This window comes from Triticum aestivum, chromosome 2D (genome assembly GCF_018294505.1).
Source record: "Triticum aestivum cultivar Chinese Spring chromosome 2D, IWGSC CS RefSeq v2.1, whole genome shotgun sequence".
NCBI classification, from domain to species: domain Eukaryota; kingdom Viridiplantae; phylum Streptophyta; class Magnoliopsida; order Poales; family Poaceae; genus Triticum; species Triticum aestivum.
This window is the reverse complement of record NC_057799.1, coordinates 192,320,252-192,392,340: the sequence shown is the minus strand read 5'-3', so window position 1 is coordinate 192,392,340 and position 72,089 is coordinate 192,320,252. Positions and strand designations below refer to the sequence as shown.

Sequence of the window (72,089 nt, the reverse complement as noted above, 5' to 3'; positions counted from 1 at the left end):
CAAGCCAAGTTCTATAATGTAAAATACCCACTAGCATATGAAAGTGACAACATAGGAGACTCTCTATCAATGAAGATCATGGTGCTACTTTGAATCACAAGTGTGGTAAAAGGATAGTAACATTGCCCCTTCTCTCTTTTTCTCTCATTTTTTTATTTGGGCATTTTCTCTTTTTTTATGGCCTCTTTTTTTCCTTTTTTTTCCTTTTTTCTGTTTTTCGTCCGGAGTCTCATCCCGACTTGTGGGGGAATCATAGTCTCCATCATCCTTTCCTCACTTGGGACAATGCTCTAATAATGATGATCATCACACTTTTATTTACTTACAACTCAAGTATTACAACTCAATACTTAGAACAAAATATGACTCTATGTGAATGCCTCCGGCGGTGTACCGGGATATGCGATGAATCAAGAGTGACATGTATGAAAGAAATATGAAGGTGGCTTTGCCACAAATACAATGTCAACTACATGATCATGCAAAGCAATATGACAATGATGGAGTGTGTCATAGTAAACGGAACGGTGGTAAGTTGCAGGGCAATATATCTCGGAATGGCTATGGAAATGCCATGATAGGTAGGTACGGTGGCTGTTTTGAGGAAGGTAATGGTGGGTGTATGATACCGGCGAAAGGTGCGCGGTATTAGAGAGGCTAGCAATGGTGGAAGGATGAGAGTGCGTATAATCCATGGACTCAACATTAGTCATAAAGAACTCACATACTTATTGCAAAATTCTATTAGTTATCGAAACAAAGTACTACGCGCATGCTCCTAGGGGGATAGATCGGTAGGAAAAGACCATCGCTCGTCCCCGACCGCCACTCATAAGGAAGATAGTCAATAAATAAATCATGCTCCGACTTCATCACATAACGGTTCACCATACGTGCATGCTACGGGAATCACAAACTTTAACACAAGTATTTCTCAAATTCACAACTACTCAACTAGCATGACTCTAATATCACCTTCTTCATATCTCAAAACAATTATCAAGTATCAAACTTCTCATAATATTCCATGCACTCATATGATAGTTTTTACTAATCTTGGATGCCTATCACTTTAGGACTAAAATTTTAACCAAAGCAAACTGCCATGCTGTTCTAAAGGACTCTCAAAATAATATAAGTGAAGCATGAGAGATCAATAATTTCTATAAAATAAAACCACCGCCGTGCTCTAAAAGATATAAGTGAAGCACTAGAGCAAAAACTATATAGCTCAAAAGATATAAGTGAAGCACATAGAGTATTCTAACAAATTCCGAATCATGTGTGTCTCTCTCAAAAGGTGTGTACAGCAAGGATGATTGTGTTAAAATAAAAGCAAAGACTCAAATTATACAAGACGCTCCAAGCAAAACACATATCATGTGGTGAATAAAAATATAGCCCCAAGTAAAGTTACCGATAGACGAAGACGAAAGAGGGGATGCCTTCCGGGGCATCCCCAAGCTTAGGCTTTTGGTTGTCCTTGGATTTTACCTTGGGGGTGCCTTGGGCATCCCCAATCTTAGGCTCTTGCCAATCCTTGTTCCATAATCCATCAAATCTTTACCCAAAACTTGAAAACTTCACAACACAAAACTTAACAGAAAATCTCGTGAGCTCCGTTAGCGAAAGAAAACAAAACACCACTTCAAGGTACTGTAATTAACTCATTCTTTATTTATATTGGTGTTAAACCTACTGTATTCCGACTTCTCTATGGTTTATAAGCTATTTTACTAGCCATAGATTCATCAAAATAAGCAAACAACACGCGAAAAACAGAATCTGTGAAAAACATAACAGTCTGTAGTAATCTGTAACTAACGCAAACTTCTGGAACTCAGGAAAATCTACCAAAATAGGACGACCTAGATAATTTTTTATTGATCAACTGCAATTGGAATCAGTATTTTATCATGTTCTGGTGATTTTTAACAATTGTTTTCGTGAACAGAAAGTTTCTGGAATTTTCAGCAAGATCAAATAACTATCATCCAAGAAGATCCTATAGGTTTCACTTGGCATGAACACTAATTAAAACACAAAAACAAATCTAACCAGAGGCTAGATCAAAGATTTATTCATAAACAGAAGCAAAAAGCAAAAAAAACTAAAAATAAAATTGGGTTGCCTCCCAACAAGCGCTATCGTTTAACGCCCCTAGCTAGGCATAAAAGACAAGGATAGATCTAGGTATTGCCATCTTTGGTAGGCAATTCTTCAATTAGACACCTATAACCCGTAGGAGTTTCTTCATTTTTATTAATTATCAAACTTCTAGGCACGAAATTGAAAAAATCATTTGTAGCAAATGGTTCCTTAATGATAGCAAAAAGATTGGGATGAACACTTATTGATTTGAGATCCGCAGTTTCCTTACTAGAAGATTCACCCTTATTTTTAGGAACATACATAAGCTTGGCAATTTTGGTAGGAGGATTTGGAGTATTCTTTACGGAAGAAAAGGCGGTCCCCAAGTTGGTAATGATACCCTCAAGTTTATCGATTCTAGTGGAATCCTGATCTATTCTTTCATTAACTATGGGTTCCTTTTCTTTAAAAAAATTGAAAGTGACTCCTACCTTAGATCCATATTGGGTAATTTGGTTGTGGATCTTTTTATCCAAATTCTCAATTAACTCTATGGTAGCAACTTTATTTTCAATAATTTCAAGTCTTTGCATCACATGCTCCAAAGTTAACATAGTTCCATTAACCAAAAGAGGTGGAGAGTCAAACAAATCTGTCATAGCATTGTAAGAATCAAAGTATGGCTACCCAAGAAATTTCCTTGGGTAATGCTATCAAGAATATATCTATTGCAAGGCGTGACGCCTACATAAAAGTTGCAAAGAAGAACAGAAGTAGATTGCTTTCTAGCAGATTTATTTTGAGCGTTGCAAATTCTATACCAAGCATCTTTTAAATTTTCTCCCTCCCTTTGTTTAAAATTGATAACTTCATTCTCGGGAGACAAAGGAGTAGATAAAGGACTAGCCATGACGATAGAGAAAGCGGGAAAAAAAGCAAACGGAAAAAGAAGGCGAATAAAACGGCAAGGGTGAAGTGGGGGAGAGGAAAACGAGAGGCAAATGGCAAATAAAGTAATGCGAGGGATAAGAGTTTGTGATGGGTACTTGGTATGTCTTGACTTGTGCGTAGACTCCCCGGCAACGGCGCCAGAAATGGCTCGTTGTCGTTAGTTCAAATCTTGACTTGACTTTGCGTAAGCCTCCCCGGCAACGACGCCAGAAATCCTTCTTGTTACCTCCTGAGCACTGCGTTGGTTTTTCCTTGAAGAGGAAAGGGTGATGCAGTAAAGTAGCGTAAGTATTTCCCTCAGTTTTGAGAACCAAGGTATCAATCCAGTAGGAGACCACGCGCGAGTCCCACGCACCTACACAAACAAATAAGAACCTCGCAACCAACGCGATAAAGGGGTTGTCAATCCCTTCACGGTCACTTACGAGAGTGATATCTGATAGAGATGATAAGATAATATTTTTGGTATTTTTATGATAAGGATTAAAAGTAAAGATTGCAAAGTAAACAAAGATAGAAATAGCTTGTTGACGGGAGATTAATATGATAGAGAATAGACCCGTGGGCCATAGGTTTCACTAGTGGCTTGTCTCATGATAGCATAAGTATTACGGTGGGTGAACAAATTACTGTCAAGCAATTGATAGAATTGAGCATAGTTATGAGAATATCTAGGTATGATCATGTATATAGGCATCACGTCTGTGACAAGTAGACCGACTCCTGCCTTCATCTACTACTATTACTCCACACATCGACCGCTATCCAGCATGCATCTAGAGTATTAAGTTCATAAGAACGGAGTAGTGCTTTAAGCAAGATGACATGATGTAGAGGGATAAACTCGAGTAGTGCTTTAAGCAAGATGACATGATGTAGAGGGATAAACTCATGCAATATGATATAAACCTCATCTTTTTATCCTCGATGGCAACAATACAATACGTGTCATTTCCCCTACTGTCACTGGGATCGAGCACCGCAAGATTGAACCCAAAGCTAAGCACTTCTCCCATTGCAAGAAAGATCAATCTAGTATGCAAAACCAAACTGATAATTCGAAGAGACTTGCAAAGATAACCAATCATACATAAAAGAATTCAGAGGAGATTCAAATATTGTTCATAGATAATCTTGATCATCAACCCACAACTCATCGGATCTCGACAAACACACCACAAAAAGAAGAGTTACATCAAATAGATCTCCAAGAGAATCGAGGAGAATTTTGTATTGAGATCCAAAGAGAGAGAAGAAGCCATCTAGCTAATAACTGTGGACCCAAAGGTCTGAGGTAAACTACTCACACATCATCAGAGAGGCTATGGTGTTGATGTAGAAGCCCTCCGTGATCAATGCCCCCTCCGGCAGGACGCCGGAAAAGGCCCCAAGATGGGATCTCACGGGTACAAAAGGTTGCGGCGGTGGAATTAGGTTTTTGTGGTGCTCCTCAATGGCTTGGGGGTACGTAGGTATATATAGGAGGAAGAAGTAGGTCGGTGGAGCCACGAGGGGCCCACGAGGGTGGAGGGTGCGCTCAGGGGGGTAGGTGCGCCCCCTACCTCATGGCCTCCTCGTCGGTTGCTTGACGTCCACTCCAAGTTCTCTGGATCACGTTTGTTCCAAAAATCACGTTCCCGAAGGTTTCATTCCGTTTGGACTCCGTTTGATATTCTTTTTCTGCGAAACACTGAAATAGGCAAAAAAATAGCAATTTGGGCTAGGCCTCCGGTTAATAGGTTAGTCCCAAAAATAATATAAAAGTGTATAAATAAGCTCATTAAACATCGAAAACAGAATATATAGTAGCATGGAACAATCAAAAATTATAGATACGTTGGAGACGTATCAGCCGGAAGTGGAACCGGGGAGAAAGGTGACAGTACAATCAGCCGTCAAGTTATTCAAGGGACTAGTCTGCCGTTTTGGTGTGCCAAATAGAGTCATCACCGACAATGGCACGCAGTTCACGAGCCGCACCTTCATGCAGTATATCCAAGACCTCGGCAGCAAGGTTTGTTTTGCTTCTGTTGCTCATCCCAGAAGTAACGGCCAGGCTGAGAGGGCGAATGCAAAAGTGTTGCGAGGCCTCAAGACCAGAACTTTTGACAGGCTATACAAGTGTGGAAGGCGCTGGATTGATGAGTTGCCAACGGTTCTTTGGCGATCAGGACAACACCAAATCGAGCCACTGGCCAGACACCTTTTACCCTGGTGTACAGGGCAGAAGCAGTTCTCCCCACGGAACTCATATACGGGTCACCTCAAGTGCTCGCTTATGATGAGCTTGAGCAAGAGCAGAGTTGCCAAGATGATGCGATGCTCCTTGAGGAAGATCATCTTCAGGCTGCTGTGCGAGCCGCTTGCTACCAGCAAGCCTTGCGCCGCTACCATAGCTGCAAGGTTCACGCCCGAAGCCTTGAGGAAGGCGAGCTTGTTCTTCAGCGAATACAATCCGCCAAGAGTTCAAGCAGGTTGACGCCAAAGTGGCAAGGCCCTTATCGGGTAATACGAGTCACCAGGCCCGGCGCAGTCTGCCTGGAGACCGAAGATGGCATTCCGGTGAGCAATTCCTGGAATATCGAACATCTTCGCAAGTTTTACCCCTAAGCCGCGGTTGCCGGGAGCCCCGGCAACCCCCCTTTTGTACTAGACTTGTAGGCAAGGCATGTAACCCTATGTACAAAGCCAGGTGCAGACCCTGTGCGCAGTTAGGGACAGAAAACCCTTAGTATGTACAGTTTCCCGTTGATTTCCATGTTTATGTGTATACGTATATGTTGGGGAACGTAGTAATTTCAAAAAAATTCCTACGCACACGCAGGATGATGGTGATGTATAGCAACGAGAGGGGAGAGTGTTGTCCACGTACCCTCGTAGACCGAAAGTGGAAGCGTTAGCACAACGCGGTTGATGTAGTCGTACGTCTTCACGATCCGACCGATCAAGTACCGAACGTACGGCACCTCCGAGTTCAGCACACGTTCAGCTCGATGACGTCCCGCGAACTCCGATCCAGCAGAGCTTCACGGGAGAGTTCCGTCAGCACGACGGCGTGATGACGGTGATGATGTTGCTACCGACGTAGGGCTTCTCCTAAGCACCACTACGATATGACCGAGGTGGAATATGGTGGAGGGGGCCACCGCACACGGCTGGGAGAGATCAACAGATCAACTTGTGTGTCTTGGGGTGCCCCGTGCCCCCGTATATAAAGGAGCAAGGGAGGAGGAGGCTGGCCCTAGGAGGGGCGCGCCAAGGGAGTAGGATTCCTACTCCTAGTAAGAGTAGGTTTCCTCCTTTCCTAGTCCAACTAGGATAAGGGGGGAAAGGAGGGGAGGGCAGAAGGAAGGGAGAGGGGGGCCGCGCCCCAAACCCCTTGTCCAATTCGGACTGGGCTTGGGAGGGGTGTGCGCCACGTCCTGGCTGCTGCCTCTCCTTCCCACTAAGGCCCATTAAGGCCCAATACTTCTTCCCCGTATTCCCATAACTCCCCGGTACTCCGAAAAATACCTGAATCACTCGGAACCTTTCCGATGTCCGAATATCGTCGTCCAATATATCGATCTTTACGTCTCGACCATTTAGAGACTCCTCGTCATGTCCTCGATCTCATACGGGACTCCGAACTACCTTCGGTACATCAAATCACATAAACTCATAATACCGATCGTCACCGAACTTTAATCGTGCGGACCCTACGGGTTCGAGAACTATCACTAGTAGAAAACAAGGCTTTGGTTCGGCCAGAAAAGAGCATTAATCTCGGTTGCATTACAAACCAGGACTAATGTGAGCATTAGTCCCGGTTCGAGCGGCTAGGGCACCGTACAGGCATTAGTCCCGGTTCAAATGGGACCTTTAGTCCCAGTTGGTGCCACGAACCGGGACTAAAGGGTGCGATGCCCATTAGTACCGGTTCGTGGCACCAACCGGTACTAAAGGTTAGACCTTTAGTCCCGGTTCGAGCCACCAACCGGTACTAATGGGGTTTGAGGCATTAGTACCGGTTCATGGCACGAACCGGTACTAAAGGTCCCATTTTCAAACTCTACCACCCCCCCCCCCCCCCGTGGATCGCCTTTTCAGTTTTGTAAAAAGCAAAAGAAAATGATTAAAACTTCAAAAATTCAAATCCTTCCAGACGTAGTTATGTTACTACATGTACTAGTTAGGAAAATTTAAAAACTTAAATTTGGACATGTTTTGCAAAAAGTGTAGGGAAAATGGCTATAACTTTTGCATACGATGTCAGAAAAACGTATAATATATCAAAATGTTCACCACGAAAATCCGCATTCGATTTTGACAGCCTATGGCCTGTTTGCAAATTTTTAGAATCCTCAAATTCTAAAAGGAAAAAAAGTTATGCTCAAATTTCAGTTTTTTTGAATTTTTGTTAAATCTGGTCAAACTATGGTCAAACTACATATTCAATAAGTATTAGTGTTACTAAATAATTATTCAAGAATATTAGTGTTACTAAATAATTATTTCAGTTTTTTTGAATTTTGGTCAAATCTGGTCAAACTATGGTCAAACTAATTATTCAAGAAATATTAGTGTTACTAAATAATTATTTCAGTTTTTTTGAATTTTGGTCAAATCTGGTCAAACTATGGTCAAACTACTTATTCAAGAAATAGTATTGTTACTAAATAATTTTTTTTTTAAAACAATAGTTTCAAACTCAAACAGTGAAATGTGTGACTTCATGCTCAAGCTAAATTCCTGAGGGTTAATAGGATTGACATCTTACTATTGTCAGGAAAACAACAAGTGCAGACTTGGAAACGAGGGAGAATAGAACCCGAAAGTTAAGCGTGCTCAGGCTGGAGTAGTGAGAGGATGGGTGACCGTTCGGGAAGTTAGATGATTTGGAATGATGAGGGGTGATTAGATATTAGAGGTTAAATTGAGCAGTGATGAGGGGTGATTAGAGATTAGAGGTTAAAATAATTCAGAAATTTGAAATTCAAAAAAATCATAAAATTTTATTTAGTACCGGTTGGTGTTACCAACCGGGACTAAAGGTGGACCTCCAGGCAGCGGCCACGTGGAGGGCCTTTAGTCCTGGTTCGTGTAAGAACCGGGACTAAAGGGTGAGGCTTTAGAAATGACCCTTTAGTCCCGGTTCCAGAACCGGGACTAAAGGCCCTTATGAACCGGGACTAAAGGCCCTTTTTTAGACATGACCGAGACATGTTTCTGGTCAATAACCAATAGGGAACCTGGATGCTCATATTGGCTCCCACATATTTTACGAAGATCTTTATCGGTCAAACCGCATAACAACATACGTTGTTCCCTTTGTCATCGGTATGTTACTTGCCCGAGGTTCGATCGCCAGTATCTCAATACATAGTTCAATCTCGTTACCGGCAGATCTCTTTACTCGTTCTGTAATACATCATCCCACAACTAACTCATTAGTTACAATGCTTGCAAGGCTTATAGTGATGTGTATTACCGAGTGGGCCCAGAGATACCTCTCCGACAATCGGAGTGACAAATCCTAATCTCGAAATACGCCAACTCAACAAGTACCTTTGGAGACACCTGTAGAGCACCTTTATAATCACCCAGTTACGTTGTGACGTTTGGTAGCACACAAAGTGTTCCTCTAGTAAACGGGAGTTGCATAATCTCATAGTCATAGGAACATGTATAAGTCATGAAGAAAGCAATAGCAACATACTAAACGATCAAGTGCTAAGCTAACGGAATGGGTCAAGTCAATCACATCATTCTCCTAATGATGTGATCCCGTTAATCAAATGACAACTCATGTCTATGGCTAGGAAACATAACCATCTTTGATCAACGAGCTAGTCAAGTAGAGGCATACTAGTGACACTCTATTTGTCTATGTATTCACACATGTATCATGTTTCCGGTTAATACAATTCTAGCATGAATAATAAACTTTTATCATGAAATAAGGAAATAAATAATAACTTTATTATTGCCTCTAGGGCATATTTCCTTCAGTCTCCCACTTGCACTAGATTCAATAATCTAGTTCACATCGCCATGTGATTTAACACCAATAGTTCACATTACCATGTGATTCACACCCATAGTTCACATCGTCATGTGACCAACACCCAAAGGGTTTACTAGAGTCAATAATCTAGTTCACATCGCTATGTGATTAACACCCAAAGAGTACTAAGGTGTGATCATGTTTTGCCTGTGAGAGAAGTTTAGTCAACGGGTTTGCCACATTTAGATCCGTATGTATTTTGCAAATTTCTATGTCAACAATGCTCTGTACGGAGCTACTCTAGCTAATTGCTCCCTCTTTCAATATGTATCCAGATTGAGACTTAGAGTCATCTGGATCACTGTCAAAACTTGCATCGACGTAACCCTTTACGACGAACCTTTTTTGTCACCTCCATAATCGAGAAACATATCCTTATTCCACTAAGGATAATTTTGACCGCTGTCCAGTGATCTACTCCTAGATCACTATTGTACTCCCTTGCCAAAATTAGTGTAGGGTATACAATAGATCTAGTACACAGCATGTCATACTTTATAGAACCTATGGCTGAGGCATAGGGAATGACTTTCATTCTCTTTCTATCTTCTGCCGTGGTCGGGCTTTGAGTCTTACTCAATTTCACACCTTGTAACACATGCAAGAACTCTTTCTTTGACTGTTCCATTTTGAACTACTTCAAAATCTTGTCAAGGTATGTACTCATTGGAAAAAATTATCAAGCGTCTTGATCTATCTCTATAGCTCTTGATGGTCAATATGTAAGCAGCTTTACTGAGGTCTTTCTTTGAAAAACTCCTTTCAAACACTCCTTTATGCTTTGCAGAATAATTCTACATTATTTCCGATCAACAATATGTCATCCACATATACTTATCAGAAATGTTGTAGTGCTCCCACTCACTTTCTTGTAAATACAGGCTTCACCGCAAGTCTGTATAAAACTATATGCTTTGATCAACTTATCAAAGTGTATATTCCAACTCCGAGATGCGTGCACCAATCCATAGATGGATCGCTGGAGCTTGCATATTTTGTTAGCATCCTTTGGATCGATAAAACCTTCAGGTTGCACCATATACAACTTTTCTTCCAGAAATCCATTCAGGAATGTAGTTTTTACATCCATTTGCCAGATTTCATAAAATGTGGCAATTTGCTAACATGATTCGGACAGACTTAAGCATCGCTACGAGTGAGAAGGTCTCATCGTAGTCAACTCCTTGAACTTTGTCAAAACCTTTTTTGACAAGTCTAGCTTTGTAGATAGTAACACTACTATCAGCGTCCGTCTTCCTCTTGAAGATCCATTTATTTTCTGTGGCTTGCCGATCATCGGGCAAGTCAACCAAAGTCCACACTTTATTCTCATACATGGATCCCATCGCAGCTTTTTCAAGTGTCAGTAGCGGGACGTTCTGTCAATCGGGTCGATCGACTCGACTCTTTTCCCTGCCCCCCGGCCTCTCACTTCGTTTCGTGCTAGTTCCTTTGCTGCGAATGGGTGGAATTGGTATCCCCAAAAGGTTGTTCTCTTAAAACCTCCATTCCGGGCAGGAACAAATTCTAAGCTTTAACAAATGCAGGTCCGAATTGCTTCCGGACAGGAACAGAAAAATATGGCCTCAAGCCATTTCGCAGAATCTGGGCTCATCATCGCTTCCTCATAGTTCGTAGGTTTGTCATGGTCAAGTAACATGACCTCCAGAACAGGATTACCGTACCACTCTGGTGCGGATATCACTCTGGTTGACCTACGAGGTTCGGTGTAACTTGGTCTGAAGTTACATGATCTTCATCATTAGCTTCCTCACTAATTGGTGTAGGAGTCACAGGAACAGATTTCTGTGATGGACTACTTTCCAATAAGGGAGCAGGTACAGTTACCTTATCAAGTTCTACTTTCCTCCCACTCACTTCTTTCGAGAGAAACTCCTTCTCTAGAAAGGATCCATTCTTAACAACAAATGTCTTGCCTTCGGATCTGTGATAGAAGGTGTACCCAACTGTCTCCTTTGGGTATCCTAGACACAATTCTTCGATTTGGGTTTGAGATTATCAGGATGAAACTATTTCACATAAGCATCGCAACCCCAAACTTTAAGAAACGGCAACTTTATTTTCGGTAAGAGACATCATAGATTGCACCATATCTAATGAAGTACGATTACGTCGTTCGGACACACCATTACGCCGTGGTGTTCCGGGTGGCGTGAGTTGCGAAACTATTCCGCATTGTTTCAAATGTAGACCAAACTCGTAACTCAAATATTCTCCTCCATGATCAGATCGTAGAAACTTTATTTTCTTGTTACGATGATTTTCAACTTCACTCTGAAATTCTTTGAACTTTCAAATGTTTCAAACTTATGTTTCATTAAGTAGATATACCCATATCTGCTTAAATCATCTGTGAAGGTGAGAAAATAACGATACCCGCCGCGAGCCTCAACATTCATTGGACCACATACATCAGTATGTATGATCTCCAATAAATCAGTTGCTCGCTCCATAGTTCCGGAGAACGGCGTTTTAGTCATCTTGTCCATGAGGCATGGTTCGCAAGTACCAAGTGATTCATAATCAAGTGATTCCAAAAGTCCATCAGTATGGAGTTTCTTCATGCGCTTTACACCAATATGACCCAAACGGCAGTGCCACAAATAAGTTGCACTATCATTATCAACTCTGCATCTTTTGGCTTCAACATTATGAATATGTGTATCACTACTATCGAGATTCATCAAAAATAGACCACTCTTCAAGGGTGCATGACCATAAAAGATATTACTCATATAAATAGAACAACCATTATTCTCTGATTTAAATGAATAACCGTCTCGCATCAAACAAGATCCAGATATAATGTTCATGCTCAACGCTGGCACCAAATAACAATTATTTAGGTCTAATACTAATCCCGAAGGTAGATGTAGAGGTAGCGTGCCGACGGCGATCACATCGACTTTGGAACCGTTTCCCACGCGCATCGTCACCTCGTCCTTAGCCAGTGTACGCTTAACCCGTAGTCCCTGTTTCGAGTTGCAAATATTAGCAACAGAACCAGTATCAAATACCCAGGTGCTACTGCAAGCTCAGGTAAGGTACACATCAATAACATGTATATCACATATACCTTTGTTCACCTTGCCACCCTTCTTATCCGCCAAATACTTGGGGCAGTTCCGCTTCCAGTGACAAGTCTGCTTGCAGTAGAAGCACTCAGTCTCAGGCTTAGGTCCACACTTGGGTTTCTTCTCCTAAGCAGCAACTTGTTTGCTGTTCTTCTTGAAGTTCCCCTTCTTCTTCCCTTTGCCCTTTTTCTTGAAACTGGTGGTCTTATTGACCATCAACACTTGATGCTCCATCTTGATTTCTACCTCCGCAGCCTTTAGCATTGCGAAGAGCTCGGGAATCATCTTATCCATCCCTTGCATGTTATAGGTCATCATGAAGCTCTTGTAGCTTGGTGGCAGTGATTGAAGAATTATGTCAATGACGCTATCATCCGGAAGATTAACTCCCAGTTGAATCAAGTGATTGTTATACCCATACATTTTGAGTATATGCTCACTGACAGAACTATTCTCCTCCATCTTGCAGCTGTAGAACTTATTGGAGACTTCATATCTCTCAATCCGGACATTTGCTTGAAATATTAACTTCAACTCTTGGAACATCTCATATGCTCCATGACGTTCAAAACATCGTTGAAATCCCGGTTCTAAGCCATAAAGCATGACACACTGAACTATCGAGTAGTCATCAGCTTTGTTCTACCAGACGTTCATAACATCTGGTGTTGCTCCTGCAGCAGGTTTGGCACCTAGTGGTGCTTCCAGGACGTAATTCTTCTGTGTAGCAATGAGGATAATCCTCAAGTTATGGACCCAGTCCGTGTAATTGCTACCATCATCTTTCAACTTTGCTTTATCAAGGAACGCATTAAAATTGAACGGAACAACAGCAGGAGCCATCTATCTACAACAACATAGACATGCAAGTCAGGTACTAAGTTCATGATAAATTTAAGTTCAATTAATCATATTACTTAAGAACTCCCACTTAGATAGACATCCCTCTAATCATCTAAGTTATCACGTGATCGAAATCAACTAAACCATAACCGATCATCACATGAAATGGAGTAGTTTTCAATGGTGGACATCACTATGTTGATCATATCTACTATATGATTCACGCTCGACCATTCGGTCTCAGTGTTTCGAGGCCATATCTGCATATGCTAGGCTCGTCAAGTTTAACCTGAGTATTCTGCATATGCAAAACTGGCTTGCACCCGTTGTAGATGGACGTAGAGCTTATCACACCCGATCATCACGTGGTGTCTGGGCACGACGAACTTTGGCAACGGTGCATACTCAGGGAAAACACTTTTATCTTGAAATTTAGTGAGAGATCATCTTATAATGCTACCGTCAATCAAAGAAAGATAAGATGCATAAAAGATAAACATCACATGCAATCAATATAAGTGATATGATATGGCCATCATCATCTTGTGCTTGTGATCTCCATCTCCGGAGCACCTTCATGATCACCATCGTCACCGGCGCGACACCTTGATCTCCATCGTAGCATCATTGTCGTCTCGCCAACTATTGCTTCTACGACTATCGCTACCGCTTAGTGATAAAGTAAAGCAATTACAGGGCAATTTCATTGCATGCAATAAAGCGGCAACCATATGGTTCCTGCCAGTTGCCGATAACTCAGTTACAAAACATGATCATCTCATACAATAAAATATAGCATCATGCCTTGACCATATCACATCACAACATGCCCTGCAAAAACAAGTTAGACGTCCTCTACTTTGTTGTTGCAAGTTTTACGTGGCTGCTACGGGCTGAGCAAGAACCGTTCTTACCTACGCATCAAAACCACAACAATAGTTCGTCAAAATAGTGTTGTTTTAACCTTCTCAAGGACCGGGCGTAGCCACACTCGATTCAACTAAAGTTGGAGAAACTTACACCCGCCAGCCACGTGTGTGCAAAGCACGTCGGTAGAACCAGTCTCGCGTAAGCATACGCGTAATGTCGGTCTGGGCCGCTTCATCCAACAATACCGCCGAACCAAAGTATGACATGCTGGTAAGCAGTATGACTTGTATCGCCCACAACTCACTCGTGCATATAACATCTACGCATAAAACCAGGCTCTGATATCACTGTTGGGAAACGTAGTAATTTCAAAATATTTCCTACGCACACGCAGGATCATGGTGATGCATAGCAACGAGAGGGGATAGTGTTGTCCACATACCCTCGTAGACCGAAGGCGGAAGCGTTAGCACAACGCGGTTGATGTAGTCGTACGTCTTCATTATCCGACCGATCAAGTACCGAACGTACGGCACCACCGAGTTCAGCACACGTTCAGCTCGATGACATCCCGCGAACTCCGATCCAGTAGAGCTTCACGGGAGAGTTCCGTCAACACGACGACGTGATGACGGTGATGATGTTGCTACCGACGCAGGGCTTTGCCTAAGCACCGCTACGATATGACCAAGGTGGAATATGGTGGGGGGGCACCGCACACGGCTGGGAGATCAACAGATCAACATGTGTGTCTTGGGGTGCCCCCCTGCCCCCGTATATAAAGGAGCAAGGGAGGAGGAGGCCGGCTCTAGGAGGGGCGCACCAAGGGAGTAGGATTCCTACTCCTAGTAGGAGTAGGTTTCCTCCTTTCCTAGTCCAACTAGGAGAAGGGGGAAAGGAGGGGAGGGGACAAGGAAGGGAGAGGGGGGCCGCACCCCAAACCCCTTGTCCAATTCAGACTGGGCTTGGGAGGGGTACGCCACCTCCTGGCTGCTGCCTCTCCTTCCCACTAAGGCCCATTAAGGCCCAATACTTCTTCCCCGTATTCCCGTAACTCCCCGGTACTCCGAAAAATACCCGAATCACTCGGAACCTTTCCGATTTCCGAATATAGTCGTCCAATATATCGATCTTTACGTCTCGATCATTTCGAGACTCCTCGTCATGTCCCCGATCTCATCCGGGACTCCGAACTACCTTTGGTACATCAAATCACACAAACTCATAATACCGATCGTCACCGAACTTTAAGCGTGCGGACCCTACGGGTTCGAGAACTATGTAGACATGACCGAGACACGTTTCCGGGTAATAACCAATAGCAGAACCTGGATGCTCATATTGTCTCCCACATATTCTACGAAGATCTTTATCGGTCAAACCGCATAACAACATACGTTGTTCCCTTTGTCATCGGTATGTTACTTGCCCGAGGTTCGATCGTCGCTATCTCAATACCTAGTTCAATCTCGTTACCGGCAAATCTCTTTACTCGTTCCGTAATACATCATCCCGCAACTAACTCATTAGGTACAATGCTTGCAAGCCTTATAGTGATGTGTATTACCGAGTGGGCCCAGAGATACCTCTCCGACAATCGGAGTGACAAATCCTAATCTCGAAATACGCCAACTCAACAAGTACCTTTGGAGACACCTGTAGAGCACCTTTATAATCACCCAGTTACGTTGTGACGTTTGGTAGCACACAAAGTGTTCCTCCGGTAAATGGGAGTTGCATTATCTCATAGTCATAGGAACATGTATAAGTCATGAAGAAAGCAATAGCAACATACTAAACGATCAAGTGCTAAGCTAACGGAATGGGTCAAGTCAATCACATCATTCTCCTAATGATGTGATCCCATTCATCAAATGACAACTCATGTCTATGGCTAGGAAACATAACCATCTTTGATTAACGAGCTAGTCAAGTAGAGGCATACTAGTGACACTCTATTTGTCTATGTATTCACACATGTATCATGTTTCCGGTTAATACAATTCTAGCATGAATAATAAACATTTATCATGAAATAAGGAAATAAATAATAACTTTATTATTGCCTCTAGGGCATATTTCCTTCAATATATACATGCTTGTCCAGGATATTGTACTGCTTTTTGATTCCAACAAATGTTAATGGACCGCCAAGGTTCCATGCTCCTGCCCGCTCATCTTTCCAGCCGCGGCAAGGACGCTCGATCCCGCCAAGGACCCGGCTCCGCCAAGAAGTTGAGAAGACTGCCCGGTACGGCGATCCTCGGCAAACCAAACAGATAAAGTGTACCTCTTGCACATTCATGTTCGTAACTTGTGACTTGTGCATTAGAAAACCTTGCCACTCTCTTTTGAACTCGGGTGCTCCCATCCCTAGCCCGAACGCTGCTTCGGTTAGAATGGTCGTAGTAGCCCTTGCTAAAAGAAGATTGACGAGGGGCTGGACCCTTTGTCCGTAACCCGGCAGATGCAATTCTTTGGCAGGCACAGACGGCACCGGCAGGACAGCTTGCCGGGAGGACTCGTTTATTTGCATTAAGGAGGCATTTCGCCTCTGCATGGACGTATACATGCACGGGTTCCCGGCAAGGCTGGTCTTTTTCATTGACATGCTGATACAAGTACGAATGTTACGAGACACAGGCGTGGGCTCGAGAGATTACATTGTTTAGAAATTAAGATTTGGCAAGTGCCTACAAGCTAAAAGAAAGATAAGTTCCTCGCCATCTCCGTTCTTGCCCTTTTCCTCCCAGGTGCGGCAGGCGAAGGCAAAGAAGGGGCGACGGGGAACGCGCCGATGGAGAGCATGGCAAGGATGACCCTCGGTGAGGCGTGTGGCCGAGGGACGAGGGCGATGCAGATGACGGTGCTGCCGCCGATGGTCAGCCGGAGTCGGAATCGGCGTCCTACCGCCCGCTACCCTCGTCGTCGCTGTCGCTGTCCTCCTCGTCACTGTCGCCCGAGGAGGAAGTTTCGTTATCGGTGGAGCTCTTCGCGCAGCACCCTAAGCGGGTTCCCAAGTGCCCGAAGACCTTGACGGAGAGCAGGTCGTTCTCCATTAATTTGAATTGGAGAACGTGCCGCTCTGACAGGCTATGGGCGCGGGCAAAGGTCTTCCACCCACGGTGGAGATACATGACATGGGGGGCGGGGAAGTCAACGTCGACCCGCATGCCGCCGTTCCCGCAGCCCCTCATGTGCAGCCTCAAGGCCTGTGGCGGGTCGAGCTCCATTTGCCGAGCGCACGGGGTGACCGCACACTGGCTTGTACAGCCTGATGAAGAACTCGCGAGGCTGGTCTCCGACGTGGCCCTCCATTAGGGGGAGGGAGCCGTTGGCGGAAGCATGGCCGGTGCGCCTCCCCGTCCTCCTCTCCGCCGAGCGCCACGGCGGCCTTGGCCTCGCCCCTGCCTCTTCCTCTCACAGCGAGCTCCGCCGCCATGAGCTCCGGAGGAGGGGGGACACGCTGTCGAGCAGAAGGCCTCGTCGCTGCCATTGGAGTGCTGGCACACCCTCTCACCATGGCGAGTGGAAGAAAGGGGCCAAGCAGGAAGGAGATGAATGCAGGAGGATGATATCCCTCTCCCCTTTTTATAGAGGGGCAGGGTCGGGGCTCGGTCCCCCAACCTATGGGCGGCCGCCCCACTCGACCAATCCGGTCGCCCGAGGCGTAGGGAATCAGGACCGACCCGCTGCTCCAATCAGCAACGCCCGGCTTCCCGCCTCGGCATTAAGGCCCATGCCATTCGTATCCGCCACCTACCCTCCCTGAGGCATGGGGGACACGTGGCGGGCGGGCCGGAATTAAGAATACAAGTGGGACGACCGTTTCCCGCCCCGTGATCATGGGGCGCGGGCGCCATGAAGGCCGCGACCCGAGTCCACCTTGTGAATGAGTCGCGCCCCTGCGACTTCCTCTTTTTTATGGGGAAGACGTGGGCCGCCTCTTTACTATTCACCGCAGGGTGACGCAAGCGTGCTGCGACCGTTCCACGCACGACCCCCACGTCACGCACTCAATACGGGTCGTGGGGACGCGCAACTGGCGAAGAAGTTACTGCGGGTATAACTCTGCCACGCGTACCCGCGCACCGTTCTGTGCCTGGCCCAACAACGCTTCGTGCTTATGTGTGGCCCAGGCCCGGGGGCTCCTGTCGGTGTACAAAAGTACGGGCCTTTCTGTACCCCTTTTACTTGTGCACGACCAGTCGTAGCCACACCTGCAGCCATGCTTGGCGAGGCAGAATAAGCAAAGGTACGAGACTGTCAAAGGCAGCACTCAAGCCAGAGGAATGAAGATTGAAGGGGGCAAGATGGGCTTCCCCCGGCAACACCCTTGCCGGGGCGGCCTACATAGCCCTGGCAAGAGCCTTGCCCGAGTGACTTGCCTCACACCAGCGAGCCCGCCACCCTTGAGCCTGAGAGCTCTGACACCATCGACAACGTCAAGACAAAGACTCATGGGCGTCTGCGTGGTGGCATGCAGATCTTTGTGAAGACCAAAGGCCTGCGAGTCTAGATAGAAACCAGAAGATGAAGACCCCCGTCAAGATCCTTGCCAGGGATAAACGAAGACCCCTGGCATGATCCTTGCCGGGGAAGGCCGAAGACCGCCGGCAGGATCCTTGCCAGGGACGCCCGGGAGACCCCGACAAGGCCCTTGCTGGGGGCATCTGCGGGGCCACGGCTAGGCCCGCACCCACCAACGTTTCGCTGCCCCGCGAGGGAGAGGGGGGCTGCCAGGAGGCGCCCAAGTAGGTCGAACCCTAATTGGGTCCCCCCTGGCTGTCCCCCTTGCCATATTTGCCGGGGGGAAGGAAAGAGGAGGGAGGAGGGAAGGAAGGGGGAGGACGAATCCCCCTTTCCTTTCCCTTCCCCTCTTTCCTTCTCCTCCCGGTTCGGCTGATATGGGGGGCGCACCAGCCCCTTGTGGCTGGCGCGTTTCCCCTCTTGGTGCCCATATCTTTTGTCGGGGGTGCCCGGAACCCCTTCCGGTGACTCGATATGTACCCGGTACCCTCCGGAACACTTCTGGTGTCCGAATACCATCGTCCTATATATCAATCTTTACCTCTCGACAATTTCGAGAATCCTCGTCATGTCCATGATCTCATCCAGGACTTCGAACAATATTCGGTCACCAAGTCACATAACTCATATAATACTATATCATCATCGAACGTTAAGCGTGCGGACCCTACGGGTTCGAGAACTATGTAGACATGACCGAGACACCTCTTCGGTCAATAACCAACAGCGGAACCTGGATGCCCATATTGGCTCCTACATGCGTAATTCCCTTTGTCCATCGGCATGTTACTTGCCCGAGACTCGATCATTGGTATCTTCATACCTAGTTAAATCTCGTTACCGGGGGGTCTCTTTACTCGTTCCATAATACATCACCTAGTGACTAACTCCTTAGTCGTTTGCTTGCAAGCTTCATGATGTGTATTACCGAGAGGGCCCAGAGATGCGTCTCCGATACTCGGAGTGACAAATCCTAATCTCGATCTATGCCAACTCAACAAACACCTTCGGAGATACCTATAGAGCATATTTATAATCACCCAGTTACGTTCTGACGTTTGATAGCACACAAGGCATTCCTCCGGTATCCGGGAGTTGCATAATCTCATAGTCGAAGGAATATGTATTTGACATGAAGAAAGCAATAGCAATAAAACTGAACGATCATTATGCTAAGCTAACGGACTGGTCTTGTCCATCACATCATTCTCCTAATTATGTGATTCCTCTATCAAATGACAACTCATGTGCATGGTTAGGAAACCTTAACAATCTTTGATCAACAAGCTAGTCTAGTAGAGGCTCACTAGGGACACGGTGTTTGTTTATGTATTCACACATGTATTAAGGTTTTCGATCAATACAATTCTAGCATGAATAATAAACCTTTATCATGAATAATTAAATATAAAATAACAACTTTATTATCGCCTCTAGGGCATATTTCCTTCAGTTGGAGTGGTTGGCAGGCTTCTCTGTGGTGCCATGAATCTGGCAGGGTCTGTCCAGGATTGCGTCCAGCTTGGTTGCACTACTGCAGGATACTACTAACGCGACACTACGATCAGGGACCCTTTGCCGAAACTGTGTGCAATGCAATAATCGCAAATGGTGGTGTAAAAAAACCATCAAAAAAGGTGCAAAACGTTTGCGATGATGGATGCATCAAACACAGTTAAGATTTTAGTTGTGTGTGCGATGCAGGGCATACGGTTAATCCATTCAAACTGCCTGCGATGAGCCAGAACAACAGAAACGGGCAGCCATAACAATGAGTGTGCGATGCAGGACACATGGTTAATCCATTTGAACTGTTTGCAATCAGGTAGAACAATAGAAACGGGCAACCATATCAATGTGTGTGATATATGGCATATGGTTAACTCGGACGAACTGTTTTCGATTAGGGAACACAACAGAAACGGTTCAACTTAACAAGATGTGTGTGATATGCAGCATACAATTCACATGGATGAACTATTTGCGATGAGCCAAAAGAACACAAATGAGTCGTGTAAACAAGATGTGTGTGATACGTGGCAAATAGCCGACTCGGATGAACTGTTTGCGATGAGAAATTACAACACAGACGGTCAATACAGTTACTTCGTGTGTGATTCTATGTGTACAAAAAACTTTGAAAAATGCAAACTAGTTGCTTGCGGTGGCTAGGAGTATCGCACACGATGCGTCTGCGAATACTCATGTGTGATGATTAGTATGTTACACATATGTTTCCTTATGTGAACATGTGTGTGAATTTGCAATATGGACAGTTAATATGCAAATGCCTTTTGGACATCGGGCACATGCTTAAACTCAAGGAACTGTGTACGCTACTAATACTTTCCATGAAAATTTATGAATTTGGGTAATAGCATTTGAGTAACATATATATAGTGGTTACACTATTCGACAAAAGGAGGATCTTCGTAACACGGTTTTGACAACCATATGGTCCATATCTACATACTTAACATAGTAACAACTATCACATTTTAAGAGGCTAAGGGCCAACAACCATATGGTCCATATCTACATACTTAACATACATAGTAACAGCTAGCACATTTTAAGAGGCTGAGGGCCAACAACCACAACTATCCACTGGAAGCAGCTTGATCACGGTGACTCGGCATCTCGTCAATGAAAAGGAAGAGCCCTCCTGTGCCTTGGTAGAGCACAAGTAGAACAGTGTCTCCAGTTTTCCAATATGGATGCATTGCCACGAGAAGCGAGAACTTGTTAATTTGAATGGTTTCATTTTTGTGGGAAATGCAGTACCTTGCAATCACTTTGGCGTTATTAGCAGGCACAAGTGTAATTCGACCACACCGGGAAATCGATCCAGGAACTGCTACAGGGGGCAATTTTTGTTGACATGTAGAATAAAAAACAATTGTAACATATCGTTGAAGATATATATAGTTTATGAGCATCAACACTAAAATAAGACTTTTTACCAGCGCTTTGTGCACACAATTGGTCTTGTTCAGTGTGTGCACCATAGGTCTAATTAATCCATCAGAAATCCAGTGTTCATTTGCTGTGCTATCTCTGTCAGATAATCAACAAAATTTATGACATGTTTCGAGTCCTTCCAGTGAAATTTGGTACGCTTAGTAACATACAGATTGTTCACTATGCATCCAACATATCCTGCTTAAAAGGTGGAAAGGTATTATTTATTCAGAACATGGCAGAAGAATATATAGTGCACATAAATTGGTAAACAGAATTTCTTACTGCCTAGGAATGGAGTCAGAATGTGATATCACAATTGGTTGCTTAAATAGTGATCAATTGGTTGCTTAAATAGTAATATGACACCATGGAGAAAGTTGAAAGGAAACTAACCTCGATCAGACTTTGATCTGCTGATGACGTTGGGGAAGTAAACAGCCATGTTAATTAGACCAGGTTGTGGTGCACGCACTAGAATTTTATTGCCAGCTTTCAGTTCATAACACTTAGACAGTTTTCTCCAAAGGTCCGCATTAAAATAGGAGTTACCATCTTTATCAAGTTTTACGCTAACCATCATTGTAAATCCATGTTGCGTTGCCAATATGACATCCTGGGAGTCATCAGCAAAGTAAAGCCCAGGATTACCTTCTACTCCTGTTCTTGTAAAGCAAGGGATGTACTGCTTGAAATGAAAATTAAGATCATAAATTAGATACATTGAAATAATGGAGCAAGATGCAAATATGGGAGTAATTGATAGAACATATCCATATACAGATGCAAGCAAAGTACAAAAATATAGAATTAAAAATAGGTAATGTAAAAAAGATTTGATGCAAATATATAGATAATGTAGCAATAGACGGTATATGTTCCCAAATTTAGGCCATGCCGACCGTGGTAGGTTGAGATTGAACATACCGAGCGCTCCTTGAAGTCATCCGGAATGGTGAGATAGAACTTCGTTTCCGACTGGCCACGACCATAGTTGCCTGATTTGTGCTCGCACTATGCACACATGAGTGAACACCCACGAATCAGCTTGAACAAAAATAATTCCACATCGATTTCCGCCGGTTGATTAACAGCGACGGACAGACTGCGATAAGAGATGAGTGAGTATTTCTCTAATTAAGTTGATTACCTCTCCATGAGAATAATCCCCAGCCCAATCCCGCAGAAAACCCCAGTCGACCAGAGTCTAGAATGTCGGTGCAGATAGGCGGCGGAAACCGGTGGAGGCGAAATCCGGTGCCGTTTGGAGCGCGACATACGCCCGCCGCCAACAGCCGTTGAGCTTAGGGTGCAGAGTTGCGGAGGAGTCCGCGGCGAGTGAGTGGGGACGAAGTGGGCAAGGGTTTTCTTTTCCTTTTGCATGTGTGAGTGAACACACACGGTTCGCGGAGGCGGCGGAGATGAATCGTGTGCGATAGTAAATCACCGAGATTGAATGGGAATCCAAATTTCCTTTGTCCTTCATCCATGAGTTTTTTTTCTACGATGAACATAAACCCTACTAATCACCGTGTTCAAATCTGACACTTTTCCGGGTTCAGTTACAATATTTAGGGGATTATGTGCATTTTGTAGGCATTAATGCACGTAATTCAAATTCAAACAATTGGTGCATGAAAGGGTGCACAAGAACGGTCTGGAAAAACCATACTCGTGGTATTTAGTAATTTCTCAAGCCTTTTACAAGGAATGGGCAGAGATTTCAATGGAATGAGTGGCAATAGTCAACCACAAATGCGTCATTTACTGGGTTATCAACTATAGAACAATGAAATATGTGCTTGAAAAACATGACGGCTAGTATGGTGCCATGGTATGGCCTCACCGTGCCCTGGTTAAAAGCTGAGAAGGTTTGATTTATGTCGTCTTGCACGCCCTTCATAAATCGAACCATCACCGAGGAAGTTCAATGCTTTCGAGAGGGAAATCACCAAGATTGAAGGGGAATCCAAATTTCCGTCCTAGTTTCTCATTCAGTTTTTTTTCCAACGATCAACATACCGCCTCAAATGAAACATGTTCAAATTTGACATTTTTTCAAACTCATTTACCATATTTAGGGGATTGTGTGCATTTTCTAGGCATTAATTATGCACATAATTTAAATTCGAATAATCGGTGCATGAAAAGATGCACAAGAACGGTCTAGAAAACCATGCTCGTGCTATTTAGTACATTCTCATGCCTTTTCCAAGGAATGGGCAGATATTTCAAGGAAATGTGTGGCAGTAGTCAACCATAAACGCGTCGTTTACTGGGTTAACAACTATACAAAAATGAAATACATGCTTGGAAAAACATGACGCCTGGTGTGGTGCCATGGTATGACCTCACCATGCCCTGGTAAAATGTCGTCATGCGCGCCTTTCGTAAAACGAACCATCATCCGAGGAAGTTTCATGGTTTCGAGGGGGAAATCACCAAGATTGAAGGGGGATCCAAATTTCCTTTGTCCTTTGTCCACGAGTTTTTTTCTATGATGAACATACAACCTGCAAATCACCGTGTTCAAATTTGGCACTTTTCCGGGTTCATTTGCCATATTTAGGGGATTATGTACATTTCCTAGGCATTAATGCGCATAATTCAAGTTCAAACGATCGATGCATGAAAGGGTCCACAAGAACGGCTTGGAAAACCATGCTCGTGCCATTTAATAAATTCCCATGCGTTTCACAAGGAATAATGGATAGATATTTCGTTGAAATGTGTGGCAATAGTCAACCACAAATGTTTGTTTGTTGGGTTTTCAACTATAGAAAAAATGAAATAAATGCTTAAAAACATGACGCCTGTCATGCTGCCATGGTATGACCTCACCATGCCCTCGTAAAAATTTGAGAAGGTTTGGCTTATGTCATCATGCACGCCCTTCATAAATCGAACCATCGCCGAGGAAGTTCAATGCTTTCGAGAGGGAAATCACCAACATTGAAGGGGAATCCAAATTTCCGTCCTAGTTTGTCATTTAGTTTTTTCCAACGATCAACATACCGCCTCAAATGCAACGTGTTCAAATTTGACATTTTTCCGGGCTCATTTACCATATTTACGGGATTATGTGCATTTTCTAGGCATTAAATGGACATAATTCAAATTCGAACAATCGGTGCATGAAAAGGTGCACAAGAACGGTCTGGAAAACCATGCTCGTGTTATTTAGAATTCTCATGCCTTTTACAAGGAGTGGGCAGATATTTCAAGGAAATGTGTGGCAATAGTCAACCATAAACGCGTCGTTTACTCGGTTAACAACTATACAAAAAATGAAACACATGGTTGGAAAACATGACGCCTGGTGTGGTGCCATGGTATGGCCTCACCATGCCCTGGTAAAAATTGGAGAATGTTTTCCTTATGTCGCGATGCGCGCCTTTCATAAGACGAACCATCATCCGAGGAAGTTTCATGGTTTCGAGGGGGAAATCACCAAGATTGAAGGGGGATCCAAATTTCCTTTGTCCTTTGTCCACGAGTTTTTTTCTATGATGAGCATACAACCTGCAAATCACCGTGTTCAAATTTGGCACTTTTCCGGGTTCATTTGCCATATTTAAGGGATTATGTGCATTTCCTAGGCATTAATGTGCATAATTCAAGTTCAAACAATCGATGCATGAAAGGGTCCACAAGAACGGCCTAGAAAACCATGCTCGTGCCATTTAGTAAATTCACATGCCTTTCACAAGGAATAACGGATAGATATTTCGTTGAAATGTGTGGCAATAGTCAACCACAAATGTTTGTTTGTTGGGTTTTCAACTATAGACAAAATGAAATAAATCCTTAAAAAACATGACGTCTGGCATGCTGCCATGGTATGACCTCACCATGCCATGGTAAAAATTTGAGAAGGTTTGGCCTATGTCATCTTGCACGCCCTTCATAAATCAAACCATGACCGAGGAAGTTCCATGCTCCCGAGAGGGAAAATCCCCAAGATTGAAGGGGAATCCTAATTTTCGTCCTAGTTTGTTATTCAGTTTTTTCCCAACAGTCAACATACCGCCTCAAATGCAACTTGTTCAAATTTGACATTTTTCCAGGCTCATTTACCATATTAGGGGATTATGTGCATTTTCTAGGCATTAAATGGACATAATTCAAATTCGAACAATCGGTGCATGAAAAGGTGCACAAGAATGGTCTGGAAAACCATGCTCGTTTTATTTAGCACATTCTCATGCCTTTTACAAGGAATGGGCAGATATGTCAAGGAAATGTGTGGCAATAGTCAACCATAAACGCGTCATTTACTCGGTTAACAACTATACAAAAAATGAAACACATGGTTGGAAAACATGACGCCTGGCGTGGTGCCATGGTATGGCCTCCCCATGCCCTGGTAAAAATTGGAGAATGTTTTCCTTATGTCGTGATGCGCGCCTTTCATAAATCGAACCATCACCGAGGAAGTTTCATGGTTTCAAGGGGGAAATCACCAAGATTGAAAGGGGGTCCAAATTTCCTTTGTCCTTTGCCAACAAGTTTTTTCTACGATGAACATACAACCTGCAAATAACCGTGTTCAAATTTGGCACTTTTCCGGGTTCATTTGCCATATTTAAGGGATTATGTGCATTTCCTAGGCATTAATGTGCATAATTCAAGTTCAAACAATCGATGCATGAAAGGGTCCACAAGAACGGCCTAGAAAACCATGCTCGTGCCATTTAGTAAATTCACATGCCTTTCACAAGGAATAACGGATAGATATTTCGTTGAAATGTGTGGCAATAGTCAACCACAAATGTTTGTTTGTTGGGTTTTCAACTATAGAAAAAATGAAATAAATCCTTAAAAAACATGACGTCTGGCATGCTGCCATGGTATGACCTCACCATGCCATGGTAAAAATTTGAGAAGGTTTGGCCTATGTCGTCATGCACGCCCTTCTTAAATCAAACCATGACCGAGGAAGTTCCATGCTTCCGAGAGGGAAAATCCCCAAGATTGAAGGGGAATCCTAATTTTCGTCCTAGTTTGTCATTCAGTTTTTTCCCAACAGTCAACATACCGCCTCAAATGCAACTTGTTCAAATTTGACATTTTTCTAGGCTCATTTACCATATTTAGGGGATTATGTGCATTTTCTAGGCATTAAATGGACATAATTCAAATTCGAACAATCGGTGCATGAAAAGGTGCACAAGAACGGTCTGGAAAACCATGCTCGTGTTATTTAGCACATTCTGATGCCTTTTACAAGGAATGGGCAGATATGTCAAGGAAATGTGTGGCAATAGTCAACCATAAACGCGTCATTTACTCGGTTAACAACTATACAAAAAATGAAACACATGGTTGGAAAACATGACGCCTGGCGTGGTGCCATGGTATGGCCTCCCCATGCCCTGGTAAAAATTGGAGAATGTTTTCCTTATGTCGTGATGCGCGCCTTTCATAAATCGAACCATCACCGAGGAAGTTTCATGGTTTCAAGGGGGAAATCACCAAGATTGAAAGGGGGTCCAAATTTCCTTTGTCCTTTGCCAACAAGATTTTTCTACGATGTACATACAACCTGCAAATAACCGTGTTCAAATTTGGCACTTTTCCGGGTTCATTTGCCATATTTAAGGGATTATGTGCATTTCCTAGGCATTAATGTGCATAATTCAAGTTCAAACAATCGATGCATGAAAGGGTCCACAAGAACGGCCTAGAAAACCATGCTCGTGCCATTTAGTAAATTCACATGCCTTTCACAAGGAATAACGGATAGATATTTCGTTGAAATGTGTGGCAATAGTCAACCACAAATGTTTGTTTGTTGGGTTTTCAACTATAGAAAAAATGAAATAAATCCTTAAAAAACATGACGTCTGGCATGCTGCCATGGTATGACCTCACCATGCCATGGTAAAAATTTGAGAAGGTTTGGCCTATGTCGTCATGCACGCCCTTCTTAAATCAAACCATGACCGAGGAAGTTCCATGCTTCCGAGAGGGAAAATCCCCAAGATTGAAGGGGAATCCTAATTTTCGTCCTAGTTTGTCATTCAGTTTTTTCCCAACAGTCAACATACCGCCTCAAATGCAACTTGTTCAAATTTGACATTTTTCTAGGCTCATTTACCATATTTAGGGGATTATGTGCATTTTCTAGGCATTAAATGGACATAATTCAAATTCGAACAATCGGTGCATGAAAAGGTGCACAAGAACGGTCTGGAAAACCATGCTCGTGTTATTTAGCACATTCTGATGCCTTTTACAAGGAATGGGCAGATATGTCAAGGAAATGTGTGGCAATAGTCAACCATAAACGCGTCATTTACTCGGTTAACAACTATACAAAAAATGAAACACATGGTTGGAAAACATGACGCCTGGCGTGGTGCCATGGTATGGCCTCCCCATGCCCTGGTAAAAATTGGAGAATGTTTTCCTTATGTCGTGATGCGCGCCTTTCATAAATCGAACCATCACCGAGGAAGTTTCATGGTTTCAAGGGGGAAATCACCAAGATTGAAAGGGGGTCCAAATTTCCTTTGTCCTTTGCCAACAAGATTTTTCTACGATGTACATACAACCTGCAAATCACCGTGTTCAAATTTGGCACTTTTCCGGGTTCATTTGCCATATTTAGGGGATTATGTGCATTTCCTAGGCATTAATGCACATAATTCAAGTTCAAACAATCGATGCATGAAAGGGTCCACAAGAACGGCCTAGAAAACCATGCTCGTGCCATTTAGTAAATTCTCATGCCTTTTACAAGGAATGGGCAGGTATTTTGATGAAATGTATGGCAATAGTCAACCACAAATGTTTGCTTGTTGGATTTTCAACTATAGAAAAAATTAAATAAATTCTTAAAAAACATGACGCCTCGCATGGTGCCATGGTATGACCTCACCATGCCCTGGTAAAAATTTTAGAAGGTTTGGCTTATGTTGTCATCAACGCCCTTCATAAATCGAACCATCACCGAGGAAGTTCCATGCTTTCGAAAGGGAAATCCACAAGATTGAAGGGGAATCCAAATTTTCTTCGTTCTTTGCCCTGGTCTTTTTTCTACGACGAACATACACCCTATAAATCACCGTGTTCCAATTTGGTATTTTTTCCGGACTCATTTACCATATTTAGGGGATTATGTGCATTTTCTAGGCATTTAGCGCATATAAATCCAATCCAGCTACAGGTGAACGGTTGTGATGTGAGGGACGTGGATTGCAGTTCGATCGCGGTGCTCCAACGGTGCATACGCGCGATCCGCGTGGCTGGGCTTTCGGCCAATCATAACGCAACACACAATAGGCTCAGTGCACACTGTTTCTGGAAGCGACGGAGATGAACCGTGTGCGATAATGAACGAGCAAAAGGGAAGCCAACTTTGTGTTGTCATTTGTGGTTGAGCTCTTGAATACCACCACACTGTACGGCTGCCCGGCCCCTCCGTCCCAGAGCTCTCTCCAGGCGTCGTCCATGGCACCGTGGCGCACAGTAGCTGGTAAGGAAGCGATGGCATCCCGCCGCGCCGCGTTCCATGCCGCCCGCGACCGCACACATGGTAAGGTAGCGATGGCATCTCACCGCGCCGAGTTCATCGCCGCCGGCAGCCAGACAGTTACATGGGCAGACTTTGAGGCTGCCATGGCCGAATGGGTGGTGGATCTAGAGGCGGCCAAAGCCGCACAGAAGGAGCGGAAAAGGCAGAAAGCAGTCAAGAAAAGAGACTCCCGCCGCCGCAAGAAAAAAGAGGCCGCACGCCATTGTGAGGAGAGCTTGGCGGAGATTGAAGCACGGTGGGCTGCCGCCTACAAGGCCGGGAAGGAGAACGTCGGTGTCTGGCCAGCATGCCCTGATGGCAGCATGTGAGAAGTAGTTTAAGTTTGTACTATTAGAGCAAATTACCAGTAGTACTTTAAGTTTGTAGTATTAACGTACAATGTCGGTAAGAGCATCCTTTGAGGGCTTTGAGCGTTGATTAGCATGTGTGCCCGTGTGCGTTTTTTGCGTTAATCATTAGAATATCACAAAACACACGGTTTCTATGCCGTACCCGTCTGCGTTTTTTGCATTAATGACCCATAAGTCAGTTACCTGTACGATATTTCCTAATAAACCAGGCGTACCATTGACCGAAAAAAATCAAGTACACATGTACATTTTTTTGAAGACGGGATCTGCCAACTCTTTTTTTTCTCGCACCGAGTATTCTCGGGGATATACCCCGCGGTATGACCCGGCCGGATGTATGACCCGGTTGGGACTTGGCGTTTTACTAGTAACCCGCCGAAGGATTGGCGAGTCATGAGTCTGGCAGCTCACTGGTCTGATGACTTACGAGCCTGGCGACTCACTGATGGCCCCGACGGCGGGTCAGATAGAGGATTAGGCCCAAGGCCCAGAAGGTCGGCTCATATTATGGTGGGACGGTTTATGAGGAAAGGCGTAAGGTGTATTCCCTTACAAAGGAAGCAAGACTAGGACTCCACTTGTAATAGAGTAATCCTAATCCTACTAGGACTAGTCATGTAACCCGCTCCTTCAATATATATAAGGAGGGGCAGGGCACCCCAAGGGGGAGAGAAAATAATCGCTAAGGCTAGACACAACTAAAGGGGAGCCGGCTTATGCGGCGACTCCCTCATGAGCATAATGAGACCTAGACACAAACAACATGTAGGGTTATTACCGGATGATGTTTCCCGGGGCCCAAAGCTGTCTAAATCCTTGTCTTGTTTGTTGATCCGCCTCGCGTCTCTCATCCCGATCAACCCCTCTCAAGCTATCACTTAAATGCGTTGGCCTCACGACTAAGTCCTCACACTAGGACATCTGCCATGAAAATTCCACGACAGTTGGCGCCCATCATGGGGCTCGCGCACGGTGGTGTTGAGTTCTTGGAGGGATCTTTCCCAGGGTTTCGAGAAGTTCGTGAATTTCCAGATCAAGAAAAACCGTATTGGAAGGGTCTGCACGTGCAATCTATGAGATTTGCGTTCAAAGAAAAATTAGGATTTTCCGGTGCGTCGCCAATGCAACATGATCCGTCGAATCTTCAAGTTTTACTGCTACGACCACGTACCGCTGAGGCCGACAGGAGTTTTTCTATAGCTACCATACACCAGGTCGGATCAATACTTATCAACATGAGCATGAGAAGACAATACTTCGTTGCTGCTCCATCAAGTGTTTGAGTACTGTTCATGATTAAAGCTCAGATTTTGAGGAGGCAACCTGTCCGGATAAGAAATTTGTCGAAACTGCTTCACGTGAGCATGCGTGTTTGGGAAAAGGACTACAACACCAGATCGGACTGACAGACCAACAGGTCCAATCTTTAGCACCACATGGACAACGATTTGGAGAAATTTAAGGAGCGTGGATCTTCTTCAGAGTTGAACACGTTGTCGAAACTGCCCTATCCTCTGAATCGCCCACGGCATGCAAACTGCCGTGGCTCCGCCTACCCTCAGTGGGTCCGCCTTTGAGTCGGCTGGTTTCTTCCGTCGCCACCTCGGTCTCACTATGAGTCGCCAGGAGGGCTTCGTTCCGAATTGCTCTGGACCGCCGTCGCCAAGCTCGTTTCCACCGGCCGGTGTCAGCTGTAATTCTGAGCCAGCCGCTGAGTGGCCGCAGCTGCGGCGTCCATGGTCTCACCTCGCCGGTTCGCCGCAGCCTCCATCGGTTTGCCGCCTCACCTCGCCAGGGTACCTCCGCCATCATGTTTCGAGCCGGCCCCGAGCTGCTTCGCTGGTCTGCCTCCTCTGCTTCGCGGTCTCCCCTGGCTAAGTCGTCTGCTAGCAACCGCCGCTATCCGCCTGGCGACCCTGCCGCGCGATGAGCCGCCGTCTGCCTCCGTTCCGTACTCCGCATCGAACCATCGTAGCCCTACCTCATCAGCGTGCGTCCGCCTCGGTACTTTGCATCGAGCCACTGCGGGGAGCCTCCATGCCGGCTCGTCTCCACCACGGGGCCAACACCTCGGGCCATCGCCTCGCCTGCGCCGGCCTCCTAGCCGTCCACGCCGGTTGCCTGCTGGCTTCCCGCACTTCAGTCGCCCACCGATGCCGCCCGAGCGCTTTCGCCCCTGCCGCGAGGCCGCCTGTATGAGTCGCCCTGTCGCCGTGGCTTGCCGGCGCCGCCTCGTCCCGCCCTGGATTTGAGCCGCCGCCGCCGCGGCCTTACCTCACTTCCACCTACGCCGCCAGCCGCCTCCGTTACCCGCCTCAACTGCAGCAGGGGAGAGCCGCCGGCCGCTCTCTGGCTCTAGCCATCGTTCCTCCGCCTTGAGCCGCCCGTCTTCGTTGACTTGAGCTGGCTGCTTGACCCGTCAAGTCACCGCTCCTCCGCGGCGCCGCGCGCCTAGCTTCGCCCGTCTCTCTACCAACCGTCATTTGAACACGCGACGAGGCATACCCAGCGTGCGCTCGATACCGTTGCGTTTCACCTCGCTTGAGTGTTGTTGGTCTGAGGTCTAGGGTAAAGAAACCTATAGTAGTATTACCCAATACTAGTACTTTTGCTCTGAGGAAATCTGAAGAAAACCTACAGTGCAACTTCTTGAGTGGTGAACCGCTGCTGGACAGGATGCTGAAATCTGAAGTTGGATTGCATTTCATCGAGGGTATACGGGCTACAATCCTATCAAGAGAAGTAGGTGTACACAACAAGCAAACTCCTTTCAGTTCAGAGGAATTAAGTCAAGATATGCATGGTGGTAGTGCTGGGATTTAGCTAACGGAAAAAAGCTCCCAGTCATGATTCTGGAAAAGATTATACACATATGGACTCATTGGGTGCAGTGACGAGTTTTCCTTCAAGGTATTGTACTATGAGGAGCAGCACGAGCAGGGAGAAGTGTCTAGTGAAGACTTTGCGTTGCTGTACAAACCACAAACTGGAGCAGGGCAGATCAATGAGCCTCCCCCACTTGGCCTCGTTTCAAGCCGCCGCGCCTCTGCTGCGAGCCCAAACCATCGTTCTTCGCCTCTGCCTTAACCTGCCATGACCCGCCGCCATTGCTGTGGCTGTCCGCGAGCCGTCGTTTCTAAAAACCACCGACGCTCCCTGCCTTCGCGGCCTCGCCCTCGCACTGCTCGGATTCACCGTCGCACCTTTGTGTCGCCTTGAGCCGCCATCGCGAGGTTACGGCCGTGCTTAAGCCGCCCTGTTTTGTCGTTTGCCTCTGGGCCTCCCCGCGTTGAATCGCCGCCTGCTTATGCCGCGGAGACGTCGTCTCCGCCGAGTTCTGATCGAACCCCGCCGCGTTTGGAGTGCCACCGAACACCACGGGCCGTTTCAAAGTTTGATGGATGGATGGTTATTTTATTGGATGTGAAGGCCACCACTTGGTCAAACTTTGGTCAGATTACTGTGCAGTTACTACCTACAAAACATACGTCAGGATAAGTCGGCCCACGATAAGTCGCTGGCTTTGTGGAGCCGTTTCCTCTGCTGTGTGTTGCCGCGGCCTTGAGTCATCACCAATTCTAAGTCGGCTGTTTCCGTTGTCACGGCTTCGTCATTGCTGAAAGAAAAGTCTAGTTGCCAGGTGTTTAATGACCCGGAATGACCTGGAGGATCTTAGCCTGAACCGCCGGGACTATGTTGAGTCATCGGCCTACCTGAGCCGCCTCTGTCGCGATGAACAGATCATCCATCGTCCGAACAAATCAGGTGATATCCATTTAAATTTATCTTATTAGCACATATTGCTTTTTGTTAAAGAACAGTTTATCTTTGCCTTGGTCTGCAATATTGTTTATGCAGGATAATTGTTCATTACAAGAGCGATGGTTGTGTCATGGATGTATAGCTTGCGCCACCATTATCATGCGCTAGCATCTGACCGTGCCATGATGCTCGACGAATATATGTGCAAACCGCTGTTCTTACGGCCCAATTTACATCAACATGACGTGGTTGACTCGCCCGTCCGCGCAGTTTACCGCACCTACGATTGACTCGCCCGTCTGCGCTGGCTTACAACGCCACGGCCGGCTCACCCGTGATTGATTTCAACTTCACCGTGGTGATCATCAACTCCAAGGTGGATAATTTCTAGCCTCACATATCAGGTGAAATCCACCCAGTATATTTTTATATTACATATTGCTTTCTATTAAAAGAGCAATTATCTAATGCAGGACCAGTTATCTACTGCAAAAGGGACTATTATATCACTGAGCTGTTGAATGAATTATACCGCTTTATATCACGATCAAATATGGAGAATCTCAAGACAACTCCTCGAGTCGTCTTAAGACTCGGGGGCTACAATGATATGACTCGGCAGAATTGGCCGATTTCAGTGAATTTAAGAACTCCGGGTCATTGGAGGGAAAGATAACCCGGTCCCGGAGGCTACTGCCATATTTGTGAAAATTTAAAGGCTGTCAAAAAATTTCCGACTTAATAAGAAGGATTCCGGTTCAAAATCTGGCTCAAGGGAAATCTGTCTCCCGCAAAGCACTGAAGCTCTCAATATCCGGTTTAAAAATCTGGTTCAAGAAGAATTTATCTCTCGCAAAGTTCGAGTTCTTAGGAAAAATTAAAGGTTGCCAAAAAGAACTTGGTGCTATGATGCACGGTTCAAACATGGGTATCTTGCCTTATGAGCTTATCTTGGTCACTTGAGGGCTTCCTACTCATCGAGCATAGCTGTGAATATCCCTTTTGATCGGCTCAACGCCACACTAGTCAGTATGTCACTTGGGGGCTTCCTGTTCAAACATAGGCGTGTTCGACCAAAGAGAACATAGCGTTACTACCCTTTTGACCAGGTTTGTTCAAACATAGGCGTATTCGACCAAAGAGAACATAACCTTTCCGGGTCATCCTACCTGTAACCAGCTGCTTCAACTCCATCGGGTAATCCCGATTGACCCGTCGAACTCTTAACGATCAATCTTTACGGCGTATTCGACCAAGATCTGAGCTTGTTAAGGTTCAAACAGCGGCTTGTCATGCGAGAGCACGGCTTACAGATAATCAGGATAGATCCAGGCTTCATAAGCCGCCTTCCTTGAAACTTGGATAAATCGGCCCGTGATGTATGTTGTTACTCTGACCCTGCGTACTCCTGATAAGTCTATAAAGCAAGACCTGACTTTATCTGGGTTCAAATGTCGATTGGGTACTGTGAGTCAGGCTCACGGAAAGCACGTACCTTCAAGTGGCTCAGGCTAGTTTCATCGAAGCAGACACTTTGGCTTGGCGGCCTTCAATAGCCTCGAATTTTTTGCTTTCTTTTCTTTATACGATTTCTTTTTTGCCATCTGGTTTTTACATGTCGGGCCAAGCTACCCTACTTATGGCTCATATTTGAAGCATCTTTTGGGTTTCTACAACCCGCCAAGATGGCAGACTCTAAGTCGCCAGAGGATAATAATCTTATGTTTTAGAGTCATCGCTCTAAAAACTCTAGCTGCGTGGAGCTGATAAGCCGGCAGTCTAAATATACACCACAGGAACCGGTTTTCAAATCGGGTTATATTATTCAAATATTTAATAGAAACAACTGGATTTTTATTATGGTTATCAGTAACCAATATTATGATTGAGGTTTTCAAAGTCGCTTCAGCGCAATGGATATTATTTTATCAATGGATATAATTTATTCTACAATGGAAGGAATAGTCCCGAGTCGCTGCAGGCTTACGACCCGGCACTTTGGGGCTACATTATTCAAGTTGAGATTATATCAAATATGCAAGTCTCATGTCGCTGCGAGCATGCACCATGACACTTGGGGCTAATGCAAAGTCATTTTTACTGGCCTTATTGAAGACCCCACTACTAGAAAAACGACTATAGCTAATATGGACATTAATGGCGCACCATGTATGTGGTGCGGCACTGCTATATAGCAGTGGCGCACCAGATATAGGTGCGCCATTAATGGCCATATTACTAATGGCGCACCTGGTGCGTGGTGCGCCATTACTAGTTTTGTCCTGGCCCCACACCCTTCCCAGACTTAGAAGTGGCGCACCAGGGGAAAGTGCGCCATTACTAGTTAACTAGTAATGGCGCACCACACACCAGGTGTGCCATTAGTAACCCTGGTTACCAATGGCGCATTCCTAGGTGGTGCACCATTGGTAGCCTGAGAGCAGCTAGATATTTTTGACAGCCACCTACCACACTCAATTTCCCCACTTCATTCTCTCCATCTCTACCAAGCTTGGTCTCGGCTGCCTCCTCCTCCTCCTCACCTCATTTGCACCATAGATTCACCCAAATTAAGTGGTTAAATTTCCTTTTTTTCATAGGTAAGTAAGGGGAAAGTTTTCTTTATGTTCTATATCTACTTTTTTCTCCCTCCAACATACACACTTTTTATGGCCTAGATCTACGTATGTTTGTGGTGTTGCATATGTTTGTGTTTGCAGGTACCGGTATTTGAAATGCGATAGTTGCCAATATTTTGCCGGAATGTTGATTCATTTCCGTTTCGGGGAGAATTTGGCACTATGCATTCTTTTTGGTCCTATTTTTAGGCAAAGTCATGCCAAATTTTTTTTTTGGTTCTAAAATATCGTTTTGCTCTACCCCGCAGACGACCATGGTCCGCACGATGACCGAAGGCATCGTGAATAGGTTTTTGAGCTCCGCGAAGGCCGAGATGCTTCAAAAGAACGAGACGGAGATAAGATGTCCGTGTCGAAGATGCAAGCTGAAGAGCCTTATGGACCCGGATTCCAGACAGGTGCGGGACCACCTGCTCCTGCGTGGTTTCATGGATGGCTATCGGTGGCAAGGTGATGAAGATGATTATGAAGTCGTCCATGGGGCCGGGCAAGAAATAAGGAAGGGCAGCAAGATAATAGCGGCGAGGGTGGGCGAGTAGACGAAGAATCTCTAGGACATGATCACGAAGTAGATGCAGGACACAGTCATCATGTAGAAGATGCCGGACATGATGATGAGGAAGATCAAGATGAAGGGCATGATCATGAAGATGAAGATGCCGGAGCAGACGATGATGGACCATCGATGGGCTGGGTGCAGGACCCTCATATTCAAGAGCTGCTTCTCAAGAAGATGGGTAACGCAAGAGCTGCCGCCCGAGAGAAAGCCAAGCTGGATCAACTCGAGATAGATGCGGTTACTCCATTGTATGAAGGATGCAGGCCCGAGGATACCCGCCTGAAAGTAACGCTCATGGCTCTGGAGATGAAGGTAAAACACAAAATGACTAACGCATGCTTCGACGAGAACATGTCATTCTGGCACGAACATCTTCCCAAGGGGAACAAGTGCCCGACCAGTTTCGAGGAGGCGAAGAAAATCGTGTGTCCTCTGGATTTACCGCACGTGAAATACCATGTGTGCATGAACGATTGCATCATTTATCGGGACGAGCACGCGGAGTCTACCATATGTCCGGTGTGCGACGTCACTCGATACAAGAAGAGGAAGAAAGCTCCTCGAAAAGTGGTGTGGTACTTTCCGATCACTCCTCGTCTGCAGCGGTATTTCGCGGACCCTAAGCAAGCAAAGCTCCTGCATTGGAACGCAGATAGAGAGGAGAAGAAGCGAGAAGATGACAGAAATGATCCGGAGATAAATAAAAAAGAGAAGATGTTGAGTCACCCTAAGGATGCGAGCCAGTGGCAAGCTTTGAACTTCGAACACCCAGAATTTGGGGACGGTCCAAGGAACATCATGCTGGGCGCGAGCACCGATGGAGTCAATCCGTTTGGCAGCCAGAGAAGCACACATAGCACCTGGCCTGTGTTTGTGTGGATGTACAACCTTCCCCCTGGATATGCATGAAGAGGAAGTACATTCACATGAGTATGCTAATTGAAGGGCCGAAACAACCAGGGAACGACATCAATCTGTATCTGGGGCTGCTGAAAGAGGAGCTACACACGCTATGGAAAACGCCAGCCAATACGTGGGAGGCCTCAGCGAAAGAATATTTCCCTATGAGAGCCGCACTGCTCACGGCAGTGCACGACTATCTCGGTTACGGATATGTCACGGGGCAGGTGGTCCATGGTTTTTGTGCATGCGTCAGGTGCATGGATGACTCAACGTATCGCCAGCTAGATAGAGATCCCGGGTCTTCGAAAACCGTGTTCATGGGACATCGAAGGTGGCTTAGCGACAATGACTCAGGGCCCCGCCAACGTTCCATGCACTCTCCTGCACTTTGTGGACGGCGAGTTGATCGATGTTGCCAAGGACAAAATCGTTGAACCAGGCAACCGCGTGTTCCACGGTAATCCGATGCCACCCACCGTGTATAGGGTTCAATTGGTTCGGGTGCTGCGGGGCTGCAACGACTTGTTACCTCCGTAACGACCCCCTGGGGCCGACGAAGATGATGTGATGACCCTCAGCGCCTGCTTAAACTGGTCCATGCTTTGGCCGAAGAGCCAGATTCGTTTGGGGGCCGGGGACACCACCCCATAGACAACACCGCCAGTCGTGCCGACGCCAAGCCATGGCAAGACCGCCGCAACGCTACCGCCGTCAGCTGATCCAGACATGCATATGGCACAGGATCCGGACGAAGACGACGGTACATTTTCCAACGTCGATAAGTACATGAACGAACATGGGTATGATGACGAATTCTTGGGGCCTCCTTCTCAAGAACCCAACCCTGCAAAGGACGATCACGATCTAGCTGGTACCGCGGAGAAACCCAATTGCAACAGGCGTCGTCTGGCGTTCAGTTCTCAGGAGACGCCTCCAGGTGCCGCCTTCACCGAGACTCAAATAGCCGAGGTGCGTAATATTATCAGCCCCAACACACTCAAGAAGGTGGTCTCTGAGCAGAACTCGATCCCATTACAGAAGAAGAAGCAGAAGGGACAGAAAATAAAAAATAACAAGGGTGTGAGCCAGCCGGCACCGAGTACGATCCGTGCTCAGGACGGGCCACCAATACCTAAGGATATCTCGAGGAGGGTGCATGTGGCGGGTAGGCCGATGCTACCGACTAATATGCTCAATGTTGCAACCGGTGCTATGCGGAGTCTGCATGACAGTGTTCTTTTTATGGAGAAGCGGCGTCTCTCCGAGAATGATGTGGCATACCAGGTTTTCGTGGCCAAGGTGCCAGAGGGCAAGGGCTTTGTCGATAGCACCATCGGGCGTATGATCGTCCTGCGGTTTGATGACATCTTCGCTATGTTTAACCTTCATCCGCTGCACTACACCTTCATTCGGCTATTTTCGCTTAGTATGGAGATGCGGATCATTAGAGACAAGACCCCGGACATCGTGATAGTCGACCCCTTCTACATGCGTGCCAAGATCTTGGGCAGCGCTGGGGACCGGCAAGTCGCGAGTTCATACCTCGAAGGCGTCATTCTGGCGAACCCAGATAAGGATAACTTCCTCGTGCCTTACTTTTCCGAGTAAGTCATCCCCTCACCGCCCCGTAACATATGATTTCTTAGATTTCGATCGTTCTTTTTTTCTAACATTCCGTGTTTTCTGCAGTGACACACATTGCACACTCATTCTCTTAAGCCCGAAATATTCCATGGCCACGTATTTCGACTCGGGCCGTCAGTCGAAGAAAGACTACACAAATATCAAGAAAGTTCTTGATGATGCTCTCCCCGGCTACGCCAAATCTAGAGGTACCTTCAGGAGGCCAATTTGTAGGTACGGCAAGCACGTGTTCACCCACGTAACGACGTTCCCCTGCGTCAAGCAGCCGCCTGGCAGTCAGAAGGATGCCTACTACGCCCTCCATCACATGCGGGCGATCGTACGGGACCATAATCACCTTATGCCACCAAATAATCTCAAAGAATGGATCGCATGCTTGTCGGCAATCCAGGACGAGGCATCAGACAAGAATTCTTTCGCATCCAGTCGGAGTTTGCGGAAATAATCTATCAAGATGTCCTTCATACCTCGGGGCAGTTCTACCTCAAATATCAACCGTCCAACAGTGAAATAGAAACAACGCTACAAATGTAGGCTGACAACGACCGCACATTCATGACCATCACGAAAGACGGTGGCTTCATCCACACTCCGGTCCCTGAGTCGAGTCGAAAGTATTGATGCTATGTAGTTCTGAAATATCGATTAGCTCATGTTGTAATTAAACTTTAATGAACTTGTATGTCTCTTTAGTTTGGACAGTCGTTCAACTTATATGTAATTGATGGTATTTATTAGTAGGACCATGAATCGTGCTATTAATGTGTTGCTTTTCTCTTCCGATCCTTTTGTTGCATACTTATATATTGCTTATATATTATCTGTGAATTGCTACTAACGTTTTATTTGTCTAGTGCATAGAGATGCCGTCGTATGTCGTGTACAAGGGTGAGGTTCCCGGAGTCTACGACGACTGGGAGGAGTGTCGGAGACAGGTTCACCGTTTTAGCGGTAACAGTTACAAAGGCTACACCACTAGGGCGGAGGCGGAAGCTAGATACGCGCGCTATCTAGCGGGAGAGAGGAGGGAGCGGTGGAGGAACCGGATGAAGATCAGTTTCATCGCGATGATGCTCATCGTGACCGCAACCCTCTTCTATGTGATGGTAGTTTAGATATAGACTTGTAATGTGAAGACAAACTCGCTACTCGCGGTCTCGAGACTTGTAATGTTCTAACTTTGTTCGGTATTTTGAATTCAGAGACTAATATGATGAATTGTATTCGGAGACTAATCTTCCATTGTATTCGATAAATCTGCTGTTTATATGTTGTGCTGTTTATATTATGTGTTGTAATGTATTTTGTAACCTGTGCAAATATCAGAAAAGCAAAAAAAATCCTAATATTCATAGTAGTGGCGCACCATATTGCACTTTAGTGGCGCATAGAAATAAAAACACCAGTGACGCATTATCTAAAAGTGCGCCATTAGTAACCCAGAGCACAAGGTACACATGGCCCCTTGGAGTAACAGCAGTGGCGCACTTCTTGGCCTAGTAATGGTGCACTTTAGCTGCGCCATTAGTGTCTGGGATAGTAATGGCGCACCACACTACTAGGAAAACAGCTATAGCTAATATGGACATTAATGGCGCACCATGTATGTGGTGCGCCACTGCTATATAGCAGTGGCACACCAGATACAGGTACGCCATTATTGGCCACATTACTAATGGCGCACCTGGTGTGTGGTGCGCCATTACTAGTTTTAGAAAAATAAATAAAAAACATGTTAGTAGTGGCGCACCACACATCAGGTGCGCCATGGCGCATTCTTAGGTGGTGCACCATTACTAACTTTCTGAGGTGGCCGAAAAATTCACCAAATGCACCCCCTGGACCGCCTTTTCAGTTTCAAAAAAAATAAAAGAAAATGATAGAAATGTCAAAAAAAAAGAAAATAAGATTCTCATGTGATATGTGGTCTAGTTGTTAGCAAAATTGACAAACATTAATTTTCGTCTTTTTTGCAAAATCTCTCGAGAATTTGTAAAATGGGCATAACTTTTGCATACGAACTCCGATGAAAAAGTTTTTTATATGAAAAATCATCTACTCAAAAAGTTATATCCGAATTCAACGAGGAAACCCCGTTGAATATTTTTAGAATCCTCAAAAACCTAACAAAAAAAGTTACGGGGCTTTCAAGATCTGGAGAGGCAAAAAAATTCAAAAAAATCAAACTCAGTAATGGCGCACCTGCCCATGGTGCGCCGTTACTATCTTCCCGTCTTCAAAATTCAAACTATATCAAAAAAAGTTAGTAATGGCGCACCTGCCCAAGGTGCGTCATTACTATCTTCCCGCCTTCAAAATTCAAAATAAATCAAAAAAATATAAAAAAGTTAGTAATGGCGCACCTGCCCACGGTGCACCATTACTATGCCGTATATATGGCTGGGCGGGGTCCTCTCCTCCTTACCTCTTCATTTTTCTCCTCCATTCCATCTCCTCCTCTCCTCCACTCCATCTCCCCTCCTCTCCTCCACCATACTCCCCTCCTCCTCTCCAGCGACCTCCTCCTCCTCCTCCTCTCCGGCGACCTCCTCCTCCCTCCTCTCCTCCCCTCCCCTCATGGTTTCTCCTCCCTCCTCTCTGGTGAGCTCCTCCTCCCTCCTCTCCGGTGATATCCTCCTCCCTCCTCTCCGGTGATCTCCTCCTCCCTCCTCTCCGGTGACCTCCTCCTCCTCCTCTCCGACGATGTAGGTGAGCTCCTCTCCGGTGACCTCCTCCTCCTCCCTCCTCTCCTCCTCACTGTCTCTCCTCGGCCCTCCTCTCCGGCGAACTCCTCTCCGGCAAAAGAACATACAAGATCCAAAAACGAGAACAAAATTTGAAAAATATCGTGCAAAAAAACGAGAAAAAAAAACGAGCAAAAAAGGGCAAAAAAATCGCGGTCCAGATCCAAATTCAAAATTCAAAAATAGCAATGGCGCACGGTGGGGGTTAGACGGTGCGCCACTACTATTTTCCCGCCTTCAAAATTCAGAAGAAAAAAATCAAAAAAAAGTTACCAGTGGCGCACCTGTAGCAATAGTAATGGCGCACTATAAGGTGCGCCACTGTTACCTGCAATACTAATGGCGCACCAGAGGTGCGCCATTAGTACTTGTTACTAGTGGCATGGTGATAGTGGCGCACCTATAGTGCGCCATTAATGGCAAAAATAGGTGCGCCACTAACAGGCCTTTTCCTAGTAGTGCCAGGTGGTGTGCCACTGTTATGTAGATTAACAGTGGCGCACTAGGCGTGCGCCATTACTATTTATTAGTAGTGGCGTGATAATAGTGGCGCACTTATAATGCGCCATTAATAGCCAAAATAGGTGCGCCACTAACAGCCTTTTTTCTAGTAGTGCCCGACTCATCACATCATAATGAGCCGGCCCTTGGGTACACAAGTCTTAATCCATTATATTGAAGGGTCCACAGTGCAGTTGGTAAAGCACAAAGATCTTAACCTTGTGGACGTGGGTTCAAGCCCCATGATGGGGGTTACATCATATGCTGTTCTTTTCAAAAAAGTATTTATAAAGTCCCTGCTCATTATTGCATAATGACCCGGCCCTTGGGGGCTACACATTGCTGTTTAAATTTACATGATCATATTTATAAAGTCCCTGCTCAATATTGCATAATGACCCGGCCCTTGGGGGGCTACACTGGTTGAAGCTTTTATGGGCATCAGGCAATTACAAGTCCCAGGTTGCTGCAAGCATGGCAACTCGGCACTTGGGGGCTACATATATGGCATATTCAGTTTTGACTGGTGACTGAAATGAACAACCCGGATTTCTTCAAGGTTGCAACACTTATATTGAAGCAAGTCTTAAGCTATCACTATATTCTCCTCTTAACACTTGGGGGCTACAGGCATTATGCATATAAAGGAGGAACATCTTCAATTCTCAGTTTTGAGCAAATCAGGAAGATCAATTACATGACCCGATGTCAGCAACAATTATGACCCGGCATCGTCTGTTTTATAACCCGGCAATTTTGGTAATGATAAACCGGCAAGTTCTACATATTTAAGCCGGTTGAAAATCAGATGAATATTTCATATTTTTATTAAGCCGGCGTTTTGGAAGCCGACTCAAGTGGATTATTTCTTACAATATTTCTCTACAAGAAGACCAATGTCAGCAAATTGATTCTGAAGCTGGCCTGTTGACCCGGATTTTTCAAAAGAAGTATCTGGATTTTTTGTATTGAAAAAGTTGAAACATATCTGTTAAAGAAGATTTTCTATGAGATCATGGACATGTATATATCAACAAGGAAATGACAAGGACTTAGTGATGATCAAGTACCGGCTCAGAAGAGCCTTCAACCCGGTGTATAATCTATCAAAGTTGGTCCTGTTTTGCAGGATAAGTTTACCATGGATAAATCCAAGCTATACTAGGAGCTAATGTCGGAGATATACCCCGCGGTATGACTCGGCCGGATGTATGACCCGGTTGGGACTTGGCGTTTTACTGGTAACCCGCCAAAGGATTGACGAGTCACGAGTCTGGCGGCTCACTGGTCTGACGACTTACGAGCCTGGCGACTCACTGATGGCCCCGACGGCGGGTCAGATAGAGGATTAGGCCCAAGGCCCAGAAGGCCGGCTCATGTTATGGTGGGCCGGTTTATGAGGAAAGGCGTAAGGAGTATTCCCTTACAAAGGAAGCAAGACTAGGACTCCACTTGTAATAGAGTAATCCTAATCCTACTAGGACTAGTCATGTAACCCGCCCCTTCAACATATATAAGGAGGGGCAGGGCACCCCAAGAGGGAGAGAAAACAATCGCTAAGGCTAGACACAACTAAAGGGGAGCCGGCTTATGCGGCGACTCCCTCATGAGTATAATGAGACCTAGCCACAAACAGCATGTAGGGCTATTACCGGATGATGTTTCCCGGGGCCCGAAGCTGTCTAAATCCTTGTCTTGTTTGTTGATCCGCCTCGCGTCTCTAATCCCGATCAACCCCTCTCAAGCTACCAGATAGATGCGTTGGCCTCACGACTAAGTCCTCACACTAGGACATCTGCCGTGACAATTCCACGACAAGTATTTTACGCGCTTCATCTGCGTTGTGTGTTTCCCCCGTCCAAGTTTCAAGTTTCGCACCGAAATTTTCATTAGGCGCGCAATTTCATAATTTATTCCTCCAACCACATCCCCTTCCCCTCACTATCTCCCCCCCCCCCCCCGCCCTCCCTCGCGCCTCCCCCTATCGGCATCTCAAACCGCCGCTACCGCAACCACAGCTTCAACCACATCTATGTTCTGCTCGGATCCAGTCAGGTAACCCACCGATCTCTATCACGTCCCCGGCCTGATTGCTTAAATGGCGCCTGCGAAACATCCTCATGCCTCCAAATCCCCCCGCCAGGAGTTGATGGCGGTCCATGGCGCTATGGCCGCTGTGTGTGTTGACCCGGAGGAACACCTCGCCTCCGCCGCCGCCGCCGACATGGTGCAGGCTCTGACCCAGATGAAGTCCCCGGCGACTACCCTCCCCCCCAGGACTTAACAGGTAAGATCTGACCAGCTAAATCTTACCAATACCACTTGCAACAGCTATGATTTGTACGGTTGATTTATTAAGCATGTTCGTGCCTTGTTTATTTCAGTACTACACATAGTGTGATGTTCAAATATTATCGTGTCCAGCTCAATTTCACCAATACCAGCAACAAACTTACAATACATGACCCAGGATATCACTAGAGATGCTGCCCATTTGCTATTTTTAGTGGACGCTAACCCTGTTGCACTTAACATGCCTATCCATGTACTTACGCAGGGTCATAACGGCCGATGCTTTTGTTTGCCGTCGAGGTGAGCTGCATCCCATGTCTTACAATATTTCACATAATTTGTGCAATTGCAGTTTAACTTCTACCCATTTACTGGTTGCCTATAGGTACACATGTCAGTGGAACTGATCCACACTTCGACCCGGAGGAACAGCTTGCCTCCGTCGTCGCTGACTTTGGGCGAGCTCTGGCCAAGATGAAGTGCCCCAGCAACTATCTCTCAGGACTTACCAAGTATGTACTCACCAGTTCAATCTTACCAATACTAGTTGCAATTAATGGCTATGTTCTGTATGGTCGATGTATTAAGCATGTTCTAGTAAACATGCCTAACACGTTTTTGCTACTTTCCCTACCTTTTTATAGACATCTGGGCCATTCTCTGCTCTGGCAACACCTGCCTTGTGATGTTTAACTATGCCAATTGCATTTTTATCAGTACCGGTTTCAATGTCTATTAAGCCTGTTGCATTAATAGTTGAATCCATTTTTAAACAGTTGCATTTCAATGGCTACAAACTTACAAAACATGAGTTAGGATGTTGTTAAGCCTGTTGTAATTAACATTTGTATCCATTTTTTAATCTGTCCATTTGCTATCATGCTACTCTCCGCAATGAAGATATACTAGAGATGCTCCCCCATTTGCTATTTTTGGTGGATGCTAACCCTGTTGTACTTAACATGCTTGTCCATGTACTTACGCAGGGTCATAACGGCTGATGCTGTTGTTTGCCGTCAAGGTTAGCTGCATCCCATGTCTTACAGTATTTCACATCATTTGTGCAATTGCAGTTTAACTTCTACCATTTACTAGTTGCCTGTAGGTACACATGTCAGTGGCACTGATCCACGCTTCGACACGGAGGAACAGCTCGCCTCCGCCGCGGCTGGCTCTGGGTGGGCTCTGGCCAAGATGAAGTGCCCCAGCAACTACCTCTCAGGACTTACCAAGTATGTACCCACCAGTTCAATCTTACCAATACCAATTGCAATTAATGGCTATGTTTTGTACTGTCGATGTATTAAGCATGTTGTAGTAAACATGCCTAACACGTTTGAGCTATTTTCCCTACCTTTTTATAGACAACTGGGCCATTATCTGCTCTCGCAGCACCTGCCCTGTGATGTTTAACTCTGCCAATTGCATTTTTATCAGTACCGGTTTCAATGGCCATTAAGCCTGTTGCAATTAACAGTTGTATCCATTTTTAAAGATTTGTATTTCAATGGCTACAAACTTACAAAACATGAATTAGGATGTTGTTAAGCCTGTTGCAATTAACAGTTGTATCCATTTTTTAATCCGTCCCTTTGCTACCGTGCTACTCTTTTGAAATGAAGATATCACTACAGATGCTGCCGTTTTATTACCATTTGCTATTTTTGGTGGATGTTAGCCCTGTTGTAGTTAACATTGGCTTTCCATGTACTTACACAGGGCTACAATGGGCGATGTTGTTGTTTGTCGTCGAGGTTAGCTGCATCCCATGTCTTATACACCATCTATTCCTAAATATAAGAATTTTTAGAGATTCCAATATAGACTACATAAGGAGCAAAATGAGTGAATCTAGATTCTAATCTAAACTATATATACAATTCTATATACATCCGTATGTAGTTCATATTGAAATCTCAAAAAAAATTACTTGTACTTAGGAACATGGGTAGTTGTATTTTACATCATTTGTGCAATCCCAGTTTAGCTTCTAACATTTACTGGTTGCTTGTAGGTACGTATATGAGGGGTACTGATCCACGCTTCGATCCCTTTTGTGTATGGGGCAATGAGATATTCATGAACAAGCGTCAAGTGAGGCAACTAAGAAAGATTGTTAGGCGAAAGAAACGGGTGATTGGAATTAAGCTCTTTATTTACACTTTGTCGAAGACAACAGTGAACTTTAGGATGGTAAGTAATGTGTTGCCTTTTCCCCTGCCCACAATAAGTTACTCTATTAAACCTCAGTATCTGATATTTTTCTCTTTTCAGTGGTCTCCGAAGCTATTTACTGATGATTACCTTGCAAACTACATGACCAGAGTGGAGGCAACTAAGGTTAAAGTATATAATTCATGCTACCATGATAATGCTCTAGAAGTCTTTCTGAAGGTGGTGAAGGATGGGCGGGCGATCGTCACAAGGGGTTGGACAAAAGTGGTTTGTGCCTATGTCATGCAAGAAGGCACATTATGGGCATTCCGCTTCTTCAACACCGTCGGCAGTTAAAATAATTTACACTTGTCTCTTCACCTTTACCACTTTTAAATAGTGTGGTTCATCATAGTTAATTGCTGCCTAATCCTGTAATTACTGAACATATTGTACTGGCAATTTTATTTATGGATTCGTTGTTGAACCATTGTGCTGAGAATTTGAATTGCACGTTTCGTATTTCAAAATTTCCAATTAGAATTATAAATTACAGGCAAAAATAAAAATAGAACAAACGGTCATGGACCTTTGCAAACGGTTCTAGCAGTAAAAGCGCTTGCGATGGATAGCCCAATGCCACACAGTTTTCTACATCAAATTGTGTGTGATATAGTTAATGAAAGCAAACAGTTAACCAAGGCAGAGCGTGTGTGATAGTTACACCTTTCACACACGAGCGTATACATAAAACCGTGTGGGATGTACATCCGAACGGAAACGTTTTCCCTGGATTAACTGTGTGGGATGTACATAAGAACGGAAACGTATTCCTTGGATTGACTGTGTGTGATATACATATGAACGGAAATGTTTTTCTGGGATTCACCGTGTGGGATGTACATACCTACGGAAATGATTTTCTCGGATTACCGTGTGGGATGTACATACCTACGGAAATGATTTTCTCGGATTACCGTGTGGGATGTACATACCTACGGAAATGATTGGGTTTCGATGCCTCGCTCGATCGCACACGGCCCCAGCCTGGGTCCCAGGAGGGCCTATCCCCGACGATTTCTGGGTCGTGTGGGAAGGACACCCTATCGCACACGCTCACTTGGCGATGGTTCCAAATGCCGTCGCGGAAAGGGATAAAAAACTGTTTGTTCAGGACCGACGTGTACCAGTGTTGGGACGTCTTGGTTGCCTTTAGAGGGCCTTTTCTGTGACCCGGACTTCTGATTACGGAATCCGGCATTTACTGTCGTCTCCTCAGTTTTGCCGTCGTTATGCAGCGCTTTTTATTGTTCCTTCGGGAATTCCCGTTCTCGTTCCGGACTTCAGAGGTGCCGGGGGTATCATGATTGGTGCCTCTACGGGCCAGCCAGCTGTCCTCTCCGGCGTAGAAGCAGGTCATCAGGAAGGTAAGTGCGGCCATCGTTCTCGGCTTGTCTTGGCCGAACTGCCGCACGAGCCATTCATCCCGAATACTGTGCTTAAAGGAGGCTATGGCTTCGGAGTCCGAGCAGTCAACGATTTGGTTTTTCTTGGTCAAAAACCGGTTCCAAATTGCTGAGCTAACTCGCCGGGCTACTGGATTATGTGGCTCAGGTCATCGGCATCCGGGGGCCGAACATAAGTGCCTGAAAGTTGGCCCGGAAGGCCTCCTCAAGTTCTTCCCAACACCCTATTGAGTCTTCGGGAAGGCTGTTCAGCCAATGTCTAGCCGGACCCTTGAGCTTTAATGGTAGGTACTTGATGGCATGGAGGTCGTCTCCTCTTGCCATGTGGATGTGCAATAGAAAATCTTCGGTCCATACTGTAGGATCTGTAGTCCCATCGTAGGGCTCAATGTTCACAGGTTTGAAACCTTTTGGGAATTCGTGTTGCATCACTTTATCTGTGAAGCAGAGGGGGTGAGCAGCACCCCTGACTCGGGCTACGTCGCATCGGAGGTCATCTGCCATCCGGGCACGTTGTTGTTCCCGAACCCTATCGTTTGGTCTAACCAGGATTTGTATTTGTCCCGTCTAGCAGGAGGGTCCCTTTTGGGACCGTAAATGGACCTTGTCAGGCCTGCCCGAGCGTCTAGGTCCCGACGGAGGTCGTACTCATAGCCTGACCGTAATGGTTCCTTGCCTTGATGGCGAGGTTGGGTGGTAGATTTTTCGGCTTTGTCAACTGTGCAATCCCGTCCTCGAGGTGGCGATCTGGTTAGTCTGCGTGAGTGTACCTTGGAGGCGCTGGATCTTCGGCCTCGTCATCGAACTGTGGCAGTAGCTTCTGCTTTGGCTAGCTTTTCGTCTGTTTCTTGTGGTCGTACTCCTCTTCGGCGTCCAGGACCTTTGTCCACCTCTCGTTGAGGGTGTCCTGTTCGGCCTTTATTTTTTGTCGTTGTTTCTTCAGGCTGCACGCGGTGGCGATAGTGGCTCTCGGCGTCCGAACCTTGCTTCCGCATCGAGGCCCGAAGATGGGTCTTTGCCGGGCATTGTGAGTGTGGCTGAAGGGGATTCCTGGCCTCCACTCGAAGTGGGGCCGTCCGGGCTCAAGGCTGGCTGAAGGACCGGGGCCGATCCGTAGATCGGATCGGTGTGAGGCTCCAGAGCGGGCACGGCGAGGCCCATGGGGGTGCGGGAAGAGGTCGTGAATCCGGTAAAGACCAGATCGCCTCGTACGTCCGCTACGTACTCCAAATTACCGAATCGAATTCGGTGCTCAGGGATGAAATTATCGATTTGGTCTAGATGGCCTGTTGGGTTGGCATGCAGCACGATGCTGCTGAATGCGAAGAGTTGGCCGGGGACAAAGAGGTCCCCGGAGCTGATGCCCTCTCCGATGATCAGGTGAGCCATTGACCCTTGAGCGACCCAACATCGGAACTCTCAATGAAAGCACCAATGTCGGTGTCAAAACCGGCGGATCTCGGGTAGGGAGTCCCGAGCTGTGGATCTAGGATCAATGGGAAACAAGGGACGATGAACAAAGTGTTTACCCAGGTTCGGGCCCTCTCGAAGAGGTAAAACCCTACGTCCTGCTTGATTGTATTTGATGTATGATGTGGTTACAGAGTAGATCTACCTCGAGATCAGGTGAGTTAAACCCTAAGTCGATGAGTTGATGGATGTAGCTCTAACCCTAAAGACAAAAACCCTCCGGTTTATATAAGCACCGGTAGGGCTAGGGTTACATGCGATCAGTTACAAGGAGGGAAAGATCCTGCCTAATCTTGGCTTGGAGGGCACACCACGACTCTGAAGATTCCTTATCGGGCCACAGATCCGTACTCTGGCCTGGCTCCATAGTAGCCCATCGATCTGGCCCGAACACAACAGGCCGGCAGCCCAAGGACCCCTTAATTCAGGACTCCCTCAAAGGATGCAGGTTGCACCGATAAAAAAAGACAAATTACACCGTGCGAGGTGTAAAGTTTGCATGTTGTCCACAAAGGAATACAAGTCCCACTATGTGGGAGCGGGGCCAGGCCGGCAATATTAAGGACCCTATGCCGAACTCTAAAATGGGATCACTAAAGAAGAGTGTGTGCCTAACAAGGTGTCATTGACGTGTATCAAGGAAGCAAATAGGTGAGATGCATGATTGTATGTTCCTATCGCGGGTTTGAACTGAAGACTACAATGCTGGAAATTTTATCACCTTGAGCGGTCACGGCCTGGGCATGCGCGGGGCATGTTTGTTATTGTTTTTTTTAACTGACATGTTTGTTATCGTTCAAAGTAAAAGTTATGTTAAAAAATTATCGGAATCAATCAAAATGCGATCTAATTGCAATGGTCTGAATGTCGGGAACAAGTGAAAATGGCTTGTAATTTGGATGTTCGGTTTAAGAAATATAGCAATAGTTCGGGGCGCACGTTATGCCGAGCGAAAACAGCCGTGTATAGCACCTGTGCGCACGGTTCAGCATTTACAAGTTGGAAATTTCTGCAGGCAACGAGTTGGAACCGGCAGCATCCAAATCTAGCTCCATATGCATCAGAGACCTACTTCTTTATTGGTGATTATCTGTAGACAGCAACAAGTGGCTTTAAACTGCGCTAATGCTAAATTGGCTGTTTCCATTCCTTGAGAGGAAACCTCTAGATTTCAGATCCGAGGTAGGTCATGAAGATCGCAAGTACACCCTTTATTCTTAAATACTTCCTTCGTATCAAAATATAAGATTCTTTTTAACAATATTAGATATTTAGAAACAGATGTAGTACTTATGAAGTACTCTCTCGGCTCACAAATATAAGATGTTTTGGATATTCCAATATGAATTATATTTGAACTGAAATAAGTGAACAAACATACTAAAACGTATCTATAATTTTATATACATTTGATTCAGAAAAAAAAATGAACATCTTATATTTGTAAACAGATGGAGTACAACCGTACGATTAATGTCTGGAACAAAGACTAGAACCGGCCGGCACGTACGGTTACCAAAAGAGTAGGGAAAATGCAAGTTAGAGACTGGTTTATCACTTTCATTTGGAGGTCAATTATTTTTCTTTGACCTCCCACCGTTCACGACGTTTATATTCTGGAAGCATTTTTCAGAAACTAGGTATCCACTACAAGTTTAGTTCTTTTTGTCCTTTTTTCATACAAACAGGGCGGGTTTCTGCCCTGTTTGTGGAGCTGGATCTACACGTTTTTGGTCTAGGGACCATAATTTTTCTTTTCTGAGGGAGGCCTACACAAATGTTTTATGAATTATGGGACGTATCCCCCGAATTTTGTGTGCCTCAATATTATTCGACGCTCCACTCTATCCAAATCCAAAGACTGGACCAAATCTCGTAAGCTACAGACGGGCGTCCCAAATCCGTCTCAAAAGCTCGGGTGTACGGTCCAGTCAGTGACCGGTCACTAGAAAGTGACCAGACAGACGCCTCAAACGCCCGGGCGTACCTCATATCCAGCCCAAATCTAGGCGGATATATGGCGCCCGTGCGCCTCCGTCACGTCGGACCCGACAGCCCTACCCCACCACAAATTGCATCAAATCCACCCCCTCGCCCTACCAAATCCATTTGCTCTCTCCTCTTTTTTCCTCCTCCGCGACGCCCGTCTTGCAGCTCCGCCGCCGTGTGCGCTCTGTGGCCATTCCGAGCCTCTCTGCCGCCAGCACAAGCAAAACACTCCTCTCTCTTGTCCTCGCCGGCTCGGACGCCGCCGCAGTACATCTGGCAACTCTTGGGCTGCCCCTTGCGCTCTATGTGTTCGACACATTGTCCGACCCGGTTTTTTATGATTTCTTTAGGGAAAACGATGAATTCCGATGTTTCGTCGGACAAGGAGTATGGACGACAGAGCTTGATCAAATGATTCAAGATGAGTTTTTTGTTTCGTTGGATTCCAACGAAGAAATGAAGATGAACATGCAAGAGGAAATGGACCGCCAGGTGGAGCATATTTTCAACTTCAAGGGCTCAATCAAAGGGGGAATAGTGTTCAATCAGGATGGAGTCTCCGGAGCACGGCTACTGCAGAATGACTACTTTGCTCCAAACCTAACTTTCCCGGATGATCCATGGTTTCGTCGCCGTTTTCGCATGCGAAAACTATTGTTTTTGCGCATTATGGAGGGAGTGGAGGCACACGATGATTACTTCAATCTCACAAGGGATTGCTACGGCCAACTATCTTTCTGTGCTAAGAAGGAATGCATGGCTGAGGATTCTTGCACTTGGTACTGCCGTTGGTGAGATGGTCAGGATGAGGGAGAGCACATGCCTGAATACTACTGTGAGGTTTTCCCGCGCAAAGGTGGAGGTGTTTGGAGCAGAGTACCTGAGAGAACCAAGTGTGCAGAACACAAAAAAGTTGTTGACCATTGGAGAGGCCAGAGGGTTTTCAGAAATTCTCAGGTCAATTGATTGCAATCATTGGCAATGGAAGAACTATCCCAAAAGTTTGCGGGGAATGTATCAAGATCACACTAAAGAGACCACCATCGTACTAGAAGCAGTGGCATCACATGACTTATGGTTTGGCATACTTTCTTTGGAATGCTGGGTTGTCACAGTGAAATCAATGTGCTTCAACACTCTCCGGTGTTCAGGAGCCCTTGTAATGGGAAATCACCGTCGTGTAACTACAGTGTCAACGGCCATGACTACAACATGGGTTACTATCTTGCCAATGACATCTATCCTCAACGGGGGGCGTTTGTGAAGACCATATGCGAACCAAACGGCAACAAACAAAGCCACTTTGCAACAATGCAGGAAGCAGCTAGAAAGGATGTGGAGAGGGCATTCGGAGTGCTTCAAGCTCGTTGAGGAATTATTTGTGGAGCTGCAATGATTTGGGAATCAAAAACTTTATGGCAGTTCATGACATGTTGTGTTATTTTGCACAATATGATTGTCGAGAACGAGGTTGATGGTGTTGCCCGAACCATGGAGAATAAGTTCAAATCCCAAAAGATCAAGATACAAATCAGGTTACGAACTTTCTACATATGCATCAGAAACTTCGAGATCATCAGGTGCACACGCAGCTACCAATAATCTTGTGGAGCATATGTGAACCTACAATGAAACCAAAGAGCTAATGTTTGGGTTGTGCACTTAAAATAAAATTTATGTAAGAATTATGTATTTTTGCTAGTACAAACATTTGTTATTTACTACACCATTGACGTGTATAATGGACATACAAGAATTTGCATGGATTTTTTTTTCGCCGAAGCGTATCATTTCATTGACAGGGGAGGAACAAGAAAGTAAGTGGGATCAGATTACACAAGCGTAATCAGGTCCAAGCGAGAGAAGAAACTAGGGGGGATGCGCAGCCCCTACATGAGAGTTTACGGATTTCTCGCGGGGATAATGGCCGCTAGGCCCCCGGCACCCGCGGAGGCCCATGAATGGGCTTCGTCCCGGATAATCTGAGTAAGACGTGAAGTAGATGGGTGCTCGCCATCGAAGGGTGCATGCGTTGCGGTGCTTCCAGATGCTCCAGGCGATGAGAATGACGAGGGAGGCAAGGCCTTTCCGAAGCCTGGAGGGGGCCGAGACCATGGAGGACGCCCACCACTCTAGGAAGTCCTCGTCGCCGCTCGGCGCCGCCGCCGTCGTCGTCAGCCTGTAGGCGGAGAGAATGCCGTGCCATATTCCACGCGAGAATGGACATGCGATGAGGAGGTGATGCATTGTCTCGGGGGCCTGATCACAGAGCACACACCGATCGCCATGGGGGAGCCCGTGCCGGGAGAGACGCTCGGCTGTCCAACACCGATCTTGTAGCGCAAGCCAGGCGAAGAATCTGACTCGCAGCGGAGCCCAGGTGCGCCGGGTCAGCTCGTGGTGCGGGGAAGGAATAGAACCAGCGAAGATGGCCTTATAGCAGGATGCAGCCGTGTACTGCCCGGAGTCCGTCCAGCGTCAAGAGATGGTATCAGGCGTTGTGGAGAGAGCGACGTGTTGAAGGCACCTCCAGATGTCGATGTACTGGACTGTCGCGGCAACCCCGAGAGCGCCCTGGATATCTGTGACACAGGCCCGGTTTGCGAGGCCGTCCGCCACAAAACGGGCTTTGCGGCGACGGCGCGACACCATAGTGAAGAGGGCTGGCGCAATCTCGGCAAGGGACACGAGATATAAGGGGCCGTCCGGATGTGCCCGCAGACGTATAGGGGTGGATAAGTCCACGGGGCCCACCAGCTGTGATAACAAAACCAGCGACAGTGGCATGTAAGACTTCTTATTCAGATAGTCCATCTTCGCTTGTCTCAAAAAAAAAAGATAGTCCATCTTCGCTCCGTCCTTGTAAACAACTCGGAAACGACACCATCTGCCGCTGGGTAGAGTCCAAAGAGTTACGCACGCAATTTCGTTATTCTTTTTCAACACCGATCGCAGCTTGTACTCAAAGTCAACCCTCGAGACCGCCGACTATATTGCCTGCCTCCATTGAGACCGAGGCCAACCTTTGAGTCATCGCCGGTGCAAAGAAATTATCTATTATTTTGCGAGAGTAATCTCATGTCGTGTATTCGGATTACTTATAACAAACTATATTCTCCCTTATTTAATGGATGAGGCAAAGCTTTTGCCTCCCTTTCAAAAAAAGTCAACCCTCGAGTTAAAACCAGCATACCCTCGCTGTCATAGCTAATGCAACCAGCCATTAGCTTTAGTTCACCTAAACCCGAGACCGGAGAACTATATTTTTACTTCTGTACATCCACTAAAGTATATTAAGATAAAAATTCTCACTAGGGTTGATGCCTATTAACACAACTACGTAGATAAGTACTGAGCAATGCCAATGAGCAGCTTAGCTTTTGTGCCACACTTAGCCGCTACACAATACCATTAGCAAGTTGGCACCTACCATGCTCGCCCTCTTGCTCCTCCTCGTTTCCGCCAGCTCGTTGCCAGCGCCGGCGTCCGGCGATGAAGGAGCCGTGCCGGTGATCAACGCTTTCTCCCACTTCTGCGGCCCCACGAGCGATGCCGATGGACTCTACCAGCCCAGCAGCACCTTCGCGGCCAACCTCGCCAGCATGTCCGCGGTGCTCCCCAAGAACGCATCGGCCTCCGGCTTCTCCGCTGGCGCGTTCGGCCGGGCGCCGGACACGGCGTACGGCTTGGCGCTCTGCCGCTGGGACTACACCGGCGACGACTGCGGCGCGTGCCTCTCCAGGGCGTTCAAGGACGCGGTGAACCTCTGCGGCCGCAGCAAGGACGTCACCGTCTATCACGACCAGTGCCATATCCGGTTCCACAGCCAGGACTTCCTCGCCGGCGCCGTGAACTCGCCCGAGAGCGTAGCGTCGAACATGAACAACGTTTCCAGAGGGAACGTCGCCGCGTTCGACGGCCTGGTCACGAGGCTGGCCAACGCGGTGGCGGACAGGGCCAGCAACGTGAGCGGCAGGTACGCCACGGGCCAGGCCGGCTTCCCGCCGGACAAGATCAACGTGTACGGCCTGGCGCAGTGCACGCCGGACCTCACGACGGCTCAGTGCCGGGCCTGCCTCGCCGGCATCATCAAACAGATGCCCAAGTTCTTGAGCGGGAGGGTGGGCGGGAGGATTCTTGGGGTGCGCTGCGCCGTCAGGTACGAGAAGGATATCTTCTTCGCGACCACCGGCGACATGGTGACGCTCACGCCCCTGCTGGATCCGTCCAAAGGTAAGTCCAAAATCTTGTTATCTATCTAGATGTACTCCATCTGCTTCAAAACAAGTGCCGTGGTTTTAGTTCTTCACGACACATACTTTGGAAGGGAGGACGTAGCTTTTTACATTTGCAAATCACTTTTTTTAATCCGTTCAGTAGCAATTTCTCCATTTTAAGTCACCTGGAATGGCGTGCATTGCATTAGTTAGTGTCCCAAGTTGGTAAATAGTTTTGCTCCGTTTACAAACTGAGGCAGCTTGTGCGTTGCTTAATTTGGTTCCGCAGAGTGACCTCCTTCATGGTAGTGGAGTATTAGCCGTGAGTTTGCATATCCTTTCAGTTCATGGATGAAAATGATCTAATGAGAATGAAAATGATCGACGTTTAGACTTCCGGTAGTGTGTATGCAGTTTCTTTTATATGAGTGTATATATGCACTTCTGATTTGCGTATATTTGGAGATTTTGAAGAAGAATCGCTCCTAGTATGTCATTCGCGAATACAAGAAAATATTGCCTCATTGAGTATTGAATTCGCTGGACTTATTGTTTTCTTAATAATGGGTGAGTTGAATTACCTGGGGAGGAAATGCATCATATTTACGTTTGGCCCCTCTAAACATTCATACTTTGACTATTGCCCCTCTGTTATGCCAGTCAAGCTCCACCACTGAATATATGCATTGATGAAAATTAATAAATTACTAGATTTGGTCAGTGCATTACTTTCTCTGAACGATATTATAACAGTAAGATTAACTTTTTTCTGGAGGGGTACAGTAAGATTAACTCTAGTAGTCATGACACATGAACATATGATCATGATACCCAAAGAACATATAATCATGATGATAAATTGTTTCTGTTCATCCATGCAATAAGAAAATACTTTGCCTACGATAAAAAGACCATAGAGAAATTCCCTCTGAAAATCATCACTACGTGCAAATTAATTGTATATTTTCAAGATCTAACACAAGTGTGGCAGTAGAGAATTTCCTAGCTTGCCTTCAAGTTGGACCTGCTTGACTTTTGATGTCCATAGAAGATTATGCCGGCCGTGCACATCAGCCTATAGGGACGAAGAATTGTTTTGTGCGCCATGCGTACGGATCCGAGAGTATTATATGTTCATTCATGAACTAGTTTACGACGGGAGCTGTTCAAGTCTTTGCCTTCTTACGTGAGATCCAGAAGTTCTAAAAGATTTCGAACCGACGACGTAGATATGTCCTCAATCCAAGTCACCTTTCTTCTCTTGACAAGATACCCGATCCAATCACTCGTTAAGTTGGTAGGCCACTTCCGATTTCTTGCGGGAAAAATGGTACTGCAGTATGCCTTTTTTTTTTTGCGTGAACTGTATGACTTTTCTTACAGCAAATATGTCAGCTTGCGTGTACGTTCTGTACAGAGAGTCAGCGCCAAAGACAGTTTATACAATTACAAATATTACTCGTGGGTCGTACGTGTAGCTGGCAATTGCCACCCTGATTTTGCTAGTAGTAGATCTCCTTGTTAACCCTGGCGTGGCCGACAGATAGCTAGATCTGGGTTTTGTGGTCAGATTTGATTTATTCTTCCCACACAACCCCACGGCTTTTTACCGTTGATCGAGCGACACCCATAGGCCGATCCACGTGCGCCACGAGATCCTTTGATGATTAGTTGCGTCGATTCAACTTAACCTTTCGTCCTTATTCTTTGTTGATGATTTCCGCGGCCATGGCCACCGGCCAACCTTTGTTCTACATATCAGATCAGACTCGCGCACTCACTCACATCACATGCCTAGCTTTAGGTAGTGCATACAGAATCCGGATGCATATGTGCATGCATGTCATGCACGTATGTACGCGACAAATTCAGCCTTTGTTTATGCGCAAGCATGTAGTAGGTTCGTCCGATCATTATCTAATAAAATGCTGGTCTTGCTTGTGCTGCTTTGCTTTGCCTTCGTGGACGTTCACATCATGTCGACCCCACGCTGAAATGTGATAGCTTCCACCGGCGGGCCCCTGGTGTGTTGGACTCCGCTTGGGTCGTCGTTGAACCCCTACCCTCACGGAAGGTCCAATCAGCATCCTTGAGCTTGATGTGCTCGGCCAGTTTTGCCTTTGTATAGGGGTTTTGAAACATGCTCTTTTTTCGAAAAGGGAATATATTAATATCGCGAAGATATCAATTATATGCTCTTTCTTACCTTTTCTTTTCACATGAGAGATAAAAATTGCACTAAGTAGTTCTTTTGATCAACTCTTACCTTCTTATCGTTCATGTGAAAAGAGAGGATTAAAGGGAGCATGTTAAAAAAATCACGACTCATGGCCCCACTAAATTTATTGGTTTCGCCCTCTGTATGCGAATTTCTTTTCAACATGTCTCGTGCAGCGATCACCAATGTGCAGTCACCAGAGACTAAAAAATTGACGTCAACTGTTGTAATTCTAGCAAACAAATGTTGTTAAAAAATACACTTGCAAAAGTTTGTACTAGCATTTTATGGTACACCGTTCTCATCCAACTTGGGACATTGTTCAACTCGGCCTGTGCAGGGAGCAGCAACACGCACACGCTTTGGATCGTCGCGATAGCAGTCCCCGTAACCGTGCTCCTCTGCGGCTTCTTGGCATGTTTCATGTGGGTGAGAAGGCGAAGAAGAGGTAGCTAATTACAACATGTTCTTCTCGCAAATGGTTGCCCTGCAATTCTGCCTGGATCTCGAACTGATGAGTGTATAATTAATCAGTGACCAATCTCTCAGGGACGGTGAACATACCAACCATGTCCATGGAGATGGAGCAGGTGCTGAAGCTATGGAAAATCGAAGAGAGCGACTCTGAGTTCTCGCTCTACGATTTCGACCAGATCGCAGACGCCACCAGAAACTTCTCCGACGACTACAAGCTCGGTCAGGGCGGCTTTGGCGCTGTTTACAGGGTACAATTCTTACACGCAGTAACGCATGCACACACAATACTGAATTTCTGGTAGTTACACACAAATGGATCATTCGGTGCAATGCTATTGTAGTAAAATGTAAGTGATGTGTATTTCAGGGTGAACTGCCTGGCGGGCTTGAGGTCGCAATCAAGAGGCTCTCTACCTGCTCCGTGCAGGGGTTGATGGAATTCAAGACCGAGATCCAGCTGATCGCCAAGCTTCAGCACACCAACCTTGTCAGGCTCTTGGGCTGCTGCCTCCAGGCCGAGGAGAAGATGCTCATATACGAGTACATGCACAACAAAAGCTTGGATTGCTTCATCTTCGGTACAAGCACAACAAGAGAGACCGAGAGAGTCTCGCATGCACGCATCTCCTTCTGCCAGATCTCATTCGCTTACCCGTCTCGTTGCAATTTTTTCTGTACAGATAGTGCGAAAGGGGCTATACTGAAATGGGAGCGGCGCTTCCGAATAATCGATGGGATCGCCCAGGGGCTTCTTTACATGCACAAGCATTCCCGCTTGCGAGTTATACACAGGGATCTAAAAGCGAGCAACATCCTCTTGGATCGCGACATGAACCCCAAGATCTCGGACTTCGGTTTGGCGAGGATATTCTGCTCCAATGTCACGGAGGCCAACACGACCAGGGTCGTCGGCACGCAGTAAGTTATACACGCTCCTGATTAAATTTGACGACACATAGCTACTCGCTCCGTTCCATATTACTTGTCGCTGATTTAGTACAACTTTGTATTAAATCAGGGACAAGTAATATGGAACGGAGGGAGTACCTCACTAACAAAAATCAAAGACACATAGAAATGTACTCTTTGTTGGTGATCTTATAACTCAACTTCACTTCTTTTTTTATATCTTACCAGCGGTTACATCGCTCCAGAGTATGCTTCAGAGGGTCTCTTCTCCACCAAATCCGACGTTTTCAGCTTTGGCGTCTTGCTCCTGGAGATCATAAGTGGGAAGAGGACTGCAGGATTCTACCAGTATGGAAAATTCTTCAATCTCACAGGATACGTAAGTACATATGGCGTTAATTGGTCCTCGAAATCCGCTTCTCTGCAAACGGGAAAACCACAATTTTGGTTTTTGCTGATAACCTGAAAGAGGCGCCCGCTCACTGCAAACCTTGTGTTAATTCTATCAGGCTTACCAGTTGTGGCAAGAGGCGAAATGGCACGAGATGGTCGATCAGGTACTCGGGGTCGACTACCCGGTGACGGAGGTGATGAAGTGCGTCCAGGTGGCGTTGTTGTGCGTCCAGGACAGCGCCGACGATCGACCCGGCATGTCCGATGTCGTCGCCATGCTCAGCGGCGAGGGGCTCACGCTGCCGGAGCCCCGACAGCCGGCCTACTTCAACGTTAGGTTATCAAGCTTACCAGAGTCAAATAGTTCCTTTGGTGAATCGTCGTACATCAGCAACGTCGCCTTGACTGATGAAGACGGCAGATAACAGGAGCAAGTGTAGGCGGCCAATCAATTTGTACTAGCGAGGTAATTAACTATACATGGCTACTATTCTCATCAGATTTACCAAAAGGAAGGACCATAGTAGACTAACGTAGTTGATGCACATAAATCCCATGCCCATCAACATGTTGAAAGTTACTTTTTTTTTTGCATTCTCTCGTAAATTTATTTCTTTTATGTAACCTTAGGTGGTTTTTTGCTACGTTGTAATATCTGTATTAGGACTGCACACAATGTTTGTGTTATCTATAGTTTTTTTTTTACCATTGATTCATTTTGAAGTCATTATTTCGAAATGCAAAAGCAATTCGGAATTCATTTGCAAAAGAAGGGACGATTTCACATCCATACATTTGCATTTACTCATCAAAGTGAAACAAACTGAAAAGGGTAAAAAGGGAACTGCCCTAAAAATCGAAAACTCTTCTCTTACCAATTCATTTGTCTGGCCCTTTTCCATGTATAATGGAGGCATTGTGTTGCGGGCAAGATCGAGGAAATTTTTGGAACAAATTTTTTCGAAACCATACAAGCCTGTGGAAAATGACTGCACCATTGCACCACTAGTGGAAGATTTTGTTTGCACTGACTCAAATGTGCAACAATGAAAAACTTCGGACACATGGTTTCCTCAAAAACAAAAACTCCGATCGCGTGGGCCAACAAGGCAACGAGCCAAAATGCAGCAGAACCAAAAATGCTAGACCTACGGGCGAGCTACAAAAGGGCTACAGACCATTCCATCCTCAAATAATCTGCACCCCTCCCCCTTTGAATTCCGGGCGGGCCCCTTCCCTTCCATTTTCCAATCAAAATTTCCCATGTTAGTTAATTCGTAATGGTAGGGAGTCTGCAGAATGCGTCAACGGCACTATTCTCGTGTTAATTCCAAAGGTGAAGAATCCCAACTTGTTGTCACAGTTTTGACCTATTAACCTATGCAATGTTCTTTATAAGATAGCATCCAAGGTGATCTGAAACCGCCTAAAGCGAGTCTTGCTTGACATTATATTGGATCAGTCAAAGAAAGGGTTCTTGCCTGTGTTACAAGGTGTGAAGTTGAATCAGACTCAATGCCCGACCACTGCAGAAGATAGATAGAAAGTGAAAGTCATTCCCTATGCCTCAGCCATAGGTTCTATCATGTATGCAATGTTGTGTACCAGACCTGATGTGTGCCTTGCTATTAGTTTAGCAGGGAGGTACCAAAGTAATCGAGGAGTGGATCACTGTACAGCGGTGAAGAACATCCTGAAATACCTGAAAAGGACTAAGGATATGTTTCTCGTTTATGGAGGTGACAAAGAGCTCGTCGTAAATGGTTATGTCGATGCAAGCTTTGACACTGATCTGGATGACTCTAAGTCACAAACCGGATATGTATTTATATTGAATGGTGGAGCTGTCAGTTGGTGCAGTTCTAAACAGAGCGTCGTGGCGGGATCTACGTGTGAAGCGGAGTACATAGCTACTTCGGAAGCAGCAAATGAAGGAGTCTGGACGAAGGAGTTCATATCCGATCTAGGTGTAATACCTAGTGCATCGGATCCAATGAAAATCTTTTATGACAATACTGGAGCAATTGCCTTGGCGAAGGAATCCAGATTTCACAAGAGAATCAAATACATCAAGAGACGCTTCAATTCCATCCGCGATCAAGTCAAGGAGGGAGACATAGAGATTTGCAAGATACATACGGATCTGAATGTTGCAGACCCGTTGATTAAGCCTCTCTCACGAGCAAAACATGATCAGCACCAAGACTCCATGGGTGTTAGAATCATTACTATGTAACTAGATTATTGACTCTAGTGCAAGTGGGAGACTGAAGGAAATATGCCCTAGAGGCAATAATAAAGTTGTTATTTATATTTCCTTATATCATGATAAATGTTTATTATTCATGCTAGAATTGTATTAACCGGAAACTTAGTACATGTGTGAATACATAGACAAACAGAGTGTCCCTAGTATGCCTCTACTTGACTAGCCCGTTAATCAAAGATGGTTAAGTTTTCTAGCCATAGACATGTGTTGTCCTTTGATGAACGGGATCACATCATTAGAGAATGATGTGATGGACAAGACCCATCCGTTAGCTTAGCATTAATAAACGTTTAGTTTTATTGCTATTGCTTTCATCATGACTTATACATGTTCCTTTGACTATGAGATTATGCAACTCCCGAATACCGGAGGAACAGTTTGTGTGCTATGAAACGTCACAACGTAACTAGGTGATTATAAAGATGCTCTACAGGTGTCTCCGATGATGTTTGTTGAGTTGGCATAGATCGAGATTAGGATTTGTCACTCCCAGTATCGGAGAGGTATATCTGGGCCCTCTCGGTAATGCTCATCACTATAAGCCTTGCCAGCAATATGACTAATGAGTTAGTTACGGGATGATGCATTACGGAATGAGTAAAGAGACTTGCCGGTAATGAGATTGAACTAGGTATGATGATACCGACGATCGAATCTCGGGCAAGTAACATACTGATGACAAAGGGAACAACGTATGTTGTTATGCGGTTTGACCGATAAAGATCTTCGTAGAATATGTAGGAGCTGTTGGAAATATGCCCTAGAGGCAATAATAAATTGGTTATTATTATATTTCCTTGTTCATGATAATCGTTTATTATCCATGCTAGAATTGTATTGATAGGAAACTCAGATACATGTGTGGATACATAGACAACACCATGTCCTTAGTAAGCCTCTAGTTGACTAGCTCATTGATCAATAGATGGTTACGGTTTCCTGACCATGGACATTGGATGTCATTGATAACGGGATCACATCATTAGGAGAATGATGTGATGGACAAGACCCAATCCTAAGCCTAGCACAAGATCGTGTAGTTCGTATGCTCAGAGCTTTTCTAATGTCAAGTATCAGTTCCTTAGACCATGAGATTGTGCAACTCCCGGATACCGTAGGAATGCTTTGGGTGTACCAAACGTCACAACGTAACTGGGTGACTATAAAGGTGCACTACAGGTATCTCCGAAACTGTCTGTTGGGTTGGCACGAATCGAGACTGGGATTTGTCACTCCGTGTAAACGGAGAGGTATCTCTGGGCCCACTCGGTAGGACATCATCATAATGTGCACAGTGTGACCAAGGAGTTGATCACGGGATGATGTGATTTACGGAACGAGTAAAGAGACTTGCCGATAACGAGATTGAACAAGGTATAGGGATACCGACGATTGAATCTCGGGCAAGTAACATATCGATAGACAAAAAGAATTGCATACGGGATTGATTGAATCCCCGACATCGTGGTTCATCCGATGAGATCATCATGGAACATGTGGGAGCCAACATGGGTATCCAGATCCCGCTGTTGGTTATTGACCGGAGAACGTCTCGGTCATGTCTGCATGGTTCCCGAACCCGTAGGGTCTACACACTTAAGGTTCGATGACGCTAGGGTTATAGGGAAAGTATGTACGTGGTTACCGAATGTTGTTCGGAGTCCCGGATGAGATCCCGGACGTCACGAGGAGTTCCGGAATGGTCCGGAGGTAAAGATTTATATATGGGAAGTCCTGTTTTGGTCACCGGAAAAGTTTCGGGTGATATCGGTAATGTACCGGGACCACCGGGAGGGTCCCGGGGGTCCACCAAGTGGGGCCACCAGCCCCAGAAGGCTGCGTGGGCCAAGTGTGGGAGGGGACCAGCACCAGGTGGGCTGGTGCGCCCCCCCACCAAGGCCCAAGGCGCATGGGAGAGTGGGAGGGGCAAACCCTAGGTCCAGATGGGCCTTAGGGCCCATCTAGTGGGGCGCCCCCCCTCTCCTCCCCTTGGCCGCCCCCCTTGGATGGGATCTAGGGCTGGCCGCCTCCTCTTGGGGTGGGAACCCTAGAGGGGGGCGCAGCCCCCTCCCCCCCTATATATAGTTGAGGTTTGGGCTGCCCAAGACACATGAGAACGTCTCTCTTTCGGTGCAGCCCTACCCCTCTTCTTCCTCCTCCTCTCCCGCGGTGCTTGGCGAAGCCCTGCGGGATTGCCACACTCCTCCATCACCACCATGCCGTCGTGCTGCTGCTGGATGGAGTCTTCCCCAACCTCTCCCTCTCTCCTTGCTGGATCAAGGCGTGGGAGACATCACCGGGCTGCACGTGTGTTGAACGCGGAGGCACCGTTCTTCGGTGCTCAGATCAGAATCAACCGCGATCTGAATCGCTACGAGTACGACTCCCTCATCCGCGTTCTTGCAACGCTTCCGCATCGCAATCTACAAGGGTATGTAGATGCACTCCCCTTCCCCTTGTTGCTAGATTACTCCATAGATTGATCTTGGTGATGCGTAGAAAATTTTGAATTTCTGCTACGTTCCCCGACAGTGGTATCAGAGCTAGGTCTATGCGTAGTTTCTATGCATGAGTAGAACACAAAGTAGTTGTGGGCGTCGATGTTGCCAATTCTTCTTGCCGCTACTAGTCTTATCTTGTTTCGGCGGCATTGTGGGATGAAGCGGCCCGGTCCGACCTTACACGTACGCTTACGTGAGACAGGTTCCACCGTCTGACATGCACTAGTTGCATAAGGTGGCTAGCGGGTGTCTGTCTCTCCCACTTTAGTCGGAACGGATTCGATGAAAAGGGTCCTTATGAAGGGTAAATAGAAATTGGCATATCACGTTGTGGTTTTACGTAGGTAAGAAACGTTCTTGCTAGAAACCTATACAAGCCACGTAAAAACTTGCAACAACAATTAGAGGACGTCTAACTTGTTTTTGCAGCATGTGCTATGTGATGTGATATGGCCAGAAGATGTGATGAATGATATATGTGATGTATGAGATTGATCATATTCTTGTAATAGGAATCACGACTTGCATGTCGATGAGTATGACAACCGGCAGGAGCCATAGGAGTTGTCTTTATTTTTTGTATGACCTGCGTGTCATTGAATAACGCCATGTAAATTACTTTACTTTATTGCTAAGCGCGTTAGCCATAGAAGTAGAAGTAATCGTTGGCGTGACAACTTCATGAAGACACAGTGATGGAGATCATGATGATGGAGATCATGGTGTCATGCCGGTGACAAAGATGATCATGGTGCCCCGAAGATGGAGATCAAAGGAGCAAAATGATATTGGCCATATCATGTCACTATTTGATTGCATGTGATGTTTATCATGTTATGCATCTTATTTGCTTAGAACGATGGTAGTAAGTAAGATGATCCCTTATAATAATTTCAAGAGACGTGTTCCCCCTAACTGTGCACCGTTGCGAAGGTTCGTTGTTTCGAAGCACCACGTGATGATCGGGTGTGATAGATTCTAACGTTCGAATACAACGGGTGTTGACGAGCCTAGCATGTACAGACATGGCCTCGGAACACATGCAAAACACTTAGGTTGACTTGACGAGCCTAGCATGTACAGACATGGCCTCGGAACACAAGAGACCGAAAGGTCGAGCATGAGTCGTATAGAAGATACGATCAACATGGAGATGTTCACCGATGATGACTAGTCCGTCTCACGTGATGATCGGGCACGACCTAGTTTGACTCGGATCATGTATCGCTTAGATGACTAGAGGGATGTATATCTGAGTGGGAGTTCATTAATCAGATAACTTCATTATCATGAACATAGTCAAAAGGTCTTTGCAAATTATGTCATAGCTTGCGCTTTAGTTCTACTGTTTAAAATATGTTCCTAGAGAAAATTTAGTTGAAAGTTAATAGTAGCAATTATGCGGACTGGGTCCGTAAACTGAGGATTGTCCTCATTGCTGCACAGAAGGCTTATGTCCTTAATGCACCGCTCGGTGTGCTGAACCTCAGCGTCGTCTGTAGATGTTACGAAACATCTGACATACACGTTTTGATGACTACGTGGTAGTTCAGTGCGCAATGCTAACGGTTTAGAATTGTGGCACCAGAGACGTTTTTGAAACGTCGCAGAACATGTGAGATGTTCCGAACACTGAAATTGGGATTTCAGACTAGTGCCCACGTCAAGAGGTATGAGACCTCTGACAAGTTTCTTAAGCCTGCAAACTAAGGGAGAAAAGCTCAATCGTTGAGCATGTGCTCAGATTGTCTGAGTACCACAATCGCTTGAATCGAGTGGGAGTTAATCCCCCAGATGAGATAGTGATAGTTCTCCATAGTCACTGCCACCAAGCTAGTAGAGCTTTGTGATGAACTATAAATATCAAGGATAGATGATGATCCTTGAGCAACTCGCGATGTTTGACACCGCGAAAGTAGAAATCAAGAAGGAGCATCAATTGTTGATGGTTAGTAAAACCACTAGTTTCTAGAAGGGCAAGGGCAAAAGGGATACTTCATGAAACAACAAATCATTTGCTGCTCTAGGGAAGAATCCCAAGATTGAACCCAAACCCGAGACTAAGTGCTTCTGTAATGAGGGGAACGGTCACTGAAGCAGTACTACCCTAGATACTTGGTAGATGAGAAGGCAGGCAAGGTCGACAGAAGTATATTGGATATACGTTATATGAATGTGTACTTTACTAGTACTCCTAGCAGCACCAGGGTATTAGATACCGGTTCGGTTGCTAAGTGTTAGTAACTCGAAATAAAAGCTGCGGAATAAATGGAGACTAGCTAAAGGTGAGATGACGATGTGTGTTGGAAGTGTTTCCAAGGTTGATGTGATCAAGCATCGCATGCTCCCTCTACCATCGAGATTGGTGTTTGCGTTGAGCACAAACATGATTGGATTATGTTTATCGCAATACGGTTATTCATTTAAGGAGAATAATGGTTACTCTGTTTATTTGAATAATACCTTCAATGGTCTTGCACCTAAAATGAATCTCGATCGTAGTGATACACATGTTGATGCCAAAAGATATAAGATAGTAATGATAGTACCACATACTTGTGGCACTGCCACTTGAGTCATATTGGTATAGAACGCATGAAGAAGCTCCATGTAGATGGATCTTTGGACTCACTCGTTTTTTGAAAAGAATGAGACATTCGAACCATGTCTATTGGTATATATGCATGAAGAAACTCCATGCAGATGGATCATTTGGACTCACTTGATTTTGAATCACTTGAGACATGCAAATCATACCACATGGGCAAGATGACTGAAAGGCCTCGTTTTCAGTAAGATGGAACAAGAGAGCAACTTATTGGAAGTAATACATTTTGATGTATGCAGTCCAATGAGTGCTGGGGCATGCAGTGGATATCGTTATGTTCTTACTTCACAGATGATTTGAGTAGATGCTGAGTGTATTTACTTGATGAAACACAAGTCTGAATTATTGAAAGGTTCAAGTAATTTCAGAGTGAAGTTGAAGATCGTCGTGACAAGAGGATAAAATGTCTGTGATATGATCATAGAGATGAGTATCTGAGTTACGAGTTTGGCACACAATTAAAGACATTGTGGAAAGTGTTTCACAATTAATACCGCCTGGAACACCATAGTGTGATGGTGTGTCCGAACATCATAAGCACCCTATTGGATATGGTGCATACCATGATGTCTCTTATCGAATTACCACTATCGTTTATGGGTTAGGCATTAGAGACAACCACATTCACTTTAAAAGGGGCACCACGCAATTCCGTTGAGACGACAGCGTTTAGAGAAACCTAAGTTGTCGTTTCTTAAAAGTTTGGGGCTGCGATGCTTATGTGAATAAGTTTCAGGCTGATAAGCTCGAACCCAAAGCGGATAAATGCATCTTCATAAGAATACCCAAAACAGTTGGGTATACCTCCTATTTCAGATCTGGAAGCAAAAGTAATTGCTTCTAGAAACAGGTCCTTTCTCGAGGAAAAGTTTCTCTCGGAAGAATTGAGTGGGAGGATGGTGGAGACTTGATAAGGTTATTGAACCGTCACTTCAACTAGTGTGTAGCAGGGCACAGGAAGTTGTTCCTGTGGCACCTACACCAATTGAAGTGGAAGCTTATGATAGTGATCATGAAACTTCGGATCAAGTCACTACCAAACCTCGTAGGACGACGAGGATGCGTAATACTTCAGAGTAGTACGTGATCCTGTCTTGGAAGTCATGTTGTTGGACAACGATGAACCTATGAGCTATGGAGAAGCGATGGTGGGCCCATATTCCGACAAATGGTTAGAAGCCATTAAATCCGAGATAAATGGATCTTTAAGAAGAAGACGAACGTGGACGGTAATGTTGCCGTCTATGAAGCTCGACTTGTGGCAAAGAGTATTTCCACAAGTTCAAGGAGTTGACTACGATGAGATTTTCCCATCCGTAGCGATGCTTAAGTCCGTCGGAATCATGTTAGCATTAGCTGCATTTATGAAATCTGGCAGATGGATGTCAAAACAAGTTTCCTTACCAGTTTTCGTAAGGAAAGGTTGTATGTGATACAATCAGAAAGGTTTTGTCGATCCTAAGGATGCTAAAAGGTATGCTAGCTCCAGCGATCCTTCCATGGACTAGAGCAAGCATCTCGGAGTCAGAATATACGCTTTGATGGAGTGATCAAAGTTTTTGGGTTTATACAAAGTTTGTTAGAAACTTGTATTTACAATAAAGTGAGTGGGAGCGCTACGACATTTCTGATAAGAATATGTGAATGACATATTGTTGATCCGAAATGATGTAAAATTTCTGGAAAGCATAAAGGGTTGTTTGAAAGGAGTTTTTCAAAGGAAGACCTGGATAAAGCTGCTTATATATTGGGCATCAAGATCTATAGAGATAGATCAAGACGCCTGATGATACTTTCAAAGAACACACACCCTGACATGATTTTGAAAGAGTTCAAAATAGATCAGCAAAGAAGGAGTTCTTGGCTGTGTTACAAGGTGTGAGTATTGGGTAAGACTCAAGACCTGACCACAGCAGAAGAGAGAGAAAGGACGAAGGTCGTCCCCTATGCTTCAGACGTAGGCTCTACATTATGCTATGCTGCGTACCGCACATGTAGTGTGCCTTGCCATGAGTTGGTCAAGGGGTACAATAGTGATCCGGGAAAGGATCACATGACAGCGGTCGAACTTATCCTTAGTACCTAGTGGACTAAGGAATTTTCTCGATTATGGAGGTGAAAAGGAGTTCGTCGTAAAGAGTTACGTCGATGCGAACTTTGACACTAATCCGGATGACTCTGAGTAGTAAACCGGATTGGTATAGTAGAGCAATTATTTGAAATGGCTCCAAATAGCGCGTGGTAGCATCCACAAGATGACATAGATATTCGTAAAGCACACACGGATCTGAAAGGTTCAGACCCGTTGACTAATAACCTCTCTCACAAGCATAACATGATCAAACCAGAACTCATTGAGTGTTAATCACATAGTGATGTGAACTAGATTGTTGACTCTAGTAAACTCTTTGGATGTTGGTCACATGGTGATGTGACCTATGAGTGTTAATCACATGGTGATGTGGACTAGATTATTGACTCTAGTGCAAGTGGGAGACTGTTGGAAATATGACCTAGAGGCAATAATAAATTGGTTATTATTATATTTCCTTGTTCATGATAATCGTTTATTATCCATGCTAGAATTGTATTGATAGGAAACTCAGATACATGTGTGGATACATAGACAACACCATGTCCCTAGTAAGCCTCTAGTTGACTAGCTCGTTGATCAATAGATGGTTACGGTTTCCTGACCATGGACATTGGATGTCGTTGATAACGGGATCACATCATTAGGAGAATGATGTGATGGACAAGACCCAATCCTAAGCCTAGCACAAGATCGTGTAGTTCGTATGCTCAGAGCTTTTCTAATGTCAAGTATCAGTTCCTTAGACCATGAGATTGTGCAACTCCCGGATACCGTAGGAATGCTTTGGGTGTACCAAACGTCACAACGTAACTGGGTGACTATAAAGGTGCACTACAGGTATCTCCGAAAGTGTCTGTTGGGTTGGCACGAATCGAGACTGGGATTTGTCACTCCGTGTAAACGGAGAGGTATCTCTGGGCCCACTCGGTAGGACATCATCATAATGTGCACAGTGTGACCAAGGAGTTGATCACGGGATGATGTGAGTTACGGAACGAGTAAAGAGACTTGCCGGTAATGAGATTGAACAAGGTATAGGGATACCGACGATCGAATCTCGGGCAAGTAACATATCGATAGACAAAAGGAATTGCATACGGGATTGATTGAATCCCCGACATCGTGGTTCATCCGATGAGATCATCGTGGAACATGTGGGAGCCAACATGGGTATCCAGATCCCGCTGTTGGTTATTGACCGGAGAACGTCTCGGTCATGTCTGCATGGTTCCCGAACCCGTAGGGTCTACACACTTAAGGTTCGATGACGCTAGGGTTATAGGGAAAGTATGTACGTGGTTACCGAATGTTGTTCGGAGTCCCGGATGAGATCTCGGACGTCACGAGGAGTTCCGGAATGGTCCGGAGGTAAAGATTTATATATGGGAAGTCCTGTTTTGGTCACCGGAAAAGTTTCGGGTGATATCGGTAATGTACCGGGACCACCGGGAGGGTCCCGGGGGTCCACCAAGTGGGGCCACCAGCCCCAGAAGGCTGCGTGGGCCAAGTGTGGGAGGGGACCAGCCCCAGGTGGGCTGGTGCGCCCCCCCACCAAGGCCCAAGGCGCATGGGAGAGTGGGAGGGGGCAAACCCTAGGTCCAGATGGGCCTTAGGGCCCATCTAGTGGGGCGCCCCCCTCTCCTCCCCTTGGCCGCCCCCCTTGGATGGGATCTAGGGCTGGCCGCCTCCTCTTGGGGTGGGAACCCTAGAGGGGGGCGCAGCCCCCTCCCCCCCTATATATAGTTGAGGTTTGGGCTGCCCAAGACACATGAGAACGTCTCTCTTTCGGTGCAGCCCTACCCCTCTTCTTCCTCCTCCTCTCCCGCGGTGCTTGGCGAAGCCCTGCGGGATTGCCACGCTCCTCCATCACCACCACGCCGTCGTGCTGCTGCTGGATGGAGTCTTCCCCAACCTCTCCCTCTCTCCTTGCTGGATCAAGGTGTGGGAGACGTCACCGGGCTGCACGTGTGTTGAACGCGGAGGCACCGTTCTTCGGTGCTCAGATCAGAATCAACCGCGATCTGAATCGCTACGAGTACGACTCCCTCATCCGCGTTCTTGCAACGCTTCCGCATCGCGATCTACAAGGGTATGTAGATGCACTCCCCTTCCCCTCGTTGCTAGATTACTCCATAGATTGATCTTGGTGGTGCGTAGAAAATTTTGAATTTCTGCTACGTTCCCCGACAGGAGCCAATATGAGCATCCAGGTTCCGCTATTGGTTATTGGCCGGAGATGTGTTTCGGTCATGTCTACATAGTTCGCGAACCCGTAGGGTCCGCACGCTTAACGTTCGATGACGATTTGTATAATGAGTTATGTGATTTGATGATCAAAGTTTGTTCAGAGTCCCGGATGAGATCACGGACATGACGAGGAGTCTCGAAATGGTCAAGACATAAAGATTGATATATTGGACAATGTTATTCGGACACCGGATGAGTTCCGTGAGGTACCGGATAACTATTGGAGTGCCGGAGGGTTATCGGAACCCCCGGGGAAATTAATTAATGGGCCTTCGTGGGCCTTAGTGGGGGAGAGAGAAGGGCCACAAGGGGCTGGCCGCACTCCGCCCCTCCTTGGGTCCGAATTGGACTAGGGGAAGGGGGCGGCACCCCCCTTTCCTTCCCTTCCCCTCTCTCCCTTCCTTCTTCCCCCTTCCTCCAGGTGGAATCCTACTAGGACTTGGAGTCCTATTAGGACTCCCCTCTCCTGGCGCGCCCTAAATGGGCTGGCCGGCCTCCCCCTCCCCTCCTTTATATACGGGGGCAAGGGCGCACCCTAGACCACACAAGATTTGTCTTAGCCGTGTGCGGTGCCCCCCTCCACAATTACACACCTCGGTCATATCGTCGTAGTGCTTAGGCGAAGACCTGCGCCTGTAACTTCATCATCACCATCACCACGTCGTCATGCTGATGGAACTCTCCCTCGTCCTCAACTGGATCAAGACTTCGTGGGACGTCATCGAGCTGAACGTGTGCTGAACGCGGAGGTGTCG

General features: G+C 45.9%; 1 protein-coding gene across 1 annotated transcript; it reads left to right on the top strand.

Moving 5' to 3' along the window:
• Window positions 1-54,801: 54,801 nt before the first annotated feature.
• LOC123052510 (cysteine-rich receptor-like protein kinase 10) lies at window positions 54,802-60,261 on the top strand. The gene is made up of 7 exons (XM_044475720.1): window positions 54,802-55,633; window positions 58,176-58,283; window positions 58,370-58,560; window positions 58,680-58,890; window positions 58,993-59,230; window positions 59,450-59,600; window positions 59,731-60,261. The coding sequence occupies exons 1-7, from the start codon at window positions 54,832-54,834 to the stop codon at window positions 60,037-60,039; spliced, it is 2,010 nt and encodes a 669-aa protein (XP_044331655.1). The 5' UTR covers window positions 54,802-54,831; the 3' UTR covers window positions 60,040-60,261.
• Window positions 60,262-72,089: the final 11,828 nt, after the last annotated feature.

Excerpts from the sequence above, each read along its gene's own strand:
- LOC123052510 (XM_044475720.1), top strand. The coding sequence starts at position 54,832 with ATGCTCGCCCTCTTGCTCCTCCTCGTTTCCGCCAGCTCGTTGCCAGCG. Across the intron at positions 55,634-58,175 it reads CCTGCTGGATCCGTCCAAAG|GGAGCAGCAACACGCACACG; the intron begins GTAAGTCCAAAA and ends CGGCCTGTGCAG. Across the intron at positions 59,231-59,449 it reads ACCAGGGTCGTCGGCACGCA|CGGTTACATCGCTCCAGAGT; the intron begins GTAAGTTATACA and ends ATATCTTACCAG.